Source organism: Marmota marmota, unplaced genomic scaffold, assembly GCF_001458135.2.
Source record: "Marmota marmota marmota unplaced genomic scaffold, marMar, whole genome shotgun sequence".
NCBI classification, from domain to species: Eukaryota; Metazoa; Chordata; class Mammalia; order Rodentia; family Sciuridae; genus Marmota; species Marmota marmota.
In genome coordinates, this window is record NW_025999927.1 from 941,751 (window position 1) to 997,581 (window position 55,831).

At 53.3% G+C, this 55,831-nt stretch overlaps 2 protein-coding genes across 4 annotated transcripts; one reads left to right on the forward strand and one right to left on the reverse strand.

The window, feature by feature from the left end:
- Window positions 1-841: 841 nt before the first annotated feature.
- Window positions 842-33,960, forward strand: Cog2 (component of oligomeric golgi complex 2). 3 transcript variants are annotated; one of them, XM_048800362.1, is made up of 18 exons: window positions 842-1,003; window positions 9,620-9,781; window positions 10,702-10,767; window positions 12,730-12,810; window positions 14,264-14,367; window positions 17,644-17,779; window positions 18,703-18,882; window positions 19,908-20,032; window positions 22,839-22,965; window positions 25,427-25,566; window positions 25,970-26,031; window positions 27,014-27,165; window positions 27,846-28,043; window positions 28,850-28,922; window positions 29,196-29,338; window positions 30,699-30,838; window positions 31,960-32,140; window positions 33,414-33,960. In XM_048800362.1, the coding sequence occupies exons 1-18, from the start codon at window positions 932-934 to the stop codon at window positions 33,513-33,515; spliced, it is 2,244 nt and encodes a 747-aa protein (XP_048656319.1). In that variant the 5' UTR covers window positions 842-931; the 3' UTR covers window positions 33,516-33,960. The 3 variants fall into 3 exon arrangements, with proteins under 3 accessions (XP_048656319.1, XP_048656320.1, XP_015359802.1); XM_048800363.1 differs by having other exon boundaries at window positions 25,430-25,566; XM_015504316.2 differs by having other exon boundaries at window positions 843-1,003; window positions 17,671-17,779.
- Window positions 33,961-36,360: 2,400 nt separating this feature from the next.
- Window positions 36,361-44,255, reverse strand: Agt (angiotensinogen). The gene is made up of 5 exons (XM_015504317.2): window positions 44,102-44,255; window positions 40,418-41,276; window positions 38,815-39,082; window positions 37,336-37,480; window positions 36,361-36,853 (listed from the first exon to the last, which is right to left on the reverse strand). The coding sequence occupies exons 2-5, from the start codon at window positions 41,244-41,246 to the stop codon at window positions 36,662-36,664; spliced, it is 1,434 nt and encodes a 477-aa protein (XP_015359803.1). The 5' UTR covers window positions 41,247-41,276; window positions 44,102-44,255; the 3' UTR covers window positions 36,361-36,661.
- Between the last annotated feature and the right edge of the window lie 11,576 nt (window positions 44,256-55,831).

Sequence of the window (55,831 nt, forward strand, 5' to 3'; positions counted from 1 at the left end):
ATCTGGCATCCTAGGGATTTTCCCCATCTCATGCTGATTGGTGGTTGCTAGGGGGTTGCTATGGGTCTTCACCTAGCCTGATTCAGGGACACCTGGTGCCACAGATGTCTCCTGTTATTTGCAGACAAACTACTCAGCAGGGTGGTTATCTGCCTAGAAAGACTCAGTGAGTGTTTCCAAGGACAGGGGTCACGCCTCCTTCCTTAGGACAGACCTTGAGGAAGAAGCTGCTGTTATTTATTTACAAAAATGGAGTCACATCAGTTTCTCACTCTGTGATGATAATGGCATTTTGAGTTAGTAATGTTGTGTTTTTCCAACATGAGTTTGGGGAGTAGGAAACAATGTGATATTTGGGGTCTGCTCTAACATACATTCCAGACCTGCATGTGGCTGAAGATTTTCTCACTAGTAAACCCAACGTTAAACGTGTGTTTCCCCGTGCCCACAACCTCACGGGCTGGGGAGCCTTGGGGCACCGCTGTCGCTGTGGAGCTCCTCCGGGAGTCCACTATGGGCGGCGCCCCTTCGCGGTGACGAGGTGCGAACGCCCGCCTTCCCGGTGGCGGATAGGGGCTCGCGGGCGCGGCCACACGCCACCTGCGAGTAGGACGGATGCACTCGGGCCCCTGCCGGGTGGACACCGCGCCGCAGAGCCGGGTCCAGCCTGTTAAGCTGCAACCCAGCCGCCGCTGGGCGGACCTGTCGTAGGGGAGGCGCCTTCCCGGGCGAGCGCGAGGCTGCAGTGCCGTCCTCCGTCGCCGGGGACAGCACCGCCCGGAAGCGCCCGTTGCTCCGCGCCGCTCTTGGCGCCGGCCGTGTGCAGCCGCCCGCGGCGCCGCCATATTGGCGGAAGTGAGCCACGTGAAGGGGCGGGCCGCCGCGTCCGCCTGCGCAGTCCGGTCGGACTCTGTGCTGAGGGGTCGGCAGGATGGAGAGGCGCGGGATGAGCCTGCCCACCGGGCCGGACGCGCTGTGCTTCGACAAGGACGAGTTCATGAAGGTGCGCGGCCCGGGTGGCGGGGCCGGGCGGGGGCCGCGCGGAGGCCCTGCCGTGGCCCGCCGGCCCGGCTCGGGCTCCCTGGGCACTGCGCCGAGACGCCCGCTTCCCCCCGCCCGGTGCACTCGCTTCCCCCCTGGAGCACCCGAAGCCAGGTTGAGGATAATTGCAGAGTGCCGACTGCAGAGAGAGGAGCTCTGGACAGGCCACCGGGGGTGAATTCCGTCGGGCTCCGCCTTGGAGCCGACCGCGCTTGGCGGGAGCCGGAACGGGCCTGCCTGTTGGCTGTACCGCTCCGGTTGTCTGAAACCGTCCAAAATAGGTGGCATTCGATTTCTTAAGATTGGGATTTTAGCCACCACTCAGTAGCTAGTTTCAGAGTTAGAAAGTCACAAGTTTGGGCTTACTTAGTAGACATCTAAAATGCCTCTTGTTCCACTTTCTTTGCTAACTCTTTCAAGGGGTAGTGTTTTTTTCTTGCTTAGTTGGCCTCTTTTTGATACTTGTATTCAGTCTGCATCTCCGAAGCTCTAGTGTTCTAAAAGCCTGTGTATCCCCTGGAGCGCAGGTATCCACATGTGGGGCTTAGCTAGTCCCACCTAGTCCCACCGATGCTGTAGGATGCTGTAGCTGTGCCCCTCCGGCGGATTCACACCAGGCCTCTACTGAAAAGCATGATTTGAATGGAATTTCTGAAATACTTCAGAGACTGCCAACTGATCCAGAAACCCAGTGTTCCACCCCCTGCTGAGAGCTGCCCTGAAAGAGTGGGAAGAACTAGCCACATCATGGGGAGAGGTATCCTGAAGGAAGAAAGGACTGCCAAGATAAGGGACCTTCTGACCTCAGGAATCTTGTCCACCTCTAGACTTGCGTTCCTTCAGGCCCAGAGCCAGCATCTTTTCTGACTCCCTAGTCCCACTGTCTTTCTCACTCAGAGCTGACAGATGCCTTTGATAAGTACAGCTTCAGAAAGTAGAAAGCACAAAATACAAGTCATAAAACAGATCTTGGAATTAGCAACAGGAATGCATATTTTTTCATGGCTCTTACACTTCTCAATATGCCATGAAGTTTGTAGCTCTGATATATGTAACCACTTGCATATAGAAGAAAATACAGAGAACGGCTGTTCTGTGTGGAATGTTGATATCCTAGGTGGAACTGGAAATTAAAAGTTATTTGCAATTCCTGTTTCCTTCAGGAAGACATGCATACGATTTTGTGGCAGAAAAGATGTGTGGAGTGCTTGCTGGGTGGTTTGTACATTTGTGCCTCATTTACATTTTTGTAGCAGGTATAGGTATTATGCATGAGGTTAAAATGTCAGGTATGCATTAGGAGAGTTGAGGTTATTTGAAGTCCAGTCATTTGACAGGACATTAGTTTTCCTAAGATGGTGACAGCCTGCTTGGGCAATGGTAGCAATTGTTTATTCAGTTAGTGGGCAATTGATTGATTACCGCCTTTGTGCAAATCTAGATATGAAGGAGGAGGTAAGGTTTGGCACCCAAAAATGTGCATCCAAAAACTTGCACTTAGAGTAGCTTGAGTGTGGGAGGATGTCACAAAGGAGACTGGACCAGTAGGTGGGGTGGGGTTGCAAGTTGGAATGGGCCTTGTGTGATATTTGAGGAATTTGTGCTCCATGCAAAGTTCATTGTGGAGCTACAGTCAACTTTTTTTTTTTTTTTTTAAGGAGAGAGAATTTTTTAATATTTATTTTTCAGTTTTTGGCAGACACATCCTTTTTTTAAATTTTATTTTTTATGGTGCTGAGGATCGAACCCAGTGCCCTGCGCATGCCAGGCGAGCGTATTACCGCTTGAGCCACATCCCCAGCCCTTACAGTCAACTTTAAAGTGGGAAATTATATAGTCACATTCGTGGCATTGGGACTGATTAATAACAGGAGGTTACTTAACCCTTAGGGTTGGCAGCCAGTTGACAGGAAGTAGGACATAAGGCTCAGTGGTAGGAGAGAAGGTGGTGTGCTAACAAGGACAAGTTAGACCATGAACATGGGCATACTTTTGAAATCACATCCTTCCTCTGTCTCCTTGTGTGACTTCACAGGCCATCAGATGGGTATATCCTCAGCTGCTGCTAACAGTCTCAATCCTGCCTTCCCCAACTGGTCTGGGGCTTGGCCTTCTGAACTGTGCACTGTTGCTGGCTGGCGTGTCCTCATCTTCACAGAACCTTCTTACCCCTCTCCCCATGCCTCCCCACTGGCTTTCACACATGTGCTTGTGATTTAGTTTCTTCCCCTCAGTCCCCCACCTTTAGCTCTTCCCCTGGAACCCCGGGATTCAGAGTTGTCACCTTTCACTCACGCTCACTTCCTGCTGACTTACGGCCCCAGTATTCCTCTGCATAGTTCTCACAGTCAGCGGATGTTGATCTAGTACACCTTTCCCATCTCCTTCCTTCACCTCAGCAGACCATTGCTTTTTCAGAGACGCTCTCTGGCTTTATTTTAAATAGTCATTGTCCCTCTCATAGCCACTGAATGGCTGTCTATAGGCTCAGTCATGTGTTCTTTCCTTTTCACGTGCCCTGGTGATGTGCTCCATGCAGATTCACTGACCACCTATAGGCAGGTGACACAGGTTCCTGTCTCTGGCATGTGTGTCTCCTGATCTCCAATTCTGTGTACTCAGCTCCCTGACGTCCTTCTGGGGTAACCCTGCACCTCAAATTCAGCATGTGTAAAGCTGGATGTGTGGGAAACAGAGGAGTGAACTTCCTTCCCTTGAAGCCTTTTACCTTCTCGTCTTACCTGTCCAGAAAATACTCCACCACCCAGCCAGAAGATGAGTGCTCCTTTTTTTTTTTTTTTTTTTTTTTTTTTTTTTTTNTTTTTTTTTTTTTTTTTTTTTTTTTTTAGTTTTAGATAGACACAATATCTTTTATTTTTTATTTTTATTTTAATGTGGTGCTGAGAATCGTAACCCAGTGCCTCACACATGCTAGGCAAGTGCGCTACCACTTGAGCCACAACCCCAGTCCCAGATGAGTGATTCTTTTCCCCTTTCCATAGTCCAGTCTGTTACCAGGCTTCATGATTTCACTTCTAAATGCCTCTTTTTTTTTTTTTAAGAGAGAGAAAGAGAGAGAATCTTTTTTTTTTAGATGGACACAACACAATGCCTTTATTTTTTATGTGGTGCTGAGAATTGAACCCGGGTCGTGCCCGTGCTAGGTGAGCGCTCTACTGCTGAGGTACAATCCCAGCCCCCTAAGTGTCTCTTGAACTCATCTTCTCTCAATCTCCTCCATGACCTTCTGAGTTACTTTTATTTTGGGCCATTGTACTCATGGCTGCTTCTGAGTTTCCTTCGTCCCTTGTAGCCTTGTCTAATCCTTTTTCTATATTGCAGGCAGGATGCTCTTTTCAAAATGCATATCTGATCTTGCAAGTATACTGGCTGGTCTGTGTGCCTGGCCGAGAGAAAACATTTCCCAAAACATCTTGAGAATCCACAACAGTGCACTCATTCCATTGGCAGGTAATCCTTAATGGCATGAAGTTTGTTTCAGTCAGAGTCTAAATCTGCCTGTGTTGAACTTAGGTCCTTTCTAGGGCCTCCACCTCTTGGTGGCGTTATTAGACCTCTGGACTGGCACTTCATACCTCTTTAATGACATGAGAAATTGGGAGCGTCCTTGTGACTGTCAGTGTCAACAATATGTTAATGAACTAGTGGGAGATGAACCACTCTTTGAGAGTCCTCGGTATTTTATTTGGATGCATTGTGAATATTGAAGCAAGTGTCCAGGGCCACCTGTTTGTCTTGGTGTAGAGACACTACTGATCGAATAGTGACAGCATGAGGTACACGCTCCAGTTTCAGCTCTGCTGACTGCCCATGTGACCATGCAGAACACTGGCTTCTCTGGAATATATCTCCTTGTTAGTATGATAGGGTGGCATTTATCTGATTAATATTTGCAGTTCCTTCCAGCTCTTGACATTCTGTGTTTTTTCTGGAAAAAAAAAAAAAAAAGGAAAGAAACTGGTACTCTTTTCTTGGTTTACAGATGAGGAAGCTGAGGCTCATAAGTGGTTCGCCTCCCTAAGATCATACCCCTAGTGAGGGCAAACTAGGGCCTCTGTCTGCTGACTCCCAGGCTTTGGCATTGGAGAAGTAGAAGCAAGGCACCTTGTCTCAATAGGAGGAGCTCTATGCTCAGAGTAACATCAAGAGCTCACGAGCCAGAGCTGAGGTGCATTGCCTTGCGTTCAGGGCTGAGGCCAAGGCCTTTCACTAAGGAAGGGAGTCTAGTCTAGCACGCCTGGTAAGCTGGCTCCGCCTATGGGTTAGATGGAGTGAGTGTGGCCAGAGGGGGAAGGTGGGCTGCCAGGCATTGGATGCACGGACAGGAGCTGGAGACAGTGACGAAAGGGTTTGTACCACAGCTTCCATCAGCAAGAAGTGGAAGTGTCTGCTGCTGCAGACCCTCGCCAGCATCTGGTGCATCCTGGCACCTTGTTTACCTTCCCAACTCCCTAAGAACACGTGATATCCGTCATGTTTTCAGATCTTTTGCCCATTTTTAAAGTACATTATTTCTTATTGCCCCCTTACCGATTGGCAAACAAAAATTGTGTTCAGAAATGTGTCGTGATGAGCAAAAAGTGCAACTTATGCAGTACAGGGGGAGAAATAAAGAATATCCACGCACTTCTGCCCTAGTCAATGCTTTATTCACTCAAATCACTCAATACCCTTTCACTCTGTAGGTTCTTAATCGAGAAAACGATAATCCTTAATGCTGGGCACTGCAATAGACAATCAATTCACAGCAAACAATTCTAGATTAATTCTAAGCACTGCAAACACACTTAATCATGACAGGCTCATGACAGACCTTCCCTCTGCATGCTAAATTCAAGTGTCCAATCTAAAGTCTCAAGCTCTAGGCTTTAAGTCCAGCAGGTACACACTTATACCGAGGTGATCAGATCTCCTAGGGTAGAGCTGACAGCTGACTGAGGAAAGGGTGGTAGGGAGAAGTTGTGGCTCTCCCCAGGGTCAAGATATGACTGCAGAGTTTGAGAGCAATGAGGAAGATGCAGAGGATCAGCAAAGGATGAGAAGAATTGGGATATCAGTCCACATCCTCATCAGGCTCTCAGCATGAGGGCATCAGTGTTGGCTGGCTGAATGTCTCTTCATTTGCTCTATTATTTATACCAAATTTTGGGGCTTTTGACCTCCCTTTCAAACCTTATCATCTGCCCCCTGGATCTCTTAGTGACATCATTTACCCTGGGGTTAAAACATTTGCTCTGGTGGTTCCCACCTTGATCTTTTCACCTTTCCCTCTTATCCAGTGAGGGCAGCCTGACAGAGGCTTCATTCTGAGTTTATCAGGTGGGGGAAGTGACTTGTTTGTGCCTGAGGGCCATGCTGGAGGGTTCCATTGGCCATGCCTGATGAGACTGCAGGTGTCAAACTGGAGTTTTTAAAGTGGAGTTGCTTAGGTTCAGGCCTAAGGTCGTCATCACTGAATGGTGTCCATCTTCTCTGATGCTTGTGAAGTGATTGCCATAGTCATGCTAGTATGACTACTGAGGGTCATACTACCCTCCTGTGCTGACCCTCCCCGTTCCCTGTGGTCAGAGGGCATAAAATCCACTTTTTGGAGCCGGATTATTAAACTACAGTTATGCTGTAGGTTTGCTCTCTGGAGTGCGTTCATCTCATCCGTGAAGTCTGTACCCCTGGACCCCACCCACAGCCCTGATGTCCACCCTTCTGCATACTCCAAGGTGCTGTGTGTAAGTGGGGCCACGCGGTGCCTGTGTTCCTGTGTCTCACGTCACTGTCTCCATCAGCTTGGTGGCAGGTGGTAGGCTTCCCTTCCTTGCTGGGCAGGCACATGGTGTGTGCTGTGTTTGCCTTGTGCCTTTACCTGGAGGTGGACACTGGCCACCTGTCATAGCTGTGGTGAACATGGCCTGCAGATTCTTCCGAGAGGGACTTCATTTCCTTTGGATAAGTCCCAGCAGTGAGTTGTTGGGTCCAAAGGTGTTCTTTTACTTTTTAGGAGCCTTCATGCCGTTTTCCATATAGGCTGCAAGATTTTCTGTTGTTTCTAATACTTCTGTCTGTATTTGGGGTTCAGCACCTTTTTCAGGTTATCTGTCCTGTCAATATTTTCCCCCAGCCTGTGTCTGTCTTTTCCATCACTGGACAGTGTCTTGTAGAGCAGAAGCTTTTGGTTTGAATGGAAGTCTAGCTTATCAATATTTTCTTTCCTAAATTGTTTTTGGTGTTGTGTCTAAAAAGTCATTGCTGAAGCCAAGATCATCTAGACTTTTCTCCTGTGTTATCTCTTAGAAGTTTTATAATTTTGTGTTTTAAATTTAGGTCTATGATCCATTTTGAATTATTTTTTGAGAAAGGTATAAACAATTTATGTTTCAACAATTCTGTTTTTTGGTACTGAATTGAACTCTGGGAACACTTTACCACTGAGCCACATCCCAAAGCTTTGTTTTTTTTTGTTTTGTTTTGTTTTTTAATTTAAAAATTTTTTAATTTTAGCTGTTGATGGACCTATATTTTATTTTTATATGTGATGCTGAGAATTGAACCCTGTGCCTCACACATGCTAGACAAGCGCTCAACCACTGAGCCACAACCCCAACGACCCCCACCCTAGAGCATTTTAAGTTTATTTTGAGACAGGGTCTGGCTAAGTTGCCCAGGCTGGCCTTGAACTTGTGAGCCTCCTGCCTTTGCCTCCCAATTGCTGGGTTATAGGTGTGTGTGCCATTGAGCCCAGCTGGGTTTTTTTACACATGGAGGTCCAGTTTTGCCAGTATCCCTTTTGAAGTGGCCATCTTTCCTCTTGGTTTTGCCTGGGCCCTGTGTCAGCGATCTGCTTACTCTGTCTGTGTGGCTGTTTCTGGGTGCTTTGTTGTTACCCTGGTCTTTGTTCTTTGGCCAGACCCAGTGGCCTTAGTGACAGTAGCTTTAATAGGAAATGTTAAAAGTGTTAAGGAAGGATAGTGTCTGTCCTCTGGATTTGCTTTTCTTCTTCAGAGTTGTGTTGGATAGTCTCAGTCTTTTGCCTTTCCAAATATGCTTTAGAATCATTCTATTAATAAACCCATAGTTCCTGGGATTTTGATTGGGGAAGAACTGAGTTAAGGATATTGAGTTTTCCTACTACCCATGAACTGGTATATCTCTACATGTTTTAGGTCTTACATTGCTTTCTTTCATTGGAGTTTTGTAGTTTTCCTCATGTAGATCTTGTGCAATTTGTTAAATTTGTACTTTGTGTGCTAATGTGAATGTGTTGTGCTTTTTTGTTGTTGTTGGGGTTACTGGGGATTAGACTCAGGGTACTCAACCACTATTTTGTATTTTCTTTCTTTGGAGATAGGGTCTCACTGAGTTGCTTAGCGCCTTGCTTTTGCTGAGGCTGGCTTTGAACTCATGATCCTCCCGCCTCAGCCTCTGAAGCTGCTGGGATTACAGGAATGCGCCACCACGCCCAGCTGTGTTGTGCTTTTACTTTCAATCCACTTGTTCCCTGCTGGCTTGTGGGAGAATAGTTGGGTTTTTAAAAATATTTTCCTTGCAACTTGCCTTGCTACTGTTGTGTATGAGTTCCAGGGGCATTGTTGTTTTGGGTTGGTTTCTTTTGGGATTTTCTATACCATTACATCATCAGAGCACAAAAGCAATTTTATGTCTTCCTTCCCCGTCGGTACATCTTGTATGTCCTTCTGTTAGCTTAAACATAGAGTTATTGAGCAGGATTAGTGAGAGGGGCCATTCCTGCCTGTTCCCCATCTTAAGGGGAGGAGTCTATGTTCTCCCTTGACAGAAGTTTAGCTGTGGGTTGTTTGTAGGTGTTGTCTGTAGAGTTGAGGAACTTTCCCATCTTGTTTCTGGTTTTCAGAATGTATTTGTCATGAGTGGTGTGGATTTTTTCAAATGCTTTTTCTGCATCTGTTAATATCACATTTCTCTGTTGATGTGATGGATTAATAGATTTTTTGATGTTAAACCATCTTTGCATATTATTGTTATTAATTTTTTGAGATGGAGTCTTGCTGTATTGCTCAGGCTGACCTCAGACTTTGTGCAGACTTCTGTGTGCCACAGACACACTCAGGTGGTGGTGCTTGGGAGAAGCAGTTACACACAGGCCTGCATGTTAAGGTTGTGTGTGCACACCTGTGTGTTTGTGGTCTGGGAAAAGGTCTGCAAGGAGGTAAAGCTCAGTGTTAAATAGTGTCAAAGTACACATCAGTAGTGCTTATCCCTGAAGCTTGGAAGTTGGTTGTGTTTTTTTTAATCCTATCTTGCATTGCACATTTATCACTTATAAAATTCAGGAGAAAAAAGCTTTCCTGTTCTGAGAAGCATCCAGCTGAAATATCATCTTGAAAACAGTCCTCTGTAGAGTTGAGTTGAACTCCATGGAAGAGTTCCTCGTCAGGCCCCTCTGGGTGCCCTCATGAGGTGACCAGCAGGTGCTCCCCTCGGCACAGTGCTGGCCTATGAGTGATTGGAGTGCTGTCTCTTCCCTCTGCATAGGAAACCTGGGGACACCGCAGTCATTCTTCCCTCTCCTGGTTTTACTTTCCAGGAAGATTTCGACGTCGACCACTTTGTGTCTGACTGTAGGAAGCGGGTGCAGCTAGAGGAGCTGAGGGATGACTTGGAGCTGTATTACAGGCTGCTTAAAACAGCCATGGTGGAGCTCATCAACAAGGACTACGCCGACTTCGTCAACCTCTCGACAAACCTGGTAACAGAGCCTTGGTCCCTGCTGTTCACTGTGCGCACACATGATTTCTCTCACGTGGAGTGTGCTCAGAAACTTTTTAGTAGTAGAACTGGACTTCCTTGGTATACCTTCTTGTTTGTAGTTCCTGCTCATCCAGGACTTGCCTCCTGCTTGTCCTGAGCAGGTGTCAAGGCCCAAGAGTAAAGGTACCAGGGCGGAATAGTGGCAGCTGCTGCTGGCCCCAGGAAAGTGCGCTGGAACCAGCTAATTTGTCCTCAAGGAAATGTTTAGTTTGCTTTCAGATATGTGTGCTAGCCAGAGCCAAGTTGGCAGTGGCCACTAGGGATCTCCAGGAGGCTTGATTTTTATAAACTGTGAGAATAAGTTTCACTGAGTACTTTAGTTTGTAAAAGTAGTTTAGAAATGCTTGGGTTTTAATGCTCCCAAAATTTGCCTTGTAGTCTTCTTGGTCATATTTTATTTTGCTCTTAAATCTGTGCATGGAAAGAAGTACAGAAAGTAAACACCTCCATGGAAATTTTGAAAGGCATTAAACTGAATGAGCCACACTGGTTTTGGGAAACACACTGCGGGCTAAACCTTCAGTGGGATTAGAAACCCAGGAGACTTTACTCCTGTCCTATTTAATTCAGATTTTCTCAAGTCAAGCTGTTGTTCATCAGGCTCTTGTGCCAACTGGTTGGACGTCATAAGTTCACCTCCAAAAGTTTTCAGTCATTAAGAACTTTCATCCAGAGGCAGATGTGTCAAGGGAGCCTTTTGTTGATGATAACTTCCCTTACCTTTGTGGATTTCACATGTGTAAACAGATTTTTTAATACGATTTTTTAAAAAGTCTAGTACTGCTTCAGCCATTAGATAGATGCTTACCACCACTCTTGCCTGTGAAGTGTTTGTGCCACAGTGTCTTTTGCCCTTAGGTTGGCATGGACAAGGCCCTCAACCAGCTTTCTGTGCCTTTGGGACAGTTACGAGAGGAGGTTCTGGTAAGTCCCCAAATAACATTAAACAGACTACCATAAAGCATGATGTGCTTGTTTTGTTGCTGTTTTTGAATGATCAGAAATTACAGCACTCACTCAAAAAAGTAAGAATAAGTGGTTCTTTTTGTTTGCATGTGATAGTGCAACCTAAAAAAGTCTTTGATTTGAAGGTGACAGATTCTTAGAGTTAGCGTTAAAATGTGGGAAGAAGGAGGTTTTTTGAAAACATCTCCTTAATAAGCAGTCACCAGCTTGCAAGTGCACTGTGTTTTAAACATTTGTGATTGTCCAAGTGTTTCCCCAACTGATGTTTCATGTGTGGTTAGGTTCCTAGAGCAGCTCACAGAAGCCATTTAGCCCAGTGCAACTGAGGATGATATGAAGTTAATGTAATCCTAATAGACATGGTGTTTTTATGTTTCTCAGACCAGGCTGGCTGTGGGAATGGGACTCCCCACCTCTAGCCTTGAACAGTAGAGGGACAGTTCTGGCAGTGTTTGCCCTTAGGTCAGCATGGACAAGGCCCTCAATCAGCTTTCTGTGCCTTTGGGACAGTGGACATGCTACCCTGTCCACTGCCCTCGAGCCACCTCCCCGTCTCTGTCAGTTCCCAACTTGGGGCCCCCAGCACAGATGAGCTGTCACAGGCTTGGTGCACTACACTGTCATTTCCTGTGTAGACCACTGGGTTGTGTGCAGCCAGGACCGCCTGTGTACTGTCCCTAAGAGTGCCTGGCACATGGTCAGCTCTGAGATACAACATGAGGAGACTTTGAGTCTCTGTGTGGGGCTGGGAAGACAAAGTAAGGTCCACAGGAGGAGGCCAGATGTTCACATGTTCTCGATGTGAACATCGAGAGAAGTCCTGATCTGTGTCTTGAACATTTACATTTCATTTGATTTTTAAAAAGTGTGTCAAGGTAGCTGTCTGTGCAGTGGTCTACTGCTAGATTCCACACCCTCCTTGGCTCCCTAGACTCTCCTGTCCAGCCCTGTGGATGGGCCTTTCCCGAGCCTCCATCTCATCTGTTGCCCTCCTGACTTCTGCTGTCACTTGTCCCCACCTTTTCCTACAGCCACGCATGTGGCTACCGCTTCCCCTAGGATTTGGCCATAGACTTTTGCTTCCTTTTTGAAGCTGCTCTGAGATCCTGAGGTCCCTGAGAGCTGAGACTGTCTTCTCCGTTGCGTTTTCGTGTTTTAGTAGCTGACATTCAATGGGAAATTCCTAATGTTTGTTGAATGAATGGATTTACTTTGCTGTAGAACTTTCGTGATCTGTCCAGTTTATCATGTGGCTTCCATTACCTCATTTTAGTCTTGTCCCTGATGATCCCTTGCTTGGCTTGAGTCATCAGCTTACGACCTAACCTGTTTTTCCGCCTGTGACCTCCCCCTTTTACTGGCCATCCATTCAGGCTTCTTGACTCCTGAATTTCCCCATAGGCCATCCTCATCACAACCTGTCAGTGTCAGAGCGAATAGGAGCTGGTCCTGAGACCTGTCCGGGCCACGCCCTCCAAAGCCAGCCCCTCTCTGAATTCTGCTCTTCTCCCCCAGGTCTGTGGTGCACCTGGGTGTGTGCCCGGCAGGCCTAGGTGTCTGTCCCCACCCGTCTTTGGAGGCCCCTCTGTGCTCAGCAGCGCCCGCAGGCTCCTTGGGTCTGCCTGGGCCCCACCCTCTTCCAGAGGCCCAGGGGCTGCCAGGTTTACCCTCCCTGCCCTGACTGCCTAAGTGCTTGTCCTACCTGGATTATTTTATTTTGGCAGCTACTTCAATGTGACCGTGGCTTCATGTCACTTTGCCTGAATAACCTGACAACAGTTGTGCCTACTACTTTGAAATTCTGTCAGTATCTGCACAGTCCTGGCCTGTAGACACTGAGTCCTCTGGAAATGAATTAAGTGTGTAAATTTTGTGATGTTACAAAACAGTTTTTTCAGTACACCCTCTTCATTGTTTTAGAGTCTTAGGTCAACTGTCAGTGAAGGGATTCGGGCAGTGGATGAACGAATGTCAAAACAAGAGGACATTAGGAATAAAAAGGTAAACCCTGACACCTGACCCCAGAGCCTCCGCTGCTCGTGCAGCTATAGCTGCTGGACTGTGGGGCCTATGGTCTGAGGCCTTGGTGGGGAGGAGCGTGGTGTTCCTCGAGCTCAGGGATCTGCGGCCCGGCCACGTGCTGAGGGGCAGTGCCCAGGCCTTCTCACTCCTGGTCTGTTAGGTCCTGTGGTAAAATGGGTGAGGAAAGTAAGGACTTTCTAAAAGGAAATTGCATATTGCTCTTGTGCTTTATTTGTGGGAGCATTAACATTTTTAAAGAAATATGTGACCAGCCAACCCCGTTTCCCACTGCCATCTCATTCTTTTCAGTCACATTACCTACTAAAGACAGAGGACAGAGTTTCCGAGTGGTTGTATTTTAAAATTCCACTTTTTTCAGAGGAAGAAGCTGGCTCAAGGGCATGAAGCCTTCAGAGCAGGCGAGCTAGCCGCTTCCCAGCAATGTCCTCTGTGTCTTTTGGAGGTGCCGGAGCACTCTTGCAGCGTCCCCCCAGGCTGCCCCTGCAGGCTCCTGCTCTGGGGATGGGGTACCACGCTTCAGGCCTGCCCAGTCTACCTGTTCTCCCCGTTGTGTCATGGCTTAGGCACTGCCTCGCTGTGCAGTGGCTCTGGGTGAACTTGAACTTTCTTTGTGATTTTTTTTTTGTGTGTATGATCGTTAGTCATACTGGCTGAGTTAGTTGGATTTAGAATTTGTAATTCTCACCCTGGAATATGCTCTGCCCAGAGCCTGATTTGGAGACCTTCGATTCCAAATCGTTCTCCTGAAGGCCCCTCTCAGCTTTTCCAGCTGAGAACGTAGCACCTCTCTAAGAGAGCTCCTGTTCCCAGTGTCTAGAGCAGCGTGTTCCCAGCAGATGCTTAGTAGCCATGGTTCTGCTGGTTTTTTTGTTTGTTTAAAATTTGGTGCTGAAAATGGACCATGCTAGGATGCCCATGCTAGGCACTGTTTGCCCTGAGCCACCCAGCCCAGCACCCGTTCCTTTAGGAATAACTGTATCTCTTGGTGTCTGTAATGAATCAACCTTTGAGTGTGTGGGTACAGCAGGCTCATGTAATTCAAGAGGATCCGGGTGATTGTGAATCAAAACAAAACCTGAAGAGTGGTCTCAGGAAAATGAATGTAGCACCAAAAGAAAGGTTGTTTAAGATAAGGAAAGTAGAAAAGAAGAAGGTTGCAGGTTTGGGAAAGCAGTGACGTGTTGTGTTTGTTTAACTGTAAAATAAGAATAGTGAAACGTGCTGGTTCTGGAAAGCCAAGGTGAAGACTTGCTCTCTAGGGAATTTGATGTGCTATGGAAGTTGTGAAAACGTGGAGGCTCTGAGTATCCTGTGTTGGCGCTGCTCTCTGCCTCCTCTTACGCGGGGAGATGCGGTGGTTGCGATGAAGCATGCTGATGACTTTCTCTTTGCCTGATGTTCACTTTCACAGATGTGTGTGCTGAGGCTGATGCAAGTTATTCGATCTGTTGAGAAAATTGAAAAAATCCTAAATTCTCAAAGTTCTAAAGAGACATCTGCACTAGAAGCAAGCAGGTAAGTATTTTTACTAAATACTTCACACCCAGGCTGGAGATTTTTTGGAGTTAGTATTCGTTTCCTCTGAGGGGAAAACCCCATAAGAAAATCCAAGTCTCTAGCTTAGTGTTTTTTGTTAAATTTTTTTTCTTTTAATATTTTTAAAGTTATCAATAGATCTTTATTTTATTTATTTATATGTGGTGCTGAGAATCGAACCCAATGCCTCACACATGCTAGGCAAGCGCTCTACCACTGAGCCACAACCCCAGCCCTGGCCTAGTATTTTTAAAAGTAGCTCAAGAAAAGTGGAGTGCCAGAGTTGCCGGGCCTGGAGGCTGCAGGGCGCGGTTCCCGCCCGCCTTTCTGGGGCTCAGGCAGTGTGCTGCTGTGGAAGGTTTTACCTCTGAGCTGCTCACCCATGAACTAGCGGAGTCCTGCTGATCTGGGGAAACCACATTCATCTTAGCCCTCCTTTTTCAGTAGGCCAAGGCATTGCCATTGACGTGTCTCAGGTCAGCATGCTTGTGTCGTTTAGGAGCAGGACAGTACACTGTGGTTGAAGTGTAGATGTTGAAGTGGAAACTCCTTGCTGGATACAGACAGCCTTTTCCTCATCACACCATCGCTGTCTTACCGTCCACTCTGAGTTTCACGCCAATGGGCAGATGAGTGACTCAGGAATGAGTGGTATAGGTCCTGCAGACCCCAGCAGGATCCCCACAGGAAGGTTCTGGGTGCAGTGGGAGGACACAGCTTGGTGCTGCACACCAGCCAGAGGCCGAGTGCCACCTGTGGAGTGAGGCTGCACTGCTGGAGCGCCACCTGAGGCTGGGGGGCAGCCGGCTGGTGCCTGTACCTCGCAGGCCCTCAATCCTGTTGGCAGCCACTGCCCTTCCCCAAAAAGCTGGGATGAGCTTCTGGGAGGCCACCATGACCAGATAGAACTGGTCGTCCTGTAAAGGTCTGCTCTTGCCTTCCAGGAACCTTGACTCAGATGTGGAGGGCCTTAGGACAGCTGGCTCCTGCCTCTCGGCTGAGGAGGGAAGTGTGCTCCAAGGCCTCACCTGCTCAGGCAGGGTGTCTAGGGAGTGGTCAGGGACTGCAGGCCTCCATACTGGTGCTTCTGCCCCTTCGTGTCACTTGTGTTGTCACCTTAGCACTGAGAAGTCAGTGGCGTCTTGGTTGTCTTTAGCTCCTCTACCTGTTCTCCTCCTACTGCAGTAACAGCCCTCCACCTGTGCCCTCTCGTGGCACACCCTGCCCGCCCTCTGTCTTTGCCTATTCCAGCTATTCCTCCTCCAGGCTGCATGTCCCCTTTGATGCCAGCTCTGCTGGTGTCAGTCCTCAGGGCCATACTCCTTGTCTGCACTCTCTGGGTACCTTTACCTGCTGTTCTGGTCTTGACCACCCTGGAGAGCTGGGCTCTTTGCTCTATCCTTAGACGTGGTCAGCCCAACCACTGGAGTCTCCTGTCTGTTCTACAGGCTCCTCGCATTGATCTTGTTGAAAACTGGACTTGTGACCCTTCTCCACCTCTCTCCACCTGTAAAACACTCTCCTCTTTCTTCTCTTGTTTCAGGAAACAGTGCCTCCTTTCCCTAGGACCTAGCTTAGAGTCCTCAGGGTTCACTTTCCCTTTGTCCCTCCTCTCCTCTTCTCTGGCACACCAGGCAGTCCTGCAGTGGGTGCGGCTGCCTCGCTTGCAGACCTGGAGGTGTCTGCTTCTTGCCTCCCTCTCCCACTGCCTCTTTCAGGCTTGGCCTCCTGGCTGGCCATTCACCTTCTCTAATGCATTGACTCCGAAGCTGCCTGTCTGGTTTTTCAGATTGGTCCAGTCGCAGCTCACCTTTGACCTCCTAAGCCCCTCTTGGCCATTTCTGTACCGCTGTTTGGATCTACCGTGGTTCCCTGATGGTGAACCCTGTGAAGTACGTTCCACAAGTTACCTGTGGCTGTCTGTCTTCCAAGGCTTCCTTCACTTTTGCCCCCTGTGGTCTGCCTGACTTCTTTTTGTGTCTTCCACATCTAGCTCACAGCATGCTTAAGGTGTGGAGAGGTGGTTGTTTAAGATACTGTGCTAACTGCAGAAACACTATGGATTTGTTTTTTAAAATTCACTCCTCTCTCCTGCCTTGGATACTGTCGTCCCCCTGCTGTCTTTAAACTCAGGCCCAGTTGGGACTATAGTGAATGTCCCAACAAGACACTGAAAAAGTTACCTTTTATAGGTTGGACTGCAGGATTACTTCCTCCAGGAGGTCATCCCTTATCTCTCAGATGCTCTGTGCTTCCAGCAGCCTCCAGGGAGCTTCTCTGTGAGTTGGAGCCATGGACTAAGTTGTGTGCTTTCTCAATAGACTGTAAGACCCCTGACATGAGGCCAGGCTTCCCTTGTTACACCTGCAGTGTGGAACCAGTGGTACCTAAGGAGAGCTGCCAGACCTCACCCACTGGTCCCTGAGTGCTCTCCTGTGCCTTCCCTGGCAGTGTCCATCCTAATGCAGCAGATCTGAGCTGCTTTAGCCCTGGATCACCTTCAGAGGCATCAGCAAGCCTTGAGCTATAGAGAAGGTGCAGCCAGGGCATGTTAGTGACTGGCGAGCATTCCCGCAGGGTGTCCCCAGCCAGGGCATGTTAGTGATGGGCGAGCGTTCCCGCAGGGGGTCCCCTCCTCTCTGTCTGGACAGGATCTTCTGTGTGTTTCTGCTCACTTGCCACTTGTCCAGCGGAAGTACCTTTGTATTTCTCCTTTGCTGGCTTCCTCCTCTTGATTGGTGTTGACACTCCAGTGTGTGTTTAGAGACAGAAGTGCATTTATCACAGATAGATTCGGCCTGACTCAATAAGTGTCCTCTTTAGGACTCGGAGCAAATAGCCCGATAGCCCGATTGCTATTTCTGCTGTGCATAACTTAATTTTAAAGTAAGCTATTACATGAGCTTTTGGCATTTGAGAAATATTAGAGGTATTTCAGAAGAGGGAAGAATGAGCAGGTAGAGAACAGGAGAGGAACAGGTAGGAGAGGGAGAGAGAGAATGGAGATTGGGAATGGGGAGCTTGGGAAATGTGCACCTCCGTGGGCTGCGCAGCCCTGTGGCTTCATGCTCGGCCTGTGCAGGACTCGTTGCCCACCAGCGACTAGCTATAATGCACTGTCCTGTGGCCTAGAGAGAGAGCAGACTGATGGCAGGGAAACCTGGCTTTGACCTTGTGACAGAATACCCATGGAGCCACCTGACAAGCTGGGTGGTGGCACACTGCTGTCTGTGGTGCTCTTCTGTACCTTCCCAGGCGTCAGGCTCTGCTTATCATCCCCAGCCCCCTGCTGACTGGACAGACCTTGGAGAGGATCGCCACAGAGTTCAACCAGCTGCAGTTCCATGCGGTCCAAAGCAAGGGCATGCCTCTGCTGGACATGGTGAGGCCGGTGAGTCATGGCTGCCTCTCAGCCCCTAGCCTGGCCCCTGCAGGGTGGTTGGTTAGTCTGGGGATGTGCCTGTGCTGGTTTGGAACTAGTCTTGACTTCTTGTCGGTTTTGAGTTTGGGGGCCTTTCTTCTAAGTGTCATATGTTATAGATCTTGTGTAAAGTTCAGTCACATTTCCTACATTACAAGAGTAATGATTCTGAATTTTATGTGATTTGATGTATGTTGTAAGACAGCTATAATTCTTCCGGTGACCTTGATTGGATTTTAAGTCTGTAATGTTAATCAAAATTGTTTGCTCTGCAGCTTTAGAGAAAAACAACCTTTTCTCATTCTGCAATTAGGTCTATATTCTTTTTTCTTTTTTAAATATTTTTTTAGTTACAACTAAAAATGGACACAATACCTTTATTTTATTTGTTTTTTTATTAATTAATTTATTTTTATTTTTGGTACTAGGGATTAAACTCTGGGGCATTTGATCACTGAGCCACATCCCCAGCTCCATTTTGTATTTCATTTAGGGACAGGGTCTCATTGAGTTGCTTAGCACCTTGCTTTTGCTGAGGCTGGCTTTGAACTCGCCATTCTCCTGCCTCAGCCTCCAGAGCTGCTGGGGTTATAGGTGTGCACCACTGTGCCCGGCTTATTTGTTTATTTTTTGTGGTGCTGAGGATGGAACCCAGTGCCTCACACATTCTAGGCAAGTGCTCTGCCACTGAGCCCCAGGCCAGGTCTCCGTTCTTTGGTGAACCAGAGATAGACTGACAGAGAGACTAGGGCAAAGGGGAGTTTGTTCTTATGCCTCAGCCTCAGGAAATGTCGGTGTTTAAGCGTCACACATCCTCTTTGGGGTCAGACACAGTGGCGTGCCCTGGATGCATAGGAGTGGTTCTGACGGGGCTGTCCTGCCATTGCCCACAGCGGATCGCAGGCATCACAGCAGTGCTGCAGCAGTCTCTGGAGGGGCTCCTGCTGGAAGGGCTGCAGAGCTGCGATGTGGACGTCATCAGGCACTGCCTGCGGACCTACGCCACCATCGACAAGACGCGGGACGCTGAGGCCTTGGTCGGCCAGGTCCTGGTGAAGCCGTACGTAGATGAGGTGCGCCCTGCGCACATGGAGAGCAGTGCTCTCTGCTGCCACTCTGCTGGGGGCTGGGAGGAGGCCGGTGCACCAGAGGTCTTCCTGGGAGGGGCCCTGTCACTGCAGGCCAGCCATGAGGAGGCCAGTCCCGTCTGTACATCAGTGTGCCCCAGCACGCTCTGTGGTATTCTGGTGTGGTTAATCAGTCATGCCCCCGTCAGGTTGGACAGCGTTTGAGCCAGTGGTCTCAGGTGGAAGCCCCAGGTAAGCTGAGGACAGCACTGGAGCATGGGAGAGGGCAGAGACAGGGAGGTAGTGGTGCTCCCCCAGGTGTGCAGGGAGCAGGTAACACTTGGGCCCCCAAAATACGGGGGAGTGTGCCGAGCCAGGAAGGCGAGAGGAAGACCCAAGGCAGGGACTCCCATAGTACGACAGCAAGGTGCACTACTGCCTGGGTCCACTGCTGTTGGGGCCTCATTGGAGATAGGAGGGAATGCAGGGGACAGGCCACCCACAGTGTGTGGAGCTTGCCTCTCACTGAACATTCTCTGCTCAGCAAGTGCAGGATGAGCAGAGGTCATGCTCAGTGACCTGAGGGTAAGAGTTTTTCATTCTGACTCCCAGCCTCATGCCAGTATTCAAATGGTGACATGCACTTTCTCCCACCTCTGGCTCACAGCCTGCCCTGAGCTGAAGGAGAACAGAAGAGGCCAGGGCAGGACAGTGAGGCGCTGTAGGGGATCCTGTGCTCTGGCTTAATGCTTTTCTTAAAAGAAATTATTTTCTTTTTAAGTTCAGCAGGAAACAGGTAAATGTGGGGCTTGCCTGGCTTAGGCCAGTCCCTGTCACCTGGCCCCATCACCTGGCCAACATTGCCCCATGGTTAAAGCCACAGCTGTGCCTTAGGAATTGACCTTGAGTGTGACGGGTTTACTGTTTAGAAACAGGCCTGTTTTCTGGCGCAGGAGGCGTGTTTTTGAGGTGTTTTGTTTAATTGTTCATATGCAGTATGTAGTTTACACTTTTAAATGCTTTTTTCCCAGGTGATTGTGGAACACTCTGTTGAGTCACATCCCAATGGCCTTCAGGTCATATATGATAAGCTCCTGGAGTTTGTCCCCCACCACTGCCGCCTCCTTCGGGAAGTCACAGGTGGCGCTGTTTCCAGGTAACCTGAGGGCCCTGCCTCAACCCGCCTTGGCTTGCGGACTCACACCTGCTAACTGCTGCGCCCGGCCTGCTGCTAGGACAGGCTTGCAGGAGCAGGGTCCCCGGGAGTGTCCTCATTTGGTGGCTCGTGCCACCGTGCCCTGGGGCAAGTATATTCAGCCTTGTTCACGGAGGAGGAAGTCACTGTGAAGCTAGAAATAGGGCTGAGTCCCTGCAACAGGGCCTATCCCCTTTCCCCTCTGCATGGCTGAGTCCCTGCAGCAGGGCCTGTCCCCTTTCCCCTCTGCACTTGCTGCAGTTCTGATTCCGGGGTCTAGTGTGTGAACACCAGTTCAGCTGATGAATTTCATGCCTATGGGGAGGCCGTCTTCAGCCTCTGTCTGTATAGTTGGTCTCCAGGACTTCTCAGTACTTTCCAGAGTCTGCCAGTCCTCCAGCCGTTGCCATGGTCCAGCCTTTGGGAGTCCTGCAATCTGTAGACTGGACCTTCTTTCTGAAGGCTGGGTGGGGAGGATCCCACTCCTGGACCCAGTGGAGGAGGCTTCTCGTGGTCGGGACTGGCAGCTCCTGCACATGTGGAGCTCCACCACACAGTACTGCACCCTTTCCCCAGCCCTCCTTCTGTGCTTATGGTGCCCGCCCTTCCCACTGAATCCCCACTGCTCGTGAAGCCCCAGCTAAGACTCCCTGTCTTCCAGGACACCCTCCTTTGTCCTGATGTTCAACATCAGTCATACCCTGGATTCCAGGGACCTTGCCCTTGCTTCTGTGGGCTGACATCCCTCTTCCAAGAGGCCACCCTGCCATCAGGGCCCACCCCTCCTCACACAGTGCCTTGAAGACCGCAGCCGCCCAGGAGTGCTTCACCAAAGCCTGCTGAGCTCAGTGGTGAAGGGCAGTCCCTGAGGGTTTTCATGGACAGGCATCTCAAATTTATGTTTCTTAAAAACAACAAAAAAAGTATCTATGGTCAAGTTCTCATGCTCTGCTTGGCCTCTCCAGCACCATCCTGTGTCCACTGCACCAGTGCATTGAGGCCTCGTTGTGCCACTTGTGAGGATTGTGTTGAGCTTGGATTTGGGGTAGGCATCCAGTAGAAGACAATATGAAATTGAAGAAGCCATGGTTGTGAACAGCCGGTTGTCAGACTTAACAGCCTAGCCTTGGTCCCCATGTGTCAGATACCCAGCGTCGGCAGTCTCTGCAGCTTCAGTGTGGCAGACTCATGCAGAAGCTGAGGAGTCCCAGGCATCTCCTGGCCCCTTGGCCCTTGTGCATCTCAAGTGCAGGCCCTAGGGCCTGGGCCTTCCCCAGCACACTCGTGGCCTCAGACTGCCCATGCCTGCTGCCTCCCTGTCTATTCTCTTCTGTTTCACCATCTCCCCCCAAGAACATGGAAACTGACACCACCTACAGCGTTCAGGACTTACCTTCCCCAGTGACACACTAGCTCTTCTTAGTCCCTGTGTTCACTGTTAGTCCTGCAAGGTCTTAACATTCCTTTGGGGGATTTAGTTAGATGTTTACTGTGTGAATGAGGCGATCCTGTCTCTTGACGTCGGCTTTGTTGTGACTGTGTTATGGTATCTGTGGCTCACAGCCAGCTGCCTAGCAGTCTCTCATTCTGCTCAAGGGTCTGTAGCGCCCCCACGTGGCATTGGCAATGAGGGAAGCAGGCACCTGCCTTCACCTCCCTTGTCCTCAGTGGTTCTTCTTCAGGACCTTGATGAACTGCATGGGCTTATGGAAGCTGCCCCTGGACAGGAGGCAGTTTCTGTGCTGACCTCCTGTCTGGATGCGTTCTGCTGAGGAGGACAGCTAAGACAAGGTTCTGATGTTGTTTAGTACTTGGCAGAACACTGAGTCCCGACTCAAAATGGCAGTTAGCTATAAGATCCCAGGTTTGCTAAAACGAGACCATCTATCCCTTCACATTTTGAAGGAAGACTATCTTAAAGTAGAGCGTCTTGCTCAGTGCATGGCAGTCGGGGGTGGGCAATGGGTGTGTAGGGCCAGGGGTGCTTTCAGGTCTTCCTTCAGCAGGACTGACAGTGCCTCCCTAGTGCTGGATGCTATCCTGGATGCTTTACAGATGTTGGTCCTTGCAGCGACCCTGCGCAGTCAGCTGTTACTATGCCCATTTTAAAGACTAACCTCAGCACAGGAATGAGATGGTCTGCCCACGACCCACCATTTGAACTCAGGCTCCACTGGCTCTGAAGTGTTGCTTTTATCTCAGTGCCAGGGTTGTGAATTAGAAATCCAATATCCAGTGCTAAAAAACAGCAAAACACACACACCAAGCTCATTGGGCCATTGAGAGTTTTTGCTTCAAGCTTTGCCTTTGGGATCTCACCTGCAGTGTCACAGACTTTTAGAATTAAAGGTCTTCTTCAGGACACTGGATTAATTTAATTTGCAGTGCCCTGGGGTTTGTGGTGTTCCATTGACTTCAAAGTTTTCTTTCCTAAGGCAGGAGACCACTCTTTCCCAAAACAAGCTCATGGTGGTGGCCTGTGGGAGAGGGAAGTGGTCCCAGGTGGGCACAGTGGTTCTGCCTCATCCTTGACACCTGCTATAAGAGTCAGGATCCAGGAGAGTCGTCGGGGCCAACGCAGTATTGAGGTCCAGAAGTGAAGTAGGAACTCGAGTCTGGGGACAGCTAACTGGCACACGTGGTCTTTATGAAGAAGGTCGGAGTGGGTGTGGGGCTGAGGGACTCCTGGAAGAAGCTGCAGGGTGGAAGTTGCTCTTGGGCGGTGGGAGCTGTGGGGCCCTGACTGAATCTTGCTTGTTTCTTACAGTGAGAGAGCCACCCCTGTTCCCGGGTACGACTTCTTAGTGAACTCCGTCTGGCCAGAAATCGCACAAGGACTGGAGGAAAAGCTGCCCTCGCTCTTCAATCCTGGGGACCCTGACGCATTTCACCAGGTGATTTCCAATCCTGGTTCTTGAAGGTGTTGGCCTGAGACTTCGGAGCAGGCAGCATGTTCTATTCTCCATTCTTGGTTCTGTGGTCTTAAAAACAAAAACTTGAGTTGCTGAATGGACATTTACCTTAAAACACATTTTTTTTTTTCCCAAAAAAATTATGAAGCTCTGCCTTTCCCTCTTTAAGAATCATGGTATCTTTTAGAAGGTCCTGGCCATGGCTGCAAACATCGTTTCTGCTGTGGCCCACTGCTGCCGTGGCCTCCTGTCCCTGTGCCTGTGCCTGTGCCTCCCTGGAACTTGGTCGGGTCCTTGCTGGGCGAGGTCTTGGTCTCAGACGTGGCTGGTGGTGTGCAGCACTGCCGTCAGTGAGGTCTCTTCCGGTCTGCCTCCTTTGTGTTTTAGACTTGGGTATCTGCTTTCTCCCTTTACTCTGATTTTGCTTCTGCTGTTTGGGGTGTTCTGTCCTTTCTCTGCATATGTTGAGTAACCTTGGTAGGAGATGGACAGGCTCTCACTTCTTCACTTAACCGAGTTGAGTTGGTTAGAGGTCTTTACCTCCTCCTGACTGCTTTTCATGCCAGTCATGCCTTTTTGGACCCAGGCTGGCTCTCCTGTTGCGTCCGTGGTCCCAGGTGGCCGTGGTGTTCTGAGAACTGCCTCAGGCCCCTTGCTCTGTTGCTTGCTCTTGTTGGGTGTGAGCCCATCCTTCCTGGGCCCTTCCCTTTCTTCTGAAGCCCGTGCCAGAGGCTTGCAGTGAGGCTTGCAGGTGACGGCCTTGTTTGCAGTGAGCCCTCAGCCGTGTGTGGGAGTTATTCTTCTGTTTTTCTGTTGGGGAGAGTGGTTCTGTTGAACATGGACTTGACAACACATGGTGCTGACTGTGGACTCCACCGAGTCAGCTGTGGATGCACTGACCCCCTGGCTGAGCCCTTTTCCTGGCTGGTGGAAGATCCTCTGAGCCTGGTGTGCTTAGTTCACTCTGAAGTGCCTCACGTGGACTTTTCTTCTACCTCACCTGGGACTTGTTGGACTTCCGTCGGAAGGCCAGCACCTGTCCTCTGCAGTTTCTCTCCAGGCCCTCTCCTCTCGAGCTGCGCTTTCCTGCTATTCCTCCAGCACCTGCCTGCAAAGCTGCTTCCCTCCCTTTCCATGTGGGTGCGCGTGCTCAGGATTCCTCGGGACTTGTCTTTCGTTTTACTGGGTCTTTCATCAGATGCGTCTGTGCTTTGAGTTTCCAGTTGTAGTTGCCATAATTTCTGGAATTTGTTTGCTTCTCTTCTGATCTGCCTGCTTAATCCCCTCACTAATGCAAGGTGCATGAAGAGGCACGAGGTGAGCGGACGGAGCCTGGGCCTGGAGGCTTGATGGTGGCGGCTGAGACACAGTGCAGCACAGCCTTCTTGTCAGGATGTGACCCTCTGGGCTAATGGCCTCATGTTACAGGATGCTGAGTCGCATGCTTGCTTGTGTTGCTTTTGACAGAGGACAACTTCTGTGATGTTAAAAAGTAGGGCTTCCTAAGTTAGATGGCGTGAGCAGAGTGCGGGTGGCTCACGCAGGAGTGGTGTGAGGTGCTCTGCGTTCCACTGTGCTCCTCAGGTCATGGTGACCAGGTTGGCTCAGGAAGTGCAGCAGCTCAGCCATGAACCTTCTGAGAGAACTTGGCAGAAGTCTGGGCCAGTGCTGGGTGCTGGTGGGCTTCGTTTCCACAGGTGTCTGTCGGCTTCAAGAAGTACTTTCAGCTGTGGGCCTTAAAGCAGTGTTTCTTAAGGAAAGGGAAGTGCCCTTGTCCCTCTGGTGGCCATTGAATGTAGAGATAGAGCCTTACTCCACAGTGGCCTCCTGTGTCCCAACCCCACACACCTAGCCCACCCTTAGGGACACAGAATGCTGCCCAAATCTAGGTGAAAGAAATGATAACCTGTAGCTTCTGCTGGCCTACAATCCCTGTGTGGGCAGATGTCAGCCTGCGTGGTTCAGGGCACGGGGATTCATGCATAGAGAGCCCCGAGAAGGCATCTGCTGACTGGCTGGGTCCTGCCCCTAGCTTTGTCAGAGCCCAGTAGAAGAGGCATCACCTGCTATTGGTGGTGGTAGTGGTGATGGTGGCGGCCTGGACAGGCAGCTGGGTGGCTTACGGTAGTGCCCGCTGTCGGCTGTGCTCCTTCTGGAGCAGTTCCCACTTCCCGTCTGTGAGAGCCAGGTGGCTGCTCAGTGACGAGTTGGATCACTTAATGGACCGTCTGTCTGTTCAGGTGCTGGTGGGGTGAGAGCACTGTTGTTATCCAGTTCTGGACATAGGACTGTGTGTTGGAGTTTCCCCTGGACATGGCCACGTTAGCCCTGGGCATGGCTCAGGACTGCTGGCTCAGCCCTGGGCATGGCTCAGGACTCCAACATTTTCCAGAGTGTGCCCAGTACGGCTGAGCCGCTGCACTGACCCCCTTGTTCTTTCTAGAAGTACACCACCAGCATGGACTTCCTAAGAAGGTTTGAGCGACAGTGTGGGTCACAGGCCAGTGTGAAACGGCTGCGAGCGCACCCTGCCTACCACAGCTTCAACAGCAAGTGGAACCTGCCGGTCTACTTCCAGATACGGTCAGTGCCCCACACCGCAGGCACCTTCCCCAGAGCGTGACTGCTGCTGAGCACGCACCCAGCTGGCAGCTGCCTCTGGCGTCAGAAGGTTCCTGTTGGGAGGCAGAGTTGGTTGTGGAAGGTACAAGTGTCCTGGGAGCCAAACTGAGCAAAGATCAGCCTTTTTCTGATAGTGGGAAGGAACGCTGGGCTCTGATGGGCAGACCCCAGGCCAGCTTCCTTCCCATGCCCTCCTCTGTGTTCGGGGCAGAGGATGGAGTAGGACAGTGGCCCATCTCCCTCTGCTGCACCCTCTGCCTCAGGTGTTTGGCCTTTCCCTCAGCACGCAAGGAAGCCCTGCTGCCTGGGGAGAGGAAGACGGGTCGGGGGTGCCTCGGGCTGACTTGGGTGTTGCTCCTCACAGGTTCAGAGAGGTGGCAGGATCCTTGGAAGCAGCACTCACACGTGGGCTGGAAGAAGCACCAGGTAAACTCTTAGAACTGGAGCAACAGGTGTCCCCCTAGCCACGCCCACCTCTCAGCTAGGCCTTGGTCCAAAGAGCACTCTGACCTTTTCCTGTCACTCAGGACACTGCCCCCACCACCACTATCCAACTTTTTTTCCAATAAGGCAAAAGAAACCACATCTTTTGGTTCATGGAGCTGCTGCATGGAGAGGGTCGAAGGTGCTTGCAGACAGGAAGCAGAGTCCTTCTTGGTGCTGAACATAGCACATTAGGGCTGCAGTCCAGGGGCTCAGGCTGCTGCAGTCTGGCTTCTTCCTGGCTTAGGGTGGCCACATATAGGACCCCAAGAGTGACCCTGTGGGAGCATGCGCTCGGCCTCCAGCCCCAGGGTGGACACCGGAGGTGACCATCATAGGTGTGCGTGTCTGATGGCTCGCCAGTTTCGTCATGTTTTTCTTGGTGACCACTAAAGGATGGTGTATGGGTTCTGGGTTCCTGGATGTCAGTGCCTGCTCTCATTGGGGCAGCTGTGTCCACTGTCAGTCCCCCTGCCCTATTGGCCTCCACCTAGTTTCAGTCCTTCCTTGTCAGAGGTGGTTGTGTGTAAGTGACTGCTCTCTGGGAACTGCTGAGACAGGAGGAGAGGAGTGGACAGAGCAGGTAGGACAGATCCAGCAGCCCTTGGCCTGGAGGGGTGCCCTAGAGCTGGTCTGAGGTGGCCCACAGTGTGTGAGGAGCAGCATCCCAGGTGCTGGGCGTTGCTTCTTCACCCACATGCCTGGGGTGTGGGGCCAAGTGCGTGAAGACAGGAAGACGAGCCGCGGGGTCCTCCTGTCTTCCCTGGCAGCCCTCGGAAGGCCACGCCTGTGTTATTGTGCGTGAGCGTGCACGCGTGAGTTCTGGGCTCGCTGTGCCACACTCGCACACGCCACGCCCTTCGCCTGGAGGGCCCAGCATTGGCAGCTACAGCTGACTGAGCCCGAGTCTCTGCTCCGTCCCCAGCTGGGAGTCCGTTTTGCCTCTTGGCTTCCCATAGAACGTGGAGCAGCCTGCTCAGGTGTTGGTCGGACGAGCTGTTCCTGCCCTTGCTGGTCCATCGTCTCTGGAGACTCACTCTGCAGATTCTGGCACGCTTTTCCGTCTTTGCCAGTGAGGTAAGTGCCATGCGTCTCATCTGTACCCAGGACAGGTGAGGGTCAGAGACCTTTCATGCCCTGTGGCGTGCGTGGATGGCAGCAAGCTGGCTTCTCGCTCGCAGCTGACTGCCTTACATTCTGCTCCGGCAGCTGCCCCTTGGGTGTGTGGTGTCCCACGCTCTGTGTTTTCTTACTGAAGAGCCCCACACTGACCAGTCCACTCTCTCTCTCAAAACCAGAAATCTTCACAGGGCCTGAATTAAAACATGTTCATTTTAATGAAAATGATTAGAAATCAAAATACACTTGGTATTTGGAAGTTGAAATGAAAAGGGGAGCAGTCTTTCCTTTTCATGGGCACCGTTCCCCTGCTCAGATGGCCAGGTGTGTGAAGTACCGCAAGCTTCAGGCTGTCTGTAGATGTGTGGCAGCCACAGAGCATGGCCCTTGAGTGCCAAGTGCTGGCCTTGCTAGGTCCCTGCAGGGCTCTCTGTCTGCTGCCCTCAGTGTCAGACACAGGGAGCTAGTTGTCCCCTGTGTGCAAGCCCTGCTTGTCACTGTCTCAGAGATGGTGCGGAGTTCTTGCCTTAGTCCATCTTTGCTGCACACAGCTGGCGTTCCTTGCTGACTTACATGTGTATGGACACTCCTGTGTCTCGCCAGCCTGCAAGCATGTAACCACTGGAACTCTTGTCCAGCTTTCTCGCAGGCCCATTTCTAATGAAAGTGCCAAGGAGATCAAAAAGCCTTTGGTAGCTGGTAGCAAAGACCCTTCTGCCTCTCAAGGAGGTAATGAAGACCAAGGAAGGGGACCTTCAGAGGAGAAGCCAATGGAGTCCATTTCCAGTACTCAGCTGGTGTATGTGGTTGCAGACCTAGACAGGCTTCAGGAGCAGGTAAGCCGATCCCTGAAGAGTCGCAGGTTTCTCAGAAAGAGGCTGGTGCCAAAGGCAGGCTTCTGTGTCCTTGTGGTCCTTGGAACTGTGGGGCCCCAGGTATCCCGCCAAGGTCTGGTGCATCTCGCCTGTCCCGTGCCTCCCCAGCCGTCCTTGACAGGTCATCTCCGTGGAGGCTTCTGCCAGTGTGCCTCCTGCTCAGCAGTGCCCCTGGCACCACGGGAGCCTGCACCTCTGCCCCTCCTCAGCAGGGGTATGCTGAGCAGAGTCGTGCTGCTTTGGTTGGTTAGCTCATGTCTGCTCTGGCACAACTCTTAGCTATTTTTAGTTCACTTACCCAGATGTTTTCTGTAATATTTGAAAGTGTTGACATATCAAAATTTCTCTGTTTTCTCTATATAGTTCCCATAGCTTTTGCTTTTTACAATTGAAGAACTTTACAGGCTGAAGTTAGAGTGCATGATTCTGCTTTCCCTGAGTTTAAGGCTTTATGTGCTTGAATTGGTGCATTTGTGTGTCTCGAGCATTGCTGTTTACAGTGGGCTTTCTTGGTGTCACGGATAGCCAGAAAATGGAAGGTTTCCACCCATTCCCTGGGCCTGCAGGTGGCTGTGAGCCCGTGGGCTCCCCATGCCATCAGTTCTTCTTGACAGCACTGAGCCTCATGTTCCCTTGACAAACAGCACTAAGAGTCCTGATTTTAGTTTCACTACCCATTAACAATGTTCCAGCTTCGTAGATGCAAGTAGAATTGCCGCTGCCTTGGTTTACAAGGAGTGACTGAGCATGTGGTATCTATGTTCCAGCTTCCAGAGCTCTTGGAGACAATTAAGCCAAAACTGGAAATGATTGGCTTTGAGAATTTCTCTTCTATCTCAGGTAAAAATGATCTTCAGACTCGGCAAATCTTTGAATAAGAAATAATTTGAGGTAAAGTTTCAGAGACTACGGGACATGTGTGAATCATCATTTTCTTTTCTAGTTGTAAATCCTTGGTCGCTCTGCTCTGTGGGTTTGACCCCTAAGATCTTGTGTTTAATGCTAATTGATTTGGTTTACTGTAGTACACACTGCATACTATGATCGTCTTTAAAACCAAGTTCACCTCTGGGCCCAAGCAGAGTGACCAGTCCTGCCTTCCTGCCTCTGCAGCTGCCCTGGAGGACTCCCGGAGCTCCTTGTCAGCCTGCGTGCCTGCCCTGAGCAGCAGGGTCATCCAGGACCTGAGTGAGTCTTGCTTCAGTTACCTGAAGGGTGCCCTAGAGGTGCCCCGGCTCTACCGAAGAACCAATAAGGTTAGTGTCATTCACCAAAAAGAACTCTGAAGTGGGAAGCTTACTGAGGGGGCTGGAGAAGAGGGCAAGATAGCTCCATCCAACCATTCAGAGTCAGGCTGGAGGGCAGAGGCCCTGACACTGCAGCTGAGGTGGGTGGTAGCTGGGATAGAGTGCACTTTCTTGCTTCCTTTCAAAAGAAAGCATCTTAATATTTTTAAAATCCTACTTAAACATGTCATGTATTACAAAATACTTGGACTTACAAAATACTTTGCTGCCTTCTTGTCCTGGAGGTACCTACTTTCTCCTGAATAAGTTCAGACAAACTGCGTTAAAAAGTATGTCAGGGCTACGTGGGATGAGCACTTGCCTGGGCAGGCCCTGCATTTCATCCAAGCACCACAAAATAAAAAGAAAGGAAAAGGAAAAACAGACATTTGTAGGCTAGAAGGCAGCGCATGCTGCTGCTGCTCATGGTCACGTCCTAGAGCAGATGTGGGATTCAGTGTTGAGCGCTCCCCCTGAATGCCCACTCTCCCATGTTTAATGTTTGTTCTCGTCTTATTCTTAGTAGAGCTCACATAATTCTCTGATTTTCTTTTTCTTCCCAGTTGTAAAGTTAGATTTCAGACTTAATTTAATGTCTCCTGGTTCACTTCCTAGAGCCACGAGGGTTGTGGAATGTAGGGCCTTGACTGTACTAGGTGGGCCCTGTCTGTTGCTGCACAGCCATCTGTCTGGCATGCTATTGGGGGTGCTTGTGGGTCCCTGTGGCAGAGCTGGCATTAGTTAGGACAGTCTTCTCCACAGTCCATCTGGGACGTGGGCTGGGATTGCCGTTCCTAGTAGAGCACTTCCAGTCTGCACCTTCCTCTGACCTGATGCCCCCTTGGAAGTAGAGAGACCGGCTTGCTTTCCTCCCAGTGCTGCACCAGCTCCCTTTCTGCCCTCTGGGCTGTTGGGGTGTGTTCCCTTGGTGTGAGGATGAGCACTTTACACAGACTCACTGCTCCTTCTGTTACTGGCATGTTGATGGGTGGAGAAACCAAAGCTAGGAAGGGTTATAGGCTGGTCATTCACCCATGCTTGATTCTCAAGCTCTGGTCTGTTGATGAGCCAGACTGATGCCCCCTGGTGGCCAGAATTCAGCTCCACCCCACCTGTAGAAGCAGATCCTGAATTAAACAGAATTAGCAGGATATTATAGATGGACAATATGGGGAGCTACTGCTCCAGGGAACAGAGTCCGAGGTGTGGGCCTGCACTCTTGGCTGCCCTCCTGCCCCAGATCTTTCTGTGGACCTCTGCCGTTAGTGTCTGGGAGGACAGTGGTTGTGTACACTCTGACCTGGAACGCGTCCTGTCGACATTATTGCAGGAGGTCCCTACCACAGCTTCTGCTTACGTGGAGAGTGCACTGAAGCCATTTCACCAGCTCCAGAGTGGACACAAGGACAAGCTCAGACCCTCACTGGTACAGCAGTGGCTGGAAGGAGCACTTTCCGAGAGCACTCACAGGTGCGCCCTCTGAAGAGCCCCTGGAAGAGGCCCCTGGGCATTCCCAGGCTGTGCATGGACCTGTAGTGGGCCCACCACAGCACCTGCCTGCCCCTGGGCACATCAGCCACACCCTTTCGCCCTCAGCTCAGGGCCACCTTCTTCCACTCAGACCACCATCAAGCTGGCCTGTGTTCCGTGAGCCTCATGTCCCGGGCACTGTCTGTGCTACTGTTTGTTGCCCCTCTGCCCTGTTCAGGCCCTCCCTGTCCTCAGCTCTGTCCCTCCAGCACAGCTCCAGTCATGCCACTTGAGTTCATACACATGAAAGCCCTGTGACCTAAAGGAGGACGCACACATTTAGAAGCTCCCTACAGCTGGCCATGGCAGTTTCTGAAGTCCCCAGCCCTTGAGTGCCTCTTCATCTAATTAAGTCTGCTTCTCGAACCCGGGTGCCAAGTCACACTAAAGGGTATCATTTGAAGCTGGGATAGCCCAGCCAAAGAGCACTTGCCAGCATGCACAAAGCCCCGGGTTCCATCCCCAGCACTCCACCAAAAAACGAAAAAGCAAAAATGTTTCATTATCAATTTTGTTTAACTGTTTTAAGCATTAATTTTTGCAGTATGTTATGTTCAGTTCTTATGCGTCAAGCAGCCATAAATGGATTAGTTTAGAACATAACAATGATGTAGAATGTTTTTGTGGGCAAATGTATTCCAAATGCCAAATGACCAGCTTACAGAATTTAGAAATGTAACTTGCTTATGATTTAAAAATTATATGCAGAGTATTTGGAGGACAGAATTTCACTTAAAATTCTAGGAATCTTACACTTTGGAAGATGAGATGTTCCCTTCAGGGTTTGGAATGACCTTTGTTGTTTGGCTGTGGTCGCACTGTAGGTGTCCACTGGGTATGAGAAGGCATAGGGCCTGTCAGTCTCTCCTGGCGTTCAGCCTAGAGTCCCAGCAGTTCAGTTCTGGGGAGATGCTGTGCCAGACCCTTCCCACTGTCTTCAGAGACAGCATTTACCACAGTTGGGTCTTATTGGAAATGAATTTTATCTTAAGAACATCTTTGTTCAGAGTCAGCCATAAGGGTTCTGAATGTTAGTTTCACTGGTACCTGTGTCTGGCCAGGTACTGTGAGACTGTGTCAGATGTCCTAAGCTCCGTGAGGAAGATGGAGGCGAGTCTGAAGAGGCTGAAGCAGGCCAGAAAGATCGCCGCAGCCAGCCCTGTGGGCCCCAGCAGTGGCATGAGTGATGACGACAAGATCCGGCTGCAGCTGGCCTTGGACGTGGAGTATCTGGGCGAGCAGGTACTGGGAGCCACCTCAGCACCAGCAGCCCAAACTCGGGTCCCAGGACCCAACAGGGATCTGGCGTTGCCTCGGGTGCTGTTGCTGAGGCCAAGACATCAATCCCATGGCTTAGGAGAGGAAAGTAGGGTCCAGGCTGCTCTCTGGTAAGGGGTTTGTACCCGGAGCAGGAGAGAGAGGAGGCAAGAGAGTGCCGAGAGTTTCCATTGATGGCTGGCTGTGGTGGTAGCTGTGGGGTCGCAGGTGCGATTCCCATGCCTTCCGTGCCTGGGAGGGACTGTGCTGCACAGCTGGCCCTAACGTGCTTACCAGTGGCCACAGAGAGCACAGCAGTGCTCTCCCATGGATGCAGGAAGTGAGCTGATACAGCTGCTTGCTTCCCTCCTGGGTGATGAGGCTGGCGTGGCCCTTCTGTGAGGCAGTCTCATCCTCAGCATCCTCAAGCTGGCAGGTGTCCAGATGGCCCCTGTCCAGATTTTCCCCAAGCAATTGCTCCTCAAACAAGAATTCTGCCAGAGAGGGGGAGTGAGGCAAGCCACATGTTCCTGCCCAGGCCCTCCTGGAACCCAAGTTTCTGTTCTGAGCTTCCGGATGTCTCCTGCAAAGCCCATTGCCTGTTGCATGTCATAAGAGAAGCAAAAAGTTTGCTGTAGAGACATGGAGAGTAAATAAGCAAAAGGGAAACAGGTGGGGGAGGCAGGGACAGGCTCCCACGGTCCAGTGCCAGGCCAGCCGTGAGGTGCCAAGTACTGCCCAGCCTTTCCTTCCCATTCTGTGCACACACATTATTCTTGAACAAAAACAGGCCCTAATGGGCACTCAGTGGCTATAGTCACCACAGTAGGTCAGCACCAGTGTGTTTTGTCCATCACAAGGACCCAAGAAAAGGCTGCATGGATAAAGCAAGAGCTCAGGTCAGTACTTGTTTGGAAATTCTCCACTTAGAGAACAATTCATGTATTTTTTTAGTTGTGAATTTCCTCTGAGAACTTTTTTTTTTTTAAGTCCTTAAAAGAGGCCCTTGCGCTCATCCGTCTGATTTGAAGGACTGAGATTAGGTAACATATTGGCTTCTTAGAATGCAGAGGGTTTAACCCAAAAACATGAAGTTCTGCAGTAAGTTGACCCTTTTTTCCAAAGGAGAAGAAGGTTCCTGCAGGTGCTCAGGGCACTGCCCTCTTCTGACTTGGTCGGGTGTTCGGTGGCTTCTCATGCGGGTCTCTTTGAGTCTGGCTAAGCCACAGGACGATGACTCATTCTCATGTCTTTGCAGATACAAAAGATGGGCCTGCAGACAAGCAGCATCAAGAGCTTCACAGCCCTTGCAGAGCTGGTGGCCGCTGCCAAGGACCAGGCAGCCACGGAACAGCCATAGCGTCCTGGTGGCCCAAGGGAAGAAAGCGGCTCTGTTCACAGCAGAGGCGCGTATCCAGCATTGCCCAGCAACGCTCGCGCCCACCTCAGCACCTTTGGATCTCCTTTTACCCAAAAAGAACAAAGGCCTTTTTCCATTGTATGGATGAGTTTTTAAGACATTTGAAACTTTTTACTATAGTTTACAGATCAGATGATTTTATTTTTATTGCAAATCTTAGCGTGGAAGAGCTGATTCTAAAGCAGGGTTCGAGCTCATGCATAGGTGGGGCCCAGCTGTGTCCCAGGCTGGCTGGGTGCTGGGACTGCATGGGGCTGCACCAGTGGACACACTGTCTGCTCATGGACAGGGACCCAGCACCACTGCTCTCACTGGTCTCTGGACCTGTCAGGAGCCAGAGCCGGAGGAGGAGATGATATCCCAAATAAAGGAGTGCCTGCTGCAAGCCTGCGCCATCCTGTCCTCCATGAGTTACCTCGCCCTGGGTAGCACGGCTCCCCTGCAGCTCCCGTATAGGGCACCTCCCTGGGCATGGGAGCTCTGTCCCGAACCAACATCAGAAGGTGCCTTCTGCAGGCCAGCGAGTCGCCCTCCTGGTAGGCTGGCGCTGGTGGGCAGGGGGGAGTCACCCTCCTGGTAGGCTGGCACTGGTAGGCAGGGGATGTTGCCCACCTAGTAGGCTGGCGCTGGTGGGCAGGGGGCTCCCAGCCAGCATCTCCCCAGTGGACCCCAAGTCTCCAGCCCCCTGTTCTATCTTTCTCACTAGCCTTAGAGCAGGAGGTGGGGTACAGCCCCAGCCCAGGCATGTTGTCTCCATCTCACAGGTGGGGAACCAAGGTGGGTCATTGTTTGGAGACCCAGGCAAGGTAGTTCCAGACCAGCTGACCACCTGTTAGGCTTCCTACCCTCCCTGTGTCCACCTCTGCAGAGGGTGGCCTTGGGTAGTGACAGTCCTGGGGCCTAGGAAGGAGGACTTTCCTGCAGGAAGCTGGTGGTTGCAGAGTGTTGTCTGCAGCTCTCCTTTCTTTCATCTGTTGATGGTTTAAAATATAGTGGTGCTTCCTGCTGGGAAGAGCTGCTTTCCCCCTGCCGCGCAGACTGAGCATACCTCAGGGAAGCTCCAGGTTCCCTGGGAGCCAGTCTGCATCCCTGGGGTCTGCCTGCACAAGTGGCCACCAAGGTGGTGGCTGAACATAACAGAAATCCAGTCTGTCGCACTGGATTCTGGACAGGGACCCAGAAGTGCAAAAGCAGGTGGCCCTAGGTCCTGCTCCCTCCAAAGGGTCTGGGGTGGGAAGGTGGATGTCTTCTTGGAAGCCGCTGCCTTCCATCCACCCACTCACTACAACTCACTGGGAGGAAGTGGGAGGTGCCCCAGGTGTTTGAGGCCTAGCTGGGTGAGCAGGCTGACATCTCCACCTATGGGTGCCTCCAGCCCATGCCCAGCTGCGACTGGATCCAGCTGTGGGTCAGCTTTGGAGCTGCTATGGACTCTGGCTGGCCTCCTGGCCAGAAAGTGGCTGCAGCTCCCGTGAATGCTGGCATTACCCAGGCTGGGCTGCCCCACAGCTTGTCCCCTCATGACAGGGGAAGCAGGGGTACCAGGATGCTGTGCAGAGGGCAGTGCTGAGCACACTCCCTGCGCCCTTCAAGTGCACCACAGACCAGGCCTTGCCGTGTCACTGCGGGTCTCCTCCACAGCACCTAGGCCTCAGTGGCCGACCCCAGTCTCGTGGATGGGCACTTTGCACCCTGGGGAGGTTTCTCCCAGCTCAGTGGAGGAGTGCGTTGGGCAGACGGACCCCATGCTTGCCGTTCTCAAGCCACCTTCATGGCGTGCCGGCGTCCTGCGCTGTCTCCCTGACCCAGCCGCCCACCTAGAACTGTACAGAAAGCAGCGCGACAGTGGGCAGCACTGCTCCACCTGCAAAGCTGGAGGCCACCTTCCCACAGACAGAAGGCAACACCCTGGGACCTCAGCTGTGGCAATGCCACCACTGGGCGTCCCAGGAGCCAGGGGCAGAGTGACTGGCTGGGTCCCTGGGTCCCTGGTATGACACTCAGCACCTTGCAGCTGATTGTTTAAGTGAGGGTGCTGGAAACACATGCCAGGCTGCCCCACCAGCCAGGAGTCACCACGGAACAGGGCTGCTGTGGTTCTGGAAACCCTGCCACCCACCTGCGCTCGCAGAGCAGAACCACTCCATTCCACAGGAGCTCCCGAGGCTGGTGTGCACTCAGCATCTGCAGAATACAGCTGCTGGCTGGGGACCTGGGGCCTGGACCTGCGTCCAGCACGGCCAGGGCTATGTCTTCCCTCAACTTTTCCTGAGGGAGGTAGAAGCATCACCAAGGCCATCCAGCCTGCCCAGTACCCACCTCTTCCTTGGCTTTGCTGAGACATAGAGACTGTGGGTCTAATCCATTGAGGGAAAAAGTGTTTTGAGAAGATTTAGGGCCCTGCCCTCTGCTCCAGGGACCCCCTGAGCAGCAATCCATCCCTCGGCCCCGTTCCCCTCTAGGTCCCCTGACGGACAGGCCTCCCACCACACAAGCCTGACTCTCCTGCTCCTGGCAGAGGCACCCAGAGCACATGGGCTGGGCCTCCCCAGGAGCAAGGGGTCATGAGAGCTCCGTGGACTGTCAGCTGAATGGCTTGGCGGCCCTGCTCACAGCGGAGGATGTTACTAGCCACCTGAGGATTATTGCCAGGGTGGTCAGGATTGCTCTAGCATGAAATCAGGTCTGTGTGTCTTTCTGCAACTACAGGTATCATGGGAAGAAAAACTAAGGCATTGTGGGAACTATAATCTCACATTCAGTTCGCTGAGTATAAACCCAAGGCAATGAGACAACGTGTGTTTTAATCTTAAAGCCCAATTTCTGTTAGAAGGGGACACTTTGGTTTCAGAGACAGTGGATATGTTCAGACTCCCCCTCTGAAGAGTCGTCCTGGTACAGCACAGGCTCCTGCCTCCCCCACTCTCCACTCACGCCTGTGTCTGCTCAGGTGCCACACTGGCAAGGAGCCACGCCAACCCACCAGGGGCGGGGAGGAGAAGGTGGCAACAGGTGGCCGATTCTGCCAGGTTTGCTCTTCTGCTGGCCTCAACTTGGATGGCCAGGCACAGTGGCCTTGCAGGGCCTCACACTACATTCAGGGGGTTGTCCACACGGCCCAGGAAGTGCAGGGCACCCGAGTCCTTCTCGTAGATGGCGAACAGGAACGGGCTGCTCAGCGTCACCTCCAGGGCCTCAGACATGCTGGGCTGCTGGGCAGACTCTGCAGGCTGCTCTTCCTCATCCGCTTTGAGTTCAAAAAGAAGGCTGTTCACCACCTGCAAGGCAATGGAGATGGCCTCTGTCCTCGGGCACACAGGGCCCAAGGCAGGGAGGACGCCTGCAGGCCCACCACGGGACTCTGGCAGCTCCTGCCTCCCCTGCCCGTGCCCTCCTGTCTCCACCCACCACCTTGCTGTGCTGGGCAGGATCCCTGGCTCTCTTGCCAGAGAGTGGCTCCTGAGCACAGAAGGAGCTGCAGGATAGAGCCTGGCCAGGGACACCTCCACTGCAGCTTCCGGGGAAGACCCCAAGTCCTGGCCTGGTTGAGCAGGGGCCGAACACTCCTGGAGCACTAGAGGCAAGGCTGGGCAGGAGCTGCTCTCCTGCACTGTCCCTGGGAAGTCCCGGAGGGCTCTGGCCACGTCCCTCCCAACATGGCCCACCCCCCTGGTCCAGGTCTTCTCTCCCTCCTATCCTGAGAGCCTCGCCCACAGCCCCCTTTGTGTCTCATCCACACCTCCCCTAGGCCAGCACCAACCTCTCCCACTCTGAGGTCGCCATCACTGATCCTGCCCAGGTTCGCATCTGCGCCCAGCAGGGTGGGCAGCTTGGCCCGAGCCAGCAAGTCCTGCAGGTCGTAGGAGCCTCGCAACTCCAGCTGGGGCATGGTCAGGTGGATGGCCCTGGGAAGATGTGTGGTCAGAGGGTTCCAGGGGACAAGGCAAGGGCTCCCAGGAGCCCAGGGAGGTGTGCTCCTTGCTCCTGCCCCTGAGGAAGGGGAAGTCTAGCCCTCATCCAGCTAGGTCATCCTCACCTCTAGGAAAACCTCAGTAACAAATACAAAGAAAACCTTAAGCGTGAAGGAAACAGCATGGGAAGGGCCCCCAGCTCCAGGGCTTGTCCTGGGTACTGGCGAGGGCAGCTTGGGCTTTGCTCTGCTCGCTTCTCAGGCTGGCTGTGTGTGGGCACTCCTGGGCAGCCCTGAGAGGTGTCACCCTAGCTGGCTGCAGGGTGCTCTGGAGGGAGACTCTGGGCAGGGGCTGTGGTCTTGACCTCAGCCTGTGCCAACCCATTAGCTCCAGTGACCTCCACCTCCAGCTGCTTCCTCTGGCAACCCTTAGGGCCATGGGCACTTCTGGTGACACAGCCAGCCCTGGCCAGTGTGCCATGTCCACAGCCAAGGCCTCAAGCCACCGGGGAAGCCTCACAAGTGTCCACGGACAGACGTGTGAATGACTGTGTGTCTGCATAGTGGCTGATGCTCGACCCCAGGGGAGAAGGGACCTGAGGTGGGCAACCCGCAGCCGACCGGAGGGTGCTGTGGGCTGCCAAGGCTCTGGTGGGTCAGCACCACACAGGCCAGTGTCAGTGTTGCACTGTTAGCGGGCTCTGGAGACAGGCTGCTGGTGGAGGCCCACCACTGAGACGGCTCCGTGTCAGGACACTGGGATGGCCGAGGTGGTGCGTTTTAGGTCAGCTGTATTCCATCATGATTCAAACTAAGACCCTCATTGCATACTGATTTATCATTACAATATTATAAACCTAAAAAAATAAAACTTTCAAAGAGAGTTGGCAGCAGGGTCCCGACTTTTCCCCCTGGCACTGGCCCTGGGCCAGACTCTGGGCCAACAGGAAGAGGCCAGTGCTCTGTGGGAGGGGCTGCCACAACAGGAAGAAGAGCAGCTGAGGCCAGGCCCTCCCAACATCAGTCCCCAGAGGCTCTGGGGTGTCAGGATGGGCCTGCCTGAGTGTGGGGTTGACTCCTTCTCAGAGGGTGGCTTAGGCGTTTCTCTCTCGTAAAACCTGTGGGCTCACACCGCTCTGAGAAATGGGTGCTTCCTCTTCTCTCAGCTGCGCCTGCCAGAGCCCAGGGGATGGAGGAATGGGAGGTGCTGGTGGACACCCAGGTCCAGGCCAGCCTGGCACCCTGGGCCTGTCCCGCTTTGCTCACCCTTCCACCCTGAGCTAAGATGGCGCAGCTCCCCCAGTTTCCAGGGCACCCAGAAGTTCCTACCGGGGAGACAGGTTCTTCATCCGGGCCAGGAAGTCATGGTGGAAGACAAGGGCTGAGACCCTGTCCAGATCAGAGGCACAGTGCGGCTGGATCAGCAGCAGGCATGAGCTTTCGCCCAGGGGCACGCGGGTCACGGAGAAGTTGTTCTGCACGTCAGCCCAGTGCTGAAAGGTACCAGTGCCCGAGAGCATGGGGACGGACACTGAGGTGCTGTTGTCCACCCAGAACTCCTGGGACCCGGGCAGCAGCGAGAAGCCCTTCATCTTCCCTGCAGCCCAGACAGAATAGGAGGGGATGGTCAGCAGCTGGGCAGGCTGTGGGCCTTGGCAGCAGCAGTGGGGCCCGGGCCTGGGCAGCCTTGGCCAGGCTGCTTTGCTCCTCTCCTTCCCCACCCTTAGCCTCCTTCCCCACCCAGCAGCCACCACTGCCCCGGGCGCAGGCCCACACCTGCCCAGAACCTGAGGGTTGCCTGTCTTCCGCCCAAGCCCGGCTACAGAGCCGCTGCACTTGCTGCACTTGGGATACCAGCCCTTAGGCTGAGGTCCAAAACCACTCAGGGTCTGGCCCAGGGCTCCTGATGAGGAGCCCACCAGATCTGCCTTGCCCAGCCCGGGCTCGCCTCACTTTTCCTTACTCAATATGACCCTTTAACGCAGCGTTAGGGCCACAGTCCAAGCACAATTACAGAGATCTCCCAACACCCAGCCTCGGCCATTGACACCCTACCACAGCTGCCCACTTGTCAGAATGGCCAGTTGTTACCCAAAGCCACAGTTCACAAGGGCTCACCCTGGTGCTGGACCTGGTGGGACTGGACAGTGGACAGTGGTGACCGTCCACCATGGCAGCTTCACACCTTTCCTGCCTGAGGCCCAAGGTCCTCATGTAGCCCCTAAGCCTGCTGGTGGTGCTCAGCCCCCACTACTGCTCACTGACCAGGCCCCAGCCCTGGAACCAGGCCCCAGCTCTGCACCTCTCTTGCCCAGGGACAGGCAGGACTGAGGACCAGTGAGCTGGGGTGGTAGAGTGAAGCGAAGGCAGCCCGCAGGAGGCCCCAGGGAGGCCTGGTCAACAAGGGGCCCCCATGACAGCCCTGACCCCTGCCTGGCCTCACTTGTATGTCGCCCTGTCCTAAGGGGCTGGATGCAGCTCTTCCCCCTGGATTGAGACCTTGTGAGAGTGGAATGGCATGGTCCTCGACCCTCAGAGCCTTTGGTGAGGGGGTGACAAGGGCCACAGTATAAAGCCATATGAGCAAGAAGCAGGGCATCCCCTTGTATGGTCCCCAAGGGACCTCAGTGGAGCTGCCTAGAGGGACACAGGGCTTTTCCTCCAGCCACAGTGACGGAGGCAGCCCCCCGCAGCTGGCCTGGGTGGTGGTACCCCTCCTGCCACTCAGCTCAGCATCTGCCCCAGAGGCAGAGTGAGTCCCTGCAGTTGGCCGTCAGCTGCCATGGAAACCGTGGCTGCAGGAAGCTCAAGGGCCAAGGGCACCCAAGCAGCACGCCTGCCATCTTCCTGTCCCCGTCCCGCCGACTGCTAAGGGTGTGGGACTGAGAACACCACCCTGTGGCAGCCCAAGAATGACCAGGGGTTTCCTCACCGTGGAAGTGGACAGAGGTGCTGAAAAGCAGAGTGCTATCTGCTCGGCCCCCTGACAGAGGCCTGCCTGTTGTCCACCCTGTCACAGCCTGCAAAAACCTGCCAATCTTCTCAGCAGCGAGCTCTGGGTCTGAGGACAAGTCCAGAGAGCGCGGGAGGACCACGGGGGCAAAGGTGGCCAGGCCCTGCACAAAGGACTGTTTCAAGCGCAGACCAGGGGCTGTGAACAGGCCCACCACTGTGGACAGCAGCAGTGGGGCCCGGCCGCCGGCCTCACCCTGGGCCACCAGAAGGCCCTGGGTGGCCTGCAGGGCAGAGAGGACCCTATGCCCATCCAGCCGGGAGGTACAGCCCTGGTCTTCCCCAGGTGCACCCAGGAATGACTGTAGCTGTCTGGCCGTGGGGTCCAGGGCTCCCAGGTAGAAGGAGGCCAGCGTGCCAAAGAGAGCCGTTGGGGAGAGGACAGCTGCACCGGCGGCGACCCACGCCTCACTCAGCATCTTGTACATGCGGAAGCCCATGAAGTTGGCCATCATCCCCACCTCTGCGGCCCTCAGTCTGTCTTCAGCCTCCAGTTTCTCGGCCACCAGCACCAGCTGGGCACGCAGGGCCTCCTCGTCCACTGGGGCTGACTTGGCCTGAATCGGCACAGGCGTGAAGGTCGGCTCTTTGGGTGTCTCCAGGTCGGGTTTCTCCAGCTGGATGCAGGTGCTCTTAGGGTAGAAGAGGAGGTGGAAGGGGTGTACGTACACCCGGTCTCCAGTGGCCAGGCCAGCCCAGGCCAGGAGGCACAGGACTGTGGCCTGCAGGGCCACGCCAGCAGGAGCCATCTCTGATCCCAGCGCTCACTTGTCTGTACCCTGAAACAACATTTTGTGAAGGGTGAAGGTGACTATCCAAGGGGTCCCCAGCCAGACTTTCATTTTACCCCGCATTCCCTGAACTACAGAGCCAGGAGGCGCCTGGGGTGCTCTGGGGGTGGACAGGAGGGGCGGAGCCAGACTCCTCACAGCCCAGGTGCCAACACCTGGCTGGGGCCGAATTGCCCTGTCTCCGTCCATGCATTGAAGTCGTCCCCAGGACCCTGGCAAGTGGCCGTAGTTAGAGACGGGGTCTTTAAAGAGGTGCTTAAGTTATGATGGGATCCTAACAGTGGGACACACAGAGGGACAACCACTGAGGACACCGGGACTAGACGGTGTCTGCAAGACCGGAGAGGCCTCAGCAGGAGAAGCCTGCTGCACCCTGACCCTGGACGCCAGCATCTGCGCTGGGGGACAGTCGATTTGGACTTTGAAGCCCCAGGCTGTGGGCGAGAGCCCAGGGGCTGCGGCTTCCTCCCAGGGAGCAGGAGGGGCCAGCGATGGGTCCAGGTGGAGCCCCTGTGCTCCCTGCTGAGATGCTCATCAAGTGACTCTGGATGGTTTAGTGTCCCTGAGATCCTAATTGCTATAGGGCTTGACCCAAACCCTGGCCTTCCCCCTCGTCCCCAGCTCCAGGCCGTCTGCACTGTCCCGTCCAGTGGCCCTCTGGTCTCCAGGACAATGCCCGTCCATCCATTTTCCCTGCAGTTGGCCTCGCTCATCTGTGCTGGGTCAGGAATAGATCCTTTAAGTCTCTGATGGCTCTGACGTGCAGCTAGAGCTCAGAGCCCTGCCCGAGCCACAGCGGACAGGGCAGCCAGGTGAGCCCTGGAGGCCTGACCTTTAGTGCCGAGACAGCTCCAGCCTCAGCTGGACAGACAAGGATGGAGCTGGCCAGAGGTGGAGCTGGCCAGGGATGGAACTGCCTGGGGTGGGCAGGGGAAGGCAGCTGGGCTGCCCGGCCCTCCACGCTGTCTGCTCCTCTGGGTTAAGGGGAGGGAGCTCGTCCTGCTGGTGGCTCAGGTCAAGACGTGTGGCATCTCACTTGATGCTTGCAGGGAGCCTGCTACATTGCCCTGTCACCTGAGGCCATCCTGCCCACCTTGCTGTGCCCTGGTCCCAGCCTGGCCTTCCCTGCCCCTGCCCATCTGGCCCTGGGTTCATGGGCCTTGCCAGTGAGCTATCTGCGCCTTACTCTGTGGGCCTGGATTAACACCCCCAAGGCCTGGCCCCAGGGCGGTGTTGCTGGGAGGTGGAGCCCTTTGGAGGAGTGGCCTCGTTGGCCCTCCATGGCACCACATCATAGGTCTGTCCTATCCTGGGCTGGAAATTCCAAATCTGAGCCAAAATGAAACTGTTCTCGTCACAGTTGACTATCTCATAATCTCCTGGTGAGGCACAGCTGCCGGCACCTGCCTGGCCTCCACGCCCCCAGGACACCGAGGCCTCCGCGTGTCCGGTCCTGCTCGGTTCACCTACTGCCAACGACCTTTTTTAAAACAGTTTTTAAAAAAGACCTTTGACTTTTGACCTGGCGCCTCCTCCCCCTCCTCCCCATGCATCCTACCCAGTTCACTCTTCTCATTAAAGCCACATGCAGTGGACAAAAGGGCAGGGCCTCTGCCCCCACCCCGGACCTCCTGTGTAGCCAGGCCCCTGCTGGTCTCATGGGGCGCCATGTGGGCTTGGAGACGTGGGGAGCACAGCCCTCCCACCTGCCACTCCTGCAGACTGCTCCTCTTGGGGCAGCATGGTGGCCCTGAATTCACTCTCAGCAGGGACTGGGGACCAGCAAGGGGGGTAGCCGTCCTTCCCAGCCTTTCCCTGCCCAGCCTTTCCCCCTGAAGGTGGCAGCACACTTGTACATTGCCATCCTGGCTGGTGGCATCTCCACTGTCCAGCCAGCTAGTCTCGGCCACCCTGGCCTTCCGGAGGCTGCCTGGACACGCTCTTCTCACCTGCTGCCTGGAAGCACTATCTGCTCTGTTGTTCGGAGGTGTGGGTTTGTCTGTCTCCTCCCACGTGAAGATAGCCCCACAAGAGCCGTTTCCGCCTCATTCCCAAGGTGGCCCCAAACAGGCAGCTGGGTGAAGTCATCAGTGCCATGTTGCAAGGGACAGAGAGGTCCAGGGGCTTGCTCCAGGGCCCACAGCCAGTAGAAGACAGAACCAGGACTCAGCCAGATCCTGGGGCACAGCAGGCGGCACCGAGGCCCAACTACATTGCCTCTTGAGGAACACCAGGGCCCGCCTTCGCCACCTGCAGGAGCAGGAAGCACTTCCGCATGGCCAGGCTCTGTCCCTGTGGGCCCAGCCTGAAAGCCAGTGTTGTCAGGAGTCTGGCTTTATGTAGGTTCAGGGACAGAATGGTGAGCAGGTTGCACTGACCCAGACCTCGATCCCAGGACCAGAGAGACACTCTGCTTAAGGGTCATGCAGGTGGCACACCCTGAGCCTTGCGGGGCCCTGAGACCAAGCCCTTCCCTGTCGCTGCCTGTACATGAAGCCTGCTGTCCCCTCAGATGGGAAGAGACCCAATGGACTATTGGAGCCCCAGGTCACCAGAGGAAGTAGGAGCCAGGGGTGATCCTGGCTTGCAGCTAGGGAGAAGCCGTTCCGGAGCCCAGGTGGTGGCTGGGGAGGATGGCCTCATCTCAGTGTCTGGACTTGCAGGTGGCACATCCCCTGTGAAGCATGGCCGCCACAAATCCTCAGTCTTGATCCCAGATGAATGAGAACAGCCCCTCCAGCAGCTCTGCTCCTGGCCACCTCGCCCAGCCCACAGCTCAGCTGTAGCCAGGGACAGCTGAGGTCTCCACTTACCTCCTGCGTCAGCCCTGGACCAGCGCAGCTTTGCCCTGGCCGGCCACCAAGGCCCTCTTTATACCCAAGAGTGGGGTGGAGCCGTTCCCAGGCCACTCTGTACACAAGTGGGGGAGGACCAGGGAGGGGGCTGCAGGTTTGGCCAGGACTAGCCGCTCTGGGACCTCTTCCAGGAAGTTCTGGCAATCAATGTGGCCCCTCAGCTGAGCAGATGGGCTGGTGCAGCGTCCAGTTACACATTGACCCAAGTTCACCAGAGCTGGGGCCCTCTTGCCCTTCAGTTAGGCTGTGAGCCTGAGGCCCACCATCAAGCCTCCTGACTCAGTCCCCAGGGGCCAAGGTCATGCTGGAAAGGGATGAGGGCAAGGACAGGGCTGGGGGCTGCTAGACACCGGCAACGTGTGGCCAGATCAAAAGGCCCAAAGTGCTCTCAGGTCCAGCCTGGCCATCCACCCTGTGGGTGCAGATGGTGGGCTTGGACACTAAAGGGCTCTCAAGGGGAGAGCTGTGTGATTCCGATAAAGAGGCACGGGACAGCTGGGGACACCGGGTGCAAATGCCCACTGTGTGTGAACTAGATGTCACCCACTGGCACAGAGGCCACAGTTCTGGGGAGCTGAGTGGACACCCAGGAAAGTTGCCAGGGACAGAGGAAGGCTGGCAGCTGTGGGCCACAGATGCCCTTGGACTGGCCAGCAGGGGTCAGTGCCACCAGGGGAAGAAATGGAACGAAGCAGGCCTGGCTCAGGCTTCTGAGGAGTCCCAAGGAGAAGCAGTGGACACTTGGCAGCCAGCTGTGAGGCCCAGGAGGGAGCTGTGGGCTAAGGTGCGGGTGCAACAGTTGGAGTCCATATCTGCTCTGCCCCCAGCTCCTGGCACCAAGCTCCTGAGTGGGGGTCAAGGGACACCGCCCTGTGGTCTTTGCCCTAATCCCGAGTTCCTGGCCTCAGAGCCCTTAAGCACCTGGGATTTCCAGAGCTTTGGTGGCTTTGGGTCGGCTTGTGAGGTCTGGTGGATGGAGCCTCTGGGGGCTGGTTGCCAGAGTGGCCACGCTGCTGTCATGGCTGGCCTTCAGCCCACTGATGCCTGTAGGAGACAGGGCTAGAGATGCCCTGGGGGGCAAGGCTGCCAGTGGCATTGCAATGACGACCCCAGTGATGGTCAGAGAACATGCAGGTGGTGCCCATCTCTGCCCCGGGGCCTCGGGAAGGGAGCTCCCGTGGGACTACCTCCTCCCGCTTCCCCACAGCCCTGTCCCCATGCAGCCTCCTGGCTGCACACTGGAGGGAGCCTGCACTGGCCCACCCAGGCCCCGCCTTCCACAGCGTCCACAGACCTCACTGGCCAGGGGCTCCTGGGCCTCGCCACCTGGGCGAGCCTTGTCCTTGGCACTGTCGTCCCACGTCTTGCTTCATGCCCGTGGGCCGCCTGCCAGGCACCACACCCTGCCTGGCACTGAGCCTGCGTCCTGACCTCGAGGATCACACCTCCCACAGGGCACTCATGGAACCTCGGCCATTCCCAGAGCCATTCCCACTCTGTCACCTAGGAGTGACCCTCGTCACCAGCTCAATGGGTGTGCAACTGGGAGCCAGGCAGTGAGCAGAACGCAAAAGGAAGACCTTCCCTTCAAGGAAAGCTCTGTGTGTGTGTGCATGTGGCATGTGCACACATGGGTGGCTTGTGCGCATGTGTGGTGTGCATGCACCACGTGTGGTGTGCATGTATGTGGTATGTGGTGTGCATGTGTGTGGTGTGGGATGTGCATGTGTGTGGTGTAGGGTGTGCACGTGTGTGGTGTGGGGTGTTCATGTGGCATGTGTGTGGCTTGCATGCATGTGTGTAGTGTGGGTTGTGCATGTGTGTGGTGTGGGTGTGAAGACACCAGGCTCCTGGCAGGCGTGGGTGGCTGCACACTAACACCCTCAGTGGCCGCCTCTAGAGGCTCTGGCTAGAGCTCTGTGGTGGCACTACTGACGGTCACGGGTAGCTGAAACAAGCTGAAGTAGCCCACTGGACCTGGCTAGAGGCCAGCGACTTTCTTCAGGGACTCAACTCCCCTAGAAACAGCGCTTCCTGTTGGAGGCCGGCCTCCTTGAAGAGTCTGCCTTTGACGGTTCAGGGCAGGACTCCAGGTGTAGAAGCGACACTCTCCCCAGCTGAGTACAGACGTGTGTCCTCTCATGGCACCAGCCTGAGCCCAAGGCAAGGTGCTGCCCTGCCCACCCTCAGCTTCCACTCTGTCCTGGTCCATGCTGCCCCGGTCAGCCCTGTCACGCAGGCCTGGGAATCGTTGTGTTCTTGAGATAGGAAACGGTCATCTCCCCTTCACCCACTCCCAGGACACCTCGGCTTTTGACTTGGGTGTGAAGGGCACTGAGCTCCTCTGAGAAAGCCATGAGGCTCTGGGGACCCACTGTTGGCGTCTGGGCTCCATGACAGCCATGGCCTCAAACATGCTACCTGCGCCCCTGGGAGCTGTCCCTGGTCGAAGCTGGCAAGAAAAGGGCGCTTCCATGAAGCAAGCAATGGCCTGAGCAGCCGTCCATGCTGGGGACTGGGCCCTGGGCTTCAGTGTGAATAAAGTGTCACCACAGCTCAGATGTACTCAGGGACGTAGCATGGCTGTGGAGGCCGATATGCTGCGACAGTCTCATCTATGCTGGGTCACAGTCCTTTCCTGGGACACTTGGCCTCGGAGATGTGTTGACTGCCCCTGTTGTACTCTACATGAAGGGACAGATGTCCAGGGCATTCTGATCCCCAGCAGTCCATCTGTAGGAACACTTCAGGTGGAAACAGGCCCGGGGACGCTGGGTGGGGGCACAATACGTGTCACAAACTGCCACCGGCTGAACGTGCCTCAGGGGAGTCTTGTTGGCAGCTTAGATGGAGCACGTCTGAGCTGGAGTGGGGGACACAGCTGCAGGCAGAGGAGGAGGACCAGAGGGTGTTTGGATGCCGTCACGAGAGGAAGCCCTGGGGCAGGGGCCGTGGGCAGGAGGACAGGCTGAGGACAGGCTGAGGGCCGGGTAGGGGCACCAGGGCCAGCCAGCTCTTCATTAGAGACCTGACAGAACAGAACCTGCCCGAGGAGCGTTACTTTTGAAAAATAAAAGAGGAAACTGTTTCAATCAACTGTTTAATTAAAATCAAGATGTCGTAACTGAACTATGTGAAAATTAGCAAAGGCATTAAGTCAGCTTATGGGTTTCTCTCCTGAAAAGACCTTTTCAATAAAATTCCACCCACAGTCTCATGGATCTGAACACAGCGTTCATGGACCGAGTGCCCAATTCCCGGTTGTCCTTGGTGACTCTGTGAATCCTCCCAGCTCAGGATGGCCCTGGACTCACCTGGGTGCTATTTCCGGGTCAGTGCAATGGGAACTCAAAGTCAGAGGGTCCTGTTTCTACGTGGCCTCTCCTCAGGCTCATCTGCTCTTGGACTGGCCACATGTCCAGTTCCATGTCTGCCTTGGCCCTCGTGGCTGGGGATTCAGCAGATGCTGTGCCCACCACCCAGTGAGTAAAAAGGAGCAGGGACATCCGGACGGAAAAATGCTGTCACCCTTCTCCCCGCAGAGCCCCCGGTGTGATGACACAGCGCTGTCCTTGCGGGCCAGCATGCCGGCTCTTGCGAAAGCTGAACTCCAGCAATGGTGTTTATTTAACGCTCAGTTCTTCAACAAAAACACGGCAAAGAAATTTGGAAAGATAAATATTAGTGTTTTCCTACTGAGGACAAGAAGGAGGGCAAAGCTGCGGGTGGCAGGAGGCTGGTGCTTGGGGACGCTGAAAAGGCCCAGACACTGGGACCGCGGGCGGCACCTCCTGGCTGGACCTCGGTGTGAGGAGTGGTAGCTGTGCTCCTCTCGATGGCAAGCAGGACCACCTGATTTACAGAGGAAATGGTCAGGCTGAGTCAGAGGATGTGGCCTAGGAGGACCAGCGCTGGCTGGTGGGGAGAGGCCTCCCCTGGTGTGCACCTCCTTGTATAGAACGAGCAGAAGGAAAGCTCCCCGCTGGCCTCCTGCACCATCTCACCCGGTCCTTACAGCAGCGGGGAGCCCACTGGGAGACCAAGTCTCCTCCACTGTCCTCCCCAGGCCACCCCAGAACCCAGCAGGACTCTCACATGTCCGTCATCGGACTGACCACCCCATGCTCCAGGTAAGCCCACCTCCTCCTGTTCTTCCTGGGGCGCAGGCTCCGGTGGCCCACGGCAGGGCACACACAAGGGAGCAGGCCCCTGCACCAGCTGTCTGGCATCTCAGTGATGAATGGGGAGCTCACGTGTCATGGATGGAGGCTGTCATCTGTCACCTCCACCATGGATTGTGGAAAGAGCATGAGATTGGAACCCAGTGGCCTCAGAGAGCCCTGAGGTCACCCAAGGGGCATCCCAGGATGGCTTGACACCCATAAAGCTCCTCCCCAAAGATCATAAGAACAGAAACACACCTGCCTCAGTCAGTCCCTGCTCCAGACACTGGCCACCTCCACAGGAGGGGCTCCTGTACCTTCCCGCACTTAGGTGACCCTGGCCAGGGGACCCTCAGATACCAGGCCTCCAAGGTATGAACCCGGGATGTCCTCCCAGGAGGCAGACGGCCAAGGTCCTCACGGACTCTTCCACAACTGTCACCTGAAGCCATCAATCAGATGCCAACAAACATTTACCCAGCACAGGTCAGCAGCCGCAAAGGTCAGGAAACGAGACAGCAGACCACACAGAGCCTCATGCCATCGGTGCAGAGCCCCCAGCTACCTCACACTGGCCCTGCAGCCTCTGCAGTTCGCAGGAGAGGAACCTGCGCGGGCTTTAGAGGCCTCAGGCCCAGCAGAGGTCCAGCCCCCAAGACACCGTGCCTGAGGGGAATGGCTCGCTCTCCCCTCTGCCAGGGGAACCACAGTCCTCGCCCAGACACTGTCATGGGTGCTGCCACCTATGGGCTGGGCCGCAGGGGGAGACTGCAGCACGGGACCCTGCCCCCCACGGGGCTAACATGTTGGAGAGATGGTCTTTGCATGCAGGGAGAGTCAACCTGCAGGATGATCGCCAGGACCCTCTGCAGCCCAGGCAGCAGTGCCAACCCCCAGGGGCACTGTCGGAACAAACACTCCATTGTCCCTGCTGGAGGTGGAGGAATGGGCTCCCCTCCTCTTGACCTTTGAAGACACGTTGGAGGTGCCTTCTCCACTGTGAAATGTGTACCAAGTCCTTTCAACGACTAGGAAGACCTTCACCAGCAGTAGGACCCAGGAGTGTCCACAGGCCCCGGGGCATCTCCTGGAGACGCCCCTGGGGGTGCGGCCCTCATCTGCCTGTCTCTGTGGGGAGGAGCAGGAGCGCCACCCGAGGGGCGCCAGACCCGGGAGGCGTTGCACACCTGCATGAAGATGTGAGAAGCTCTTTGTGGGGTTGAGGGTCCCCAGCTGCCCGGGTGTGGCTGGGGTGGGCTGCGAGACGGGTGCTGCTGCCCAGCCCTCCCAGGCAGGCTCCTCCTCTGGGGGCTCCCTGACAGAGGTGGGCAGCTCCTTCCCACCCCTGGGTTTCTTAGCACCGGCTCTGGCGAGCAGCGTTCTGGGTCTGTGTGCTCCGCCATCAGGGCTTGCTTTCTCTGCTGCCCCTGCAGTGGGAGACGTCAGCTTCAATACTGTGCCCCAGCACCTGCGGCAGGGGACACCCATGGCTCTGGGACATCCCCAGCCTCCTAGCCAGGCTCCTGCTGCCATCTACCACTGTGTCCTCCGAGAGCAGTGCCACGTCCCCTCTCCAGCAGCAGGCCCCAAGCCCACCCTTGGCAAAGGCACATGGCCCGCTCCTGGCCACCTGCGGTCACTTATACCATCCAGCCCTGCCCTCCTCTCTGTCCCTGCACTCCGTGACCCAGTCACGCTGGCCTCGCCCTGTACCCTGAACACAGGGACCCCCTCCTATGCTGGTGGGACGCTGCTGTTCCCACCACCCAGCCTCGTCCTGGCTCTTTGTCCCTCGTTCAGCTAAGATTTACCCTGAAGGGTCCATGTCCACCCGAAGTCCCGCGCCCCGGCTCACGACTGCACTTCTGTGCCTGGGATCACATGAAATGGCACCACCGGTGCCAAGAGCAACCTCCGGGAGAGCCTTCTGTCATTAGAATAACTTTCCCACTGAGCGGCTGGTGTCCACCGACATGCCAAGGCTGTCTCCTCTACCACCACTCTGAGCTAGCAGGTGCCAGCAGAAGCTCGTGAGGGACAACCTTCCCCCTGAAGAGCCTGGGCATGCAGCTAGGTGGGGCCAAATCCAGGATCATGCGTTTCTGCAACTATTGTGCTTCTCTGGTGTGATGGGGCCACTGGAGGGCCCAAGGACCGGAGCTGTCCTCATCCCGCGGGCCTCCCAGTCCCCACTTCAGTGTGGCGCCTTCCACTTGGAGGCCATGCCCCAGAGGTGCTCTGCCAGCGACTCGGGGACCTCACCCGTCCTCAGGAGGAGAGGCTGGACCAGGAAACAGGCTGGGTTCCGCTCCTGAGGTGAGCAGGTGGGTTGGGGTGGGCCACCAGCAGCCTGCCCTTCGTCCCTGAGGGCCGTTTCCCGTTTCTCTTTCACAGGCGACCCTCCAACCCAGGCATCCTCAGCACGTGCTGTGGTCTGAGCGTGAAAGTGTGTGTGTGTGAGACTGCCTGTCCATGTGCACACACACACACACACACACACACCACTGTTCTTGCTGTCTACAGGGCATCCTTCAGATACACACATCCAAGGACGTTGGCGTCCCCTTATCTATTTGCACATAATCTACGCACACGCCATGCTCTCCAGCCCTCTCCAGACTCCTTGCACCTGGGAAGGCCACGGAAACACTGTGTCAACTGTCGTTACACTGTACCATTTAGCTATGCAAAGAAAAAGTGCTTTCACTTCCAGCAGATGAGTGTCTTTCCAAACATGCGCCATGCCTGGTTGGTTGCACCCCTGGGTGCTAAGGGCTGACTGTGACAGGAGGGTCCCCCCACCGCCCCCCCCCCCTGCTCCATGTGCAGGGCACAGGGAAGAGCTGGCTTCACAGCCGGGACGCACAGCCTAAGGGAATACAGGCCCCTGCAGAGAGGCAGCAGAGGGCTGAGCTGGGCTCTCTGCAGGTAGCCTTCATGATCCAATGGGACAGTGGTCAGCTGTCTTGCTGGCCAGCAGGACCTTTCTTCCTGGTGCAGCAAACTGCAGGATGGGGATGTGTTTGTCCCTCCTGTCTCCTTAGAGTGAACCAACCTGGCCTCACTGTCCAGGGTTACTGGCTAGTGCACAAAGGGAATTCTCACCAAATTTCCAAACTAACTGATTTCATTTAAAAGTTACAATGGAAATGATAACACAGTCCTTTTTCTTTTTTTCTTTTGGTACTGGGGATTGAACCCAGGGTCCTCCACCATGGAGCCACATCCCCTTCCTTTCTATTTTATGTTTTGAGACAGGGTCTTGCCAAGTTGCCTTCAATCCTTCTACCTCAGCTTCCAGAGACCCCGGGCACTGGGATGGCAGATGCGTGCCAGCATACCTGGCTACACAGTCCTTTTTAGATCATCCCTCCTGCCCACCCTTTCTTGGCCCCACCTGAAGGAGGCCTGCAGCCCCGTCCCCCTGGCCCTGAGCTGGCTGTCCTGAGCCCCTCTTGCTCTGCTTGCCATCCTCTTTGCCTGACTTGGGGTGCTGGTGGAGTCCCCAGCTTCCTGGACCCCTACTCTGCAGCCTCTCTCCCCAGCTGGCCTCAGGGGCCTTGTCCTCCCTCAGCTCCCTGTTCTGAAGCTGCTCTGCTCCCTGCCTTCAGACGGGGCCCAGGGCGCCTGCTGCTCAGAGCCCAGGAGGCCCTGCAGGCCAGGATGGTTTTTGTGAGCACAGTGGATGGCCATCCCTGAGACCTTGCCTACTGTCCCTTCAGTCACGACCACCCAAACACAGCCTGAAGACAGGGGGCTCCAGAGTGAGGAGTCCGCGAGACACTATTGCTAAGAGCCATAGCCGAGTAGGAATGACGCATGGCATTTTTGGTTGAAAGGTGACGCCAGCAAGCCATTGAGATGAAAATGATTATATTAAGATGTACATTCAATTGGATATTAGACCCCTGCTGTCCGCCTCGGCCTGCTACTTTGGAGCTCTCGTGGGGACTCCCGGAGAGTTCCCATTGGTTGGGGAAGTGCAGTAGGAGGGATTTCCAGAGGAGGGATTTCTTGTTGGTGTGGTGTGTCCCGGGAGAAGGCCGCATGCATGGCGTTCGCGGGAGTTTTGGAAATAAAGTTTGTTCCTGCTTGAGTGTCTCGTGATTTTGTGCCCAGCCAGACTGCGGCACACTATGGTCTTCGTTACAACGGGTGGTGGCCGTATTGGCCAAGCTCCCTCCCTGGTGCTGGAGCTGAGTCCTGGCTTTCTCCTGTGGCCAGGGCATCTGCTGGGGTCTGGAGCCCCTGGGGTAGGGCTCTGCCGCATCAGTCCAGCCTCCCCTGCCCCCATTCTCTCTCCCCAGGACCCTGACTTCCCTACTCTAGAGAACTTCTGCCACCCTTTAGCTGGGGGTCCGGAAGTGTTGAAACTTCAGGAAGGACAGTGCCATCCCCAGCCAGAGGGCAGCTTAGCTCTTCTCACTCTGGCCAGGGTGGCGAGAAACTGGTTCCTACAGCTATTTCCTGCTATCAAGTCTTGGAAAGGATTCCTCAATTTACATGTGAATGTTTGGTCTGAAGTTGTTTCTTTTTTCTAACTCAGTTGACTCCTTATCATTTTGGTCTTGATCATAAGAGTTATTTTTCAATATTTTGTTCTCTCTCTTGGTTTTTTTTTTTTTTTTGGTACCAGGGATTGATCCTGGGGGCCCCTTAACCACTCCACATCTCCAGACCCTTTTATTTTGAAACAAGGTCTTGTTAAGTTGCTGAGGCTGACCTTCCTTTGCCTCAGGCTCTGGAGCTGATGTGATCATAGGTGTGCACCACGCACCCAGCTTTTCCTGTATTTTTGAAACATCAAGGGGCGTGAACATAGGTCTCCAGTTCAAAGGGGGACTGGGCAAGGAAGAGACATCATTACTCTCAGCTTTAGGACTTCACCAGATGTCACTTCAACCCCAGGGTTGTTTCCCGATCAGCCACATGATGCCATCTAATGTGGTTTAATTTTTTGAACAGTAGTGAAGCCAGGCCCTTATCCTGGAGTGGCAGGGTAGCAGCTGGAGCCGGTGGGAGTGCAGGCACAGAGCTTGGGCAGTAGCCACAGGGAGCCCGCCATGCCAGCGTGAGCCTGAGGCCCAGATGAGGCAGGGTGCACCAACCTGCAAGGCAGAGCTGCCCTACTTGGCCCTGCATGGAAGCCCACAGCATCATATCCACAATCCAACAACCTCAACCTCCCGCTTCCCAACCACAGGGGGACAGGGAACGGAGCAGACCTGCCTGGACGTCCAGACTCGAGGTTTAACCAAAAGCATTGGTACTTTTGCAAACCCTGATTGGCATAAGTTCTAACTATTAGCATCAGAAATCTGCCAAACCTGATTAGTATAAATTTGGACCAATAACAATGACACTTTTCTGCTGAGGGCCACAGCCGAGTTGGAATAGCCCCTGGCATTTTGCCAATAGTATTGGTTGAGAGGCAAGCCATTAAGATGATGACTTTTGAGTTCTCACGGAGTTCCCATTGAGTTCCGGTTGAGCTCTCGTGGGGATTCCTGAAGAGTTTGCATTGGTTGGGGAAGTGCCGGAGGAGGGATTTCCGGTTCGTGGTTCCTGGAGGAGCTGCATGTTGTTTGGGAGAGTTCCCAGGAGCGTGTGTGGAGTGTGTTGTTGGAGTTCATAAATAAAGTTTGTTCCTGCTTCAGTGGCTCGTGATTTGTGCCCAGCCAGACTGTGGCATTTGGCGGCCCGTACGGGGAATGCCTGAAGCTCAGAGGTAAGTGAAATTGCTCTCCCCTAAGGGAAGGGGAGAGAATGGGTGACCATTTCAAAAAAAAATGTGTTCTTGTTTTGAATTGTTTTGTTTTTGTTTCAAGCTGCCTATCCCTAGAACTTTCTCAGGCAAACTGGGAAAAATGGTTGGCTCAAGGTTTGAAGTTGTTCGCCCCTGAGGAAGAGATAGAGATAGACCACAAATGCACATGCCAAGAAAATAAGAAAATTGATACAACGATTTTTTGTTCCGTTTTTGTTTCATTCTGTTTCGGTTTTGTTTTGTTTTCTTGTTGGGATGCGTTATCTTTATAGTAGATTAGAAATTAGTAAAAAACAAACTGAAAGAGTGTTAAGTAAATTGTTAGAGGTTCAGACCATGGTGAAAGACATTTTAGATCAAGCAAAAGAGAAGGTCTCTCGAGCTAGTCAGACAGAGGAAGAAAATTTAAAGGAAAAGGGGCTATTAGGGAAAAAGCTACAACAGGAGGCTGCTACTAACACTGTTCTATCATCAGAGGGCGTAATTCAACCAACAGCTCCACCTATGGAGACAGCTGAGTGGCCCTCAACCCCCATAGTTGATTGATGGGATCCTGAGACAGAACCTCAAAGATTAGCATGCCCTGTACTTGAGCAGGCAGGAGGGCAGCGAATTCACCGTGCTTTAGATTTCAAAACAGTGAAGCAGTTAAAGGAGGCTGTAACAACATATGGTTCCCAAGCACCCTTCACTGTAAGCATGGTTGAATCCATTACCAACTTGGACATGACGCCAGCAGACTGGGCTAGCATGTGTAAATCTGTGCTAAATGGAGGACAATATTTGTTATGGAAGGTTGCCAATGAGGAATTTTGCAAGGAGATGGCTAGGCGAAACGCAGCAGCTGGTTACCCTCAAAGAAATCTAGATATGTTGTTAGAAATAGGACCTTAGAGGGTCAACGGCAACAAATTGAATATGATCCTGCTATATATTCACAAATTGCTGCAGATGCAGTTAGGGCATGGAAGACTTTACAAGGACATGGAGATTTACAAGGTCAGTTGTCTAAGGTAATACAGGGAGCTAATGAACCTTACACTGAATTTGTAGATAAGCTTATTCAAACAGCTACCAGAGTTTTGGGGGATACAGAACAAGCAATGCCATTAATAAAACAACTGGCTTATGAGCAAGCAAATCGTTGGTGCCGAGAGGTCATTAGACCATGGAAACATGGAGATTTAAACACATATATTAAATTATGTAGAGACATTAATGAACAAGGGCAAGTCTTGGCAGCTACAGTACAACAGCCTTTAGATGCCAGGCCAAAAACATGCTACAATTGTGAACAAACAGGACATTTTAAAAGGAATTGCCCCATAGGAGGAGGATTTAACAAAACTAGGTATCAAAGGGGTAGAATACCGGGTATTTGCCCACGATGCCATAGAGGGAGACATTGGGATAATGAATGCTGTTCTCAAACCACCATAGAGGGTACTCCGTTATCAAAAAACGGACAAGGACCAGGTGTTTACCCATGATATCGTGGAGAAAGGCATCGGGCTCCATTGCCAAAAAACGGACAGGGGGGCCCAATGCTCCGGGGCCCATGACCACAAATATATGGGGCACTGGAGGAACCCAGAAACACCATGAAGGAACACAGCAACACAATCAGGGTAGTGCCCAGGACACACTATACATCAGATCCCTCATCAGACAAACCAGAGGGAGCACAGGGTTGGACATCTGCGCCTCCGCCAGAGTAGTACTAACTCCAGAGATGGGAGTTCAAATCATTCCCACAGG

Coding starts and splice junctions, on each gene's coding strand:
- Cog2 (XM_048800362.1), top strand. CDS start 932: ATGGAGAGGCGCGGGATGAGCCTGCCCACCGGGCCGGACGCGCTGTGC. Junction 28,044..28,849: donor TAGACAGGCTTCAGGAGCAG/GTAAGCCGATCC, acceptor TCTATGTTCCAG/CTTCCAGAGCTCTTGGAGAC. Junction 32,141..33,413: donor TGGAGTATCTGGGCGAGCAG/GTACTGGGAGCC, acceptor ATGTCTTTGCAG/ATACAAAAGATGGGCCTGCA.
- Agt (XM_015504317.2), bottom strand. CDS start 41,246: ATGGCTCCTGCTGGCGTGGCCCTGCAGGCCACAGTCCTGTGCCTCCTG. Junction 39,083..40,417: donor CACCTCTGTCCACTTCCACG/GTGAGGAAACCC, acceptor TCTGGGCTGCAG/GGAAGATGAAGGGCTTCTCG. Junction 36,854..37,335: donor GCGACCTCAGAGTGGGAGAG/GTTGGTGCTGGC, acceptor ATTGCCTTGCAG/GTGGTGAACAGCCTTCTTTT.